Source organism: Carcharhinus amblyrhynchos, chromosome 2 (assembly GCF_965287045.1).
Source record: "Carcharhinus amblyrhynchos chromosome 2, sCarAmb.v2.hapA, whole genome shotgun sequence".
NCBI classification, from domain to species: Eukaryota; Metazoa; Chordata; class Chondrichthyes; order Carcharhiniformes; family Carcharhinidae; genus Carcharhinus; species Carcharhinus amblyrhynchos.
In genome coordinates, this window is record NC_137325.1 from 59,386,010 (window position 1) to 59,458,098 (window position 72,089).

General features: G+C 41.7%; 2 protein-coding genes across 4 annotated transcripts; one reads left to right on the forward strand and one right to left on the reverse strand.

The window, feature by feature from the left end:
- Positions 1–6,962: 6,962 nt before the first annotated feature.
- Positions 6,963–25,244, reverse strand: oxsm (3-oxoacyl-ACP synthase, mitochondrial). Of its 2 annotated transcripts, none has more exons than XM_080206346.1 (3): positions 25,210–25,244; positions 18,143–19,211; positions 6,963–8,677 (listed from the first exon to the last, which is right to left on the reverse strand). In XM_080206346.1, exons 2-3 carry the CDS (start codon positions 19,123–19,125, stop codon positions 8,275–8,277), a joined length of 1,386 nt encoding a protein of 461 aa, XP_080062472.1. In that variant the 5' UTR covers positions 19,126–19,211; positions 25,210–25,244; the 3' UTR covers positions 6,963–8,274. The 2 variants fall into 2 exon arrangements, with proteins under 2 accessions (XP_080062472.1, XP_080062481.1); XM_080206355.1 differs by lacking the exon at positions 25,210–25,244 and adding an exon at positions 19,303–20,256.
- A 45-nt stretch (positions 25,245–25,289) lies between these two features.
- Positions 25,290–58,309, forward strand: ngly1 (N-glycanase 1). 2 transcript variants are annotated; one of them, XR_013888908.1, is made up of 14 exons: positions 25,290–25,566; positions 27,562–27,676; positions 29,951–30,193; positions 34,860–35,019; positions 39,000–39,219; positions 41,369–41,490; positions 44,747–44,892; positions 47,150–47,260; positions 48,753–48,923; positions 50,062–50,247; positions 52,413–52,590; positions 52,700–52,880; positions 54,993–55,041; positions 55,557–58,309. XR_013888908.1 is itself a non-coding variant. In XM_080206329.1 (13 exons), the coding sequence occupies exons 1-12, from the start codon at positions 25,469–25,471 to the stop codon at positions 52,873–52,875; spliced, it is 1,926 nt and encodes a 641-aa protein (XP_080062455.1). In that variant the 5' UTR covers positions 25,290–25,468; the 3' UTR covers positions 52,876–52,880; positions 55,557–58,309. The 2 variants fall into 2 exon arrangements, 1 of the variants encoding a protein (XP_080062455.1); XM_080206329.1 differs by lacking the exon at positions 54,993–55,041.
- The last annotated feature ends 13,780 nt before the right edge of the window (positions 58,310–72,089 follow it).

Here is a 72,089-nt window from a genome sequence, read left to right on the forward strand (position 1 = left end):
CATGAGTCATTTTTCAACAGATTATGGAAAATCTACTCCAAGAATTAACTAAGATAGCAGTGTACTTGGATGATGTCATGGTCACAGGTACTTTGAAACATGAACACCTGGAAGAAGTCTTAGGGCAATTCTCAGAGGTCGAGGTATGTCTACAATGGGAAAACTGTGTCTTTGAAACAAATGCCGTGACTTATTTGGGCTATCGAGAGGCAAGGGCCTTCATCCGGGGGAGGAAAAGGTGAGGGCCATTAAGGAGGCACCAACTGCATTGAAATCCTTCCTAAGGTTAGTGAATTATTATGGGAAAGTTATTCTGTATTTGGTTTCCTTACCAACCCCTTTGCATACCCTACCACAGGAATATCAAAGGTGGACTTGGGGGAACTGATGGAGGCTTTCAACAGCATAGACAGCAGTTTTTGTCCTCTAATTTATTGTTCCAGTTTGATCCCAACAAGGACCTTATCTTGCCATGCAGTGCCTCCCCTTATGGGCTTGGGGCAATACATCTCTGGAGATGAAACAGAGAAGTTCACTGCATATGCATCTAGGACCCTCTTGGATACTGATTGGAAATATTCCCAGATTGAGAAAGAAGGATTGGCATTAAAAAATTCCATAAATACGAATATGGAAACTGCTTCATTATAACAACCAATCATAAACCATTGCTGGGACTCTTTGAAGAAGCCAATACCCCTTATTGCCTCCATCTGGATTATATTGGCATTGTTACTGGTGGCTTATGAATACTTCTTAGAGCACTGTCCCAGAAGCCAGATAGCTAACACTAATGAGTCGTCTGGCATTGTCCATAAGCCCGGCTATGATACCAGCTGTGGCAGTAGTCATGATGACCCTCAATTGTTTGGATATCTTGCCTGTGTGTGCAAGGCAAATCAAGGCCTGAACACAAAAGGACCCAGTCCTATCTAAATTAAAATATAAAATATTTCATGAGGAATTCTGAGGATAGCCCTCAGATGAAATGAAACACCACTTGATGAAGAAAGACAAGCTCAGAGTTGAGGATGGCATCATCCCGTGGGGTCGTCCGAAACTTATGGAATTACATCATGTCCACTCAGGATTTCAAAGATAAAAATGCTAGCCAGGAGCTTTGTTATTGTGGCCCAGACTGGATGCAGACATTACTGACTCAGTTAGACAGTATGAGTTATGCTAGGAGGATCAAAAACTTCCCCTCGGCCTCCCTACATTCATGGGAGTGGCATGGTAGGCCCTGGGTGCAGGTGGACTTCATCAGGTCTTTCTTGGGTTGATGCTTTTAATTGTAGTTGATGCACTCTTCAAATAGTTTGAGAAACATTGCATAAGCCATCACTTCCCATGCTACCATTGAGAAACTACAATGAAGTTCCTACATGCATGGGATACCTGAAGTCCTGGTTTCTGACAATGGCAATGTCTCTACAAGCACCGAATTTCAGACCTTCAGGGTTTCCAATGGAATCAAACACCTTATCACCCGTCAGTAAATATGTTGGCCAAAAGGTGGTGCAGACTTTTAAGCTCATAATGAAGAAGTAATTCGCTGCATCCATAGGGACCAAACTGGCGTGATATTTATTTGACTATAGGACTACCCCTCACACATGGGTGGCATGATGGCACAGTGCTTTATGCCACAATGGAACCCAAGGAGGGTTCAAATCCAGCCTCGGGCCACCATCTGTGTGGAGTTTGCATATTCTTCCAGTGTCTGCGTGTGTTTCCTCCGGGTGTTCCTGTTTCCTTCTGCAGTCCAAAAATGTATGGGATAGGTTGATTGGCCATGCTAAATTGCCCCTTAGTGCCAGGGGAGCTAGCAGGTTAAATTCATGGGGTTATGGTAACAGGTGGATGTGCCAATGGCCTCCTTCTGCACTGTTGGGATTCTATGATTCCATGACAAAGATAGGAATCACCCCAGCAGAACTGTTAATGGGATGGAGGATTTGGACATATTTGAGCCTATTGTTCCCAAATCTGGCAGGGAAGGTGGTGTCCCAACAAGAGAATCAGAACTATGATTCTGCAGGGACAGAAAGAGTATAAAAAACCAGTAAAACAGTCCTCAGGTGTCCTCACCTGGGTTTCTGGAATCATATTGAAAAAAAACGGAGCCCATGTCCTATAAGGTCCAAATGCAGGGCAAAATTGTCAGGAAGCACCTGGACCATCTCAGGAGTAGGGAGCTCATGCCAGCGCAGGTTTCATTTCCGAGCCTTGGGCATACCCACTGCCAGTTTCAAACCACAACTAAAATTCAACACTATGCCTGCCCCTTCAGGTGATGAGACATGTATTTCCAAATAGAAGCAGAAGAGCCCAGCGCCCAACCGAAGCAAGATTTCAGGAAGAACCAGTGTCAGTGGCTTTACGATGTCCCCTTTTGGAAGCAAAGGTCTCCAATCCGTTTCACACCACTGATCCAGTCCTGCCTCCAATGGATCTCAGGCTATCCACTAAGCGGGGGAAAAGGCCCTCCTGTGATGGGGGTGTTGGGGAAGAAACAGAATTGAGTGGAGGGAGATGTTATAATGAACATGAGGGATCATAAATAGACCTCTTCTATTAGGCAAGTGGAGACTCCCCCAGTAGGGAAGGAGCAGTGGGGACAGTGGATCATTTAAAACCAGTTGGCTCCACTCAGGCCATCAGTCGAAAGACTTTGGGGCTGACTTAGACTCTGTAGTCGCTGAGCAGCACTTAGAGCACATTGTAAATAAAGGGTGATGGTGATGGAAGACTGACTTCAGTAAGCTATTAAAACAAGAATGGAACTAGGTAGGTGCAGCCTCAACCTGATGGATGACTGAGATTTCTGCACCGCCTGAATTCTACATTCCTGTGCATATTCTATTTTAATTGCTTCACCGCCAGTGGCCGTACCTTCAGCTGATGAGATTTTTGGAATTCTCTCCCTTTACCTTGCCACATCGCTCCCCTTTAGGGTTCTCCTTAAGGCCTGCACCTTTGACCAAGCTTTTGGGCATTTGTCTTCATGTACCCTTATGTCGCTCAGTGTCAGACTTTGTTCATGTGCCTGTAAAGAGCCTTTCGACTTATGCTGCATTGAACGTGTTATATGAAAGCAAGTTGATGTAGTTAATATCTCAAACACTTGAACACACGAGGAAAATTTTGCAAGTAAGCTGAGATAATTAACAGAGAATTCCCTACCTCAGCTCATCAATCGCATGGTGTAGTAGTTTCAATAATTAATAATAAACAGTACTCAATGTTAACTACCAATGACTGAACTCTGTATTTAACACTAATCAAAACAGTTCACCTGGAAAGGGTGATTAATTGTCCTCGGAGCTGCCAATCTGCATATTCTTATCCATATATAGGCTGATCTGAGTAATCAGGAACGAGTTTAAAATGACCATCAGCTAAAGCCCACATTAGAAAGCGAGAACCTTACAGGCTGACCATTTAAATCAGTTGGGATCAATGTTATTGAATGGACGGCACAGTGCTTAGCACTGCTGCCTCACAGCACCAGGGACCCAGGTTCGGTTCCCAGCTTGGGTTCTGTCTGTGTAGAGTTTGCACATTCTCCCTGTGTCTGGATGGGTTCTCTCTGAGTGCTCTGGTTTCCTCCCGCAGCCCAAAGATGTGTGCGTTAGGTGGATTGGCATGCTAAATTGCCCTTTCGTGTCAGGGGGACTAGCTAGGGTTAATGCATGGGGTTATGGGGATAGGGCCTGGATGTGATTGTAGTTGGTTCAGATTCGATGGGCTGAATGGCCTCCTTCTGCACTGTAGGATTCTGTGAATCCTACTCAAACTACCTGGACAACTTGCTTGTTTGATAGATGCTACACTTTTAGACAAGATGGCTCCATATAATCACAGGGAAACTAAATATTGATCATGAACTCTTTTATCATTCAGCTGTTTCCAATTTCTTTACTCATAGAACTCTGTGCTCAATTAGTTACGTTATCTCAAAGAGTGACACAAAACTCAAGAAACGATTCAAGCATTTTTTTCCTGCTCAAATATGTAGAACAGATTCCTAGGAAAGACAGATAGTGCGACAATTAATTTATTCTAGCAAGAGCTGGATCAAAAAGAAAGGAGTTGATGCCACAAACCTATCCAGTCTACGGGAGACCTGCTGTAACATTGGAGGCCAGTCTAAAGAAGGAGAGGCGGCTTTCAGTCATCTGTTCTGGTCTAATCAGGTCTAACTTGGTGGGGTTGAGGCTTGGATTGGGGCTGAAAGCTTAATCTACTGTAATGTTGCAATGTTTGCTGCTTTAGGTTCAGAAATTACAATATGTGCTATCCATCATTGGAAGTTAGAAACCCTATAAGATGATTATCCTAATGTTGGGTTTTGCACATTTTGTGAATCCTGCTAGCATTTGGGAATGTCTTTGGTTACAACATGGAGGATGTAAAGACAGGATGCACTTAAAAGCAGCAAAGTCAAACCAATACATGTAACCGTTTTTGATTAGTTAACTTTTCCTATCTACTCACTGGTGTGAAGAATGTTCCTTTAATCCACCCAATATCAGCACCAAGTCTATAACTTGTCAACTGGCCATACTGTAGTTGGCATTTCCCAAATGATTTGGAACTGGACAGTGACAGTGCTTCCTGAAACTTTACTGAGAACCATAGAATAGATACAGCACAAAAGGAGACCATTTGGCCATCTTACCTATGCCAGCATGAGGTCACCCACGTGCCTTTTCTAATCTCATCTTCCTGTACCCAGTTCACAGTACTGTAGAATTACTTGGGGTCCCTGCCTCCCATCATCAACTCAGGCAATGAATTCCAGATACCCAACACCCTCAGCATAATAAAAAAGGTCTTCTTTGTGTCTTCTGTACAATGCAAAGCCCAACATTAGGATAATCATTTTATTATAGGGTTCTAACTTCCAGTGATGGATTGTGCATATTGTAATTTCTGAACCTAAAGTAGCATTTACCTTGAATCTATGTCCCCTGGTTCTGGAATTCTCCACCAAGAGAAACAATTGTATCCTGTCCACGCTACCTCTTCTCATGATTTTGTACACCCCTATCAAGTCACCCCTTAGTCTTCTTTGTTCCAAGGAAAATAACCACAACCTATCCGATCTCTCTTTGTAACTACACTTTTCTAGCCCTAGCAACATTCTGATAGGCCTCCTCTGCATTCTCTCCAGAGCAATTACTTCCTTTCTGTAACATGGTGACCAGAATTGCACACAATACTCCAATTGTGGCCTCACCTGTGTTTTATACAATTCCAACATTATACCCTCACTTTTATATTCTATATTTGTGCCAGTGAAGGACAGCATTACCTACTTGAACTGCTGCCTTTAGGAACCTGTGTACTTGTACACTCAGATCTCTCACTTCATCTCCCCCCCACCCCCGCCCCTTATTATCCTTATCAAACACTTCTTTTATAATTGTACGTACCATTCTGTAGTCTTTTATCAATCCCTGTCTCTTTATTAAGCAATGAATCACTTTAAAAGACTGAAAATACTCACCAAAACGTGCTCACCAATCAGCTTTGGTTGGACCCACATCGCTTTCTGAACTACACTCCCAGAAACGTACCCCTTGCAGGTCCCGTGCTTTCTGCTCCCCGAAGGTAAGTGAGAGCTTTGAGCTTCGCACTCCCTTTATCCTCCGCTCCCAGAAGAGTCTCTTTCACAGGTCTGGTACTCTCCACTCCCAGAATGCAAGACTTATAGAGCCTTTGTGATGATGACAAAAGTCCTTGTGAACAGATACAAACTATATCTCACACTGTTTGATCATGTTCAGTAGTTCAACTGGTGTCCCATGTGTTATGCATAATGGTGATAACAATGCTCTAAAATGGCTGGAATTATAAGCCAAGTGTGCAAATGTTAAATGAATAAATGAAGCAATTGATGTAATACAATTATACATGTTTCTTAAAACAGTTGCTGTGAAGAAACGTCATTGCCTTGACTTCCCCATTTACTTGTGTTGTTAAATCTCTACTTGAACCAAACATCCTTGAGCCTAGCCAAAGGAAATTATTAGTAGACGTTTGTGATTATGATTAGCTTTTCGAGGAAGCAGAGAGGATTGGACCTGGATGTAATGTTCCTATAATCAAACTGCACAAGTTCAGCATGAGATAGTATTTCTATAATAAGTTATAAATAAGTTTTAAAACTACAACCTGTATAACACTGAATATAATTTATCATTTAATACACACAATCTGCTCCATTTACTCAATAGCAACTAATATTATTATTGATGAGGCCCATTGTACTGGATTTCTCCGAGAAAATGAGAATATGGCATATCAACAAGCAACTTATGGTGAGGAAGAGCTTTCCCATGATTTGCAAATCTCAAGTTACTGGATATGCAGCGACCATTAGCTTTGCAAAAATGCTACCTCACACTTAACTACCTTGTGAATTTCATGTAGCTGGATTTGCACACTGATTGCTCATTAAATTCAGCAAAGAATTTAAGTCTGGTAATTAACAACACAATAACCATTTTAAATGACATTATAACTATTAATGACTGGCAATCATCCTATCTAACCCAGCGAGCAAACAATTAAAAGTGTGGAATCTTTTTCCTGCATACAATGAATTGTTGAAGATACGTGTTATATTTAAAAAATATATTCTTTACTTCTGTCTCTCTCTCTCAATCCAATCATTTTTCTCTTTATTTCTTCCTGCAGGAAATCTGTATTCGTAGCCTTCTCTCAGTTTCAACACTCCTCCCCCTGAGTCAGAAGATTGTGTTTTTTTAGGTATTACTTTAGGACTTAAGCAGAGAATCAAGTTTTACACTCCAGTGCAGAAGCAAGAGAGTGCTGCACTGTCAGAGGGTACTGCCTTTGAGTACATGTAGAAAATCCCAGATGGGCAGGAGAATTATTCCTGGTGTCCTGGGTAATATTGATGTCTCTCAAACAATAATCACAAAGACAGATTTGGTTATCACATTGTTGTTTGTGGGAGCAAACTATGTGCAAATTAGCTGCTATATTTTGTATAATAGAACATTTTTTTTAAAAAAGTACTTTATTGGCTGGAAAGCACTCAGACATTCAGTAGTTGTGAAAAGCACTATATAAATACATGTCTTTCTATTTTAATTCACCCTCTTTCTATGATTAATTTCACAATCTTTAACTCTCATTGGTTAAGGAGATATCACAGTGCCCATTTGTTTTCCAGCATCCCAGATGCTCTTGTTGTACCATGATTAGTGTAAACTTCTGGCAACTTACAGACCTAAGATAAATTTGAGCTTTAGGGTGTAGGAACAAGTCCCAATGTACCTTGAGGCACTTTCTTTTTAAAAGTTCAACAGCATCCTGGCCCACTTTAGGCCAATTCCAGAGAATAGGATCTAATGTGAAATGAGTTTAAACAATCTTAACTAACTTCTAAGGGGGCACATTTCTACAGCACAACACTGCAATTAACTTAATACGAAATTGGTCATCTTTGAAATGAAAACTCATGATGGTTGATGGGAGCATCGCAATATACTGATCGAGTGCAGCTAGGTGGCTCCCCAGTTTGAGACAGCAGCACATTGCTAGTCAAGGCAGATTGCACTTTACTTTCTTGGAGGCCAGCTTAGCTCAGTTGGGTGGATAGTAATGCAGAGTGACACCAAGAGCAAGAGTTCAATTCCCATATTAGCTAAGGTTATTCATGAAGGCCCTGCCTTCTCAACCTTTCCCCTCACCTCAGGACAAATCACCACCAGTCAACTTCTACCCCACCCCTCAACCCTCAAAAGGGAAGAGCAGCCTCTGGTCATCTGGGACTATGGTAACTTCAGATGCAACATACTTGCCAGATTTAAGAAAGTATTCCATTTCACACACCAAACATCTCTCACAACAACAAAATTCAACGATGAAATTTTTAAAACTCCGGATTTCATCCAGAGATAAATTTGAGCTTTAGGGCACAGGAACAAGTTCAATATACCTTGAGACACAGACCTGAGAAAATTCTGGACACCAACCTACAAGCATTGGTTTTAATAAAAATGTCCTTAAAATAAACATGAAACTCATTTTTAGCCTTCATAGATTAAGATTTTTGCTGTTACCAATAATAAATGAAGCTATCGCTAATCAGCGCTGTTAACATGTTTTTTCATCATAATGGTAAAGTTCCTTCGGTAGACACATCTGAACTGACCACATGCAGTTTTTTTGTTATATCCTTTCCCAAATGTAGGGTCAGACAACTCAAATTTTTAATTATTTATTCTGAAATGATTAAACACTCCCCAAGCAGAGCGTTGCATTAGTGCCTCCAAATCCAAATGAATTAGTCAACGCAATACGTCTTTTTGAAGTTTTCCACTCTTGAGCTGTCACAGGGACATAATTCAAATCAAATTCAGGATCTGTCTTATCAAGATTTATAGTAGGAGGAATCATGCCATGAAAGCAAGCCAATGCTGTGAATGCAGTTTCTATGGCTCCAGCTGCCCCCAGAAGGTGACCAGTAGCTCCTTTAGTGGAAGAAACTGCAAGCAAATGGGAATGCTCTTTAAACAATCTCTTGATGGCTTGGTTCTCAGCAGCATCCCCTAGTGGTGTGGATGTGGCATGGGCATTGATATATGTAACATCCTCTGGTGTTACTCCAGCGTCATTCATTGCAGCAGCCATACACCTGAGAAAAATCACACAATTAATGCAAAATTACATTCACATAAGGCTCAACCAAAATTAAACAAAAATATTACTACAAAGAAATGCACTTGTTACAGGTTAACTAATGGAATGCTAATGTCTGTTTTCTCTCCAAGTTACTTTTGGATATATAAGGGGAAAATTTGGTAAACACTCCTCCCTCTCCACCCCCACCCCCCAAGAAATAAAAGGGGTACCATGGAGGTCCCCTGGGCATTGCCAACTTGGCAGTGCCAGCCTGGTCCCTGACACTGCCCAAGGGCAAAATGGAAATGCCCATGGGCCACCTTGGCACTGCTCACCAAACAGTGGGTAATGCCAAGGGGAACAGGAGTGGGGGCCTATGGGGGGAAAGAGATGGCGGGGGGGGGGGGGGGGGGGGAGAGATGGCGGGGGGGGGGGAAGAGATGGCGGGGGGGGGGAAGAGATGGCGGGGGGGGGAAGAGATGGCGGGGGGGGATGCCAAGGGGAAACAGGAAGTGGGTGCCTATGGGTGGAAAGAGATGGCGGGGGGGTGGGGGGGGGGGAGAGATGGCGGGGGGGGGAAGAGATGGCGGGGGGGGGAAGAGATGGCGGGGGGGGAAAGATGGCGGGGGGGGAAGAGATGGCGGGGGGAAGGAGATGGCGGGGGGGGGAAAGAGGATGGCGGGGGGGAAAGAGATGGCGGGGGGAAAGAGATGGCGGGGGGGGAGAAGAGATGGCGGGGGGGGGAAGAGATGGCGGGGGGGGAAGAGATGGCGGGGGGGGGGGAGAGATGGCGGGGGGGGAAGAGATGGCGGGGGGGGAGAGATGGCGGGGGGGGGAGAGATGGCGGGGGGGGGGAAGAGATGGCGGGGGGGGGGAAGAGATGGCGGGGGGGGAGAAGAGATGGCGGGGGGAGAAGAGATGGCGGGGGGGGGAAGAGATGGCGGGGGGGGGAGAAGAGATGGCGGATGCGGGGGGGGGGGAAGAGATGGCGGGGGGGGAGAAGAGATGGCGGGGGGGGAGGAAGAGATGGCGGGGGGGAGAAGAGATGGCGGGGGGGGAGAAGAGATGGCGGGGGGGAGAAGAGATGGCGGGGGGGAGAAGAGATGGCGGGGGGGAGAGAGATGGCGGGGGGGGAGAAGAGATGGCGGGGGGGAGGAAGAGATGGCGGGGGGGGAGAAGAGATGGCGGGGGGGGGGGAGAAGAGATGGCGGGGGGGAGAAGAGATGGCGGGGGGGAGAAGAGATGGCGGGGGGGAGAAGAGATGGCGGGGGGGAGAAGAGATGGCGGGGGGGAGAAGAGATGGCGGGGGGGGGGGAGAAGAGATGGCGGGGGGGAGAAGAGATGGCGGGGGGGAGAAGAGATGGCGGGGGGGAGAAGAGATGGCGGGGGGGGAGAAGAGATGGCGGGGGGGAGAAGAGATGGCGGGGGGGGAGAAGAGATGGCGGGGGGGAGAAGAGATGGCGGGGGGGAGAAGAGATGGCGGGGGGAGAAGAGATGGCGGGGGGGGAGAAGAGATGGCGGGGGGAGGAGAAGAGATGGCGGGGGGGAGGAGAAGAGATGGCGGGGGGAGGAGAAGAGATGGCGGGGGGGAGAAGAGATGGCGGGGGGGGAGAAGAGATGGCGGGGGGGGGAGAAGAGATGGCGGGGGGGGGAGAAGAGATGGCGGGGGGGAGGAGAAGAGATGGCGGGGGGGAGGAGAAGAGATGGCGGGGGGGAGGAGAAGAGATGGCGGGGGGGAGGAGAAGAGATGGCGGGGGGGGAGAAGAGATGGCGGGGGGGAGGAGAAGAGATGGCGGGGGGAGGAGAAGAGATGGCGGGGGGAGGAGAAGAGATGGCGGGGGGGAGGAGAAGAGATGGCGGGGGGGAGGAGAAGAGATGGCGGGGGGAGGAGAAGAGATGGCGGGGGGGGAGGAGAAGAGATGGCGGGGGGGAGGAGAAGAGATGGCGGGGGGGAGGAGAAGAGATGGCGGGGGGAGGAGAAGAGATGGCGGGGGGGAGGAGAAGAGATGGCGGGGGGGAGGAGAAGAGATGGCGGGGGGGAGGAGAAGAGATGGCGGGGGGGAGGAGAAGAGATGGCGGGGGGGAGGAGAAGAGATGGCGGGGGGGAGGAGAAGAGATGGCGGGGGGGAGGAGAAGAGATGGCGGGGGGGAGGAGAAGAGATGGCGGGGGGGAGGAGAAGAGATGGCGGGGGGAGGAGAAGAGATGGCGGGGGGGAGGAGAAGAGATGGCGGGGGGGAGGAGAAGAGATGGCGGGGGGGAGGAGAAGAGATGGCGGGGGGGAGGAGAAGAGATGGCGGGGGGGAGGAGAAGAGATGGCGGGGGGGAGGAGAAGAGATGGCGGGGGGGAGGAGAAGAGATGGCGGGGGGGAGGAGAAGAGATGGCGGGGGGGAGGAGAAGAGATGGCGGGGGGGGGGGGGGAGGAGAAGAGATGGCGGGGGGGAGGAGAAGAGATGGCGGGGGGGAGGAGAAGAGATGGCGGGGGGGAGGAGAAGAGATGGCGGGGGGGAGGAGAAGAGATGGCGGGGGGGAGGAGAAGAGATGGCGGGGGGGAGGAGAAGAGATGGCGGGGGGGAGGAGAAGAGATGGCGGGGGGGAGGAGAAGAGATGGCGGGGGGGAGGAGAAGAGATGGCGGGGGGGAGGAGAAGAGATGGCGGGGGGGAGGAGAAGAGATGGCGGGGGGGAGGAGAAGAGATGGCGGGGGGGAGGAGAAGAGATGGCGGGGGGGAGGAGAAGAGATGGCGGGGGGGAGGAGAAGAGATGGCGGGGGGGAGGAGAAGAGATGGCGGGGGGGAGGAGAAGAGATGGCGGGGGGGAGGAGAAGAGATGGCGGGGGGAGGAGAAGAGATGGCGGGGGGGAGGAGAAGAGATGGCGGGGGGGAGGAGAAGAGATGGCGGGGGGGAGGAGAAGAGATGGCGGGGGGGAGGAGAAGAGATGGCGGGGGGGAGGAGAAGAGATGGCGGGGGGGAGGAGAAGAGATGGCGGGGGGGAGGAGAAGAGATGGCGGGGGGGAGGAGAAGAGATGGCGGGGGGGAGGAGAAGAGATGGCGGGGGGGAGGAGAAGAGATGGCGGGGGGGAGGAGAAGAGATGGCGGGGGGGAGGAGAAGAGATGGCGGGGGGGAGGAGAAGAGATGGCGGGGGGGAGGAGAAGAGATGGCGGGGGGGAGGAGAAGAGATGGCGGGGGGGAGGAGAAGAGATGGCGGGGGGGAGGAGAAGAGATGGCGGGGGGGAGGAGAAGAGATGGCGGGGGGGAGGAGAAGAGATGGCGGGGGGGAGGAGAAGAGATGGCGGGGGGGAGGAGAAGAGATGGCGGGGGGGAGGAGAAGAGATGGCGGGGGGGAGGAGAAGAGATGGCGGGGGGGAGGAGAAGAGATGGCGGGGGGGAGGAGAAGAGATGGCGGGGGGGAGGAGAAGAGATGGCGGGGGGGAGGAGAAGAGATGGCGGGGGGGAGGAGAAGAGATGGCGGGGGGGAGGAGAAGAGATGGCGGGGGGGAGGAGAAGAGATGGCGGGGGGGAGGAGAAGAGATGGCGGGGGGGAGGAGAAGAGATGGCGGGGGGGAGGAGAAGAGATGGCGGGGGGGAGGAGAAGAGATGGCGGGGGGGAGGAGAAGAGATGGCGGGGGGGAGGAGAAGAGATGGCGGGGGGGAGGAGAAGAGATGGCGGGGGGGAGGAGAAGAGATGGCGGGGGGAGGAGAAGAGATGGCGGGGGGGAGGAGAAGAGATGGCGGGGGGGAGGAGAAGAGATGGCGGGGGGGAGGAGAAGAGATGGCGGGGGGGAGGAGAAGAGATGGCGGGGGGAGGAGAAGAGATGGCGGGGGGGAGGAGAAGAGATGGCGGGGGGGAGGAGAAGAGATGGCGGGGGGGAGGAGAAGAGATGGCGGGGGGGAGGAGAAGAGATGGCGGGGGGGAGGAGAAGAGATGGCGGGGGGGAGGAGAAGAGATGGCGGGGGGGAGGAGAAGAGATGGCGGGGGGGAGGAGAAGAGATGGCGGGGGGGAGGAGAAGAGATGGCGGGGGGGAGGAGAAGAGATGGCGGGGGGGAGGAGAAGAGATGGCGGGGGGGAGGAGAAGAGATGGCGGGGGGGAGGAGAAGAGATGGCGGGGGGAGGAGAAGAGATGGCGGGGGGGAGGAGAAGAGATGGCGGGGGGGAGGAGAAGAGATGGCGGGGGGGAGGAGAAGAGATGGCGGGGGGGAGGAGAAGAGATGGCGGGGGGGAGGAGAAGAGATGGCGGGGGGGGAGGAGAAGAGATGGCGGGGGGGAGGAGAAGAGATGGCGGGGGGGAGGAGAAGAGATGGCGGGGGGGAGGAGAAGAGATGGCGGGGGGGGAGGAGAAGAGATGGCGGGTGTGGGGGGGGGGGGGGGCTCCCACTGCCCCTTTGTACTTTGGGACTAGTGACAGAGGGAGGAAGTCCAGCAATTTGGGGGGAAATGGCCTGAAAAAAAACCAGCAGGAATTACTCTAGTTTTTACATGTATTTGGCACTTAGAATTTGTTTGGGACAATCCCACCTGTTACATATTACCAGTCGATACGTTTATTATTTATCATTCAGCACTATAATGTACATTACAAATTGCAGCATTAATCAGGGGAGATGTTGGCATCACTAGACCAGTAATTCAGAGGTCTAGGCTAATGCTCTGGATTCAAGGGTTCAAATTCTACCATGGCAGCCGTGGAATTGAAATTCAATAAATTTATTTAATAAATCAGGAATTAAAAGCTTCTCTCAGCAATACTGACCATAAAACTATTATTGGACAGTAAAACAGTTACTGTGGTTTTCTGGGTTTACTAAATGTCCAGCCACTACTACTTTAATATTCGATTCCAACATTTTCCCAATGACTGGCCTATAGATTGCTGTTTTCTCTCTCCCTGAACAGAAATATCATATTTGCATTTTTCCAATCCACAAAGAATTTTCCAGATCAAGTGAATTTTGCAAGATTATAACCAAGACCAGTAAATAACACCTCAATTTTAAAATTTGCATCCTTGATTTCAAATCCCTCCATGATGACACCACTCCTGGGCTCTGACATCGCCTCGAGTCCGACAATTCTCCGGAGTCTCGGAGATATTGGAGCTCCAGGTCTGGCCTCTTCAGCGTTCCTGATTTTAATTACTTCATCATAAGCAGTTGTTCTTTCAGCTGCTGGGGCTCTGAACTCTGGAATTCTGTCCCTGCACCTCTTCGCCTCCCTTTCCTCCTTGAAGACATTCCTTAAAACTGACCTGTTTGATGAAGCTTTTGGCCATCTGCTCTAATATCTCTTGACATGACTTAGTTCTGACAGAAAACGCTGGAAAAATTCAGCAGGTCTGACAGCATCTGATCTCAATGGAACCAATGTTTCAAGTTAGGATCCTTACTCAAAACATTGGTTCTATTCTCTCTCCACAGATGTTGAGATTTTCCAGCATTTTCTGTTTTTGTTTCAGATTTCAGCATTCACTGTATTTAGCCTTTATCTTAGCGTCAAATTCTGTTTGTTAATATTCCTATGCAGCTTCTTGGAATGCTTTACTTTATTAAAGGCGCTATATAAGTGCAAGATGCTTTAAGTCTGGAAAGATGAGTGAAACTCTGGGGAGATTTTTAAACACTTTTTGTTCGTGCTATTTGATATTACTGAATAACTTTTAGCCTAAGATGCACACTCTGCCAGACTGTTATTCAAGAACATAATAGGAGCAAGATTAGACCACATGGCCCAAGGCATTTACTCTGCCATTCAATATGATCATGCCGGAACATCTACATCAAATCCATCCTTACTGCCCAAAAATACACACAGCCCTCTGGGATAGAGAGTTCCAGACTTTATGCCTCTTTAAGTAAAGAAATTTCTCCACATCTCAGTCTTAAATGGCTGACACAAGTTCTCGACTTTGCAACTAGCCTCTCATCTTACAACTCTTTCAAGAATTTGATATATTTCAGTGAGATACAAACTCACAACAGTTCTGAGTGGATTCAAACTTCTGCTTTCTGGAACCAGGTGTCCAGTAACATCCTGCTACACTACTAGTCCCGACAGATCTGTTTGTCAATCATACACAATGAGGCATCTAGTACTTTTTTTAATTTCTCAGTCAGAAAATAGGTGGATTGTTTACCCCAGATACACTACACCATGGAACACTGGCTTGTGGGAACTGCCAATGGGAGTGGACATTTGTGTTGGCAATGAGGAAAAATGTTTGGCAAGTGTCTAAATCATGGCAGTAACTAACAATTCATACAATCTCTTTGCAGTGCAAATTAAATATAATACTTTAATGCCCCTTTAAAATGATGATTTCAATAATCAATAACGAACAGTAATCAATGTTAACTACCTCTAACTGAACTTTAATAATAATTAATATTTAATAGTAATTAGTATTTAATAGTAATTAAACAGTTTGTCCAGAGGTTATTAATCTTCCTCTGAGCTGACAATCTGCATATTCATTTATGTCTGGATTATAGTAAATAGCAACGAATTTAGGTTACCTCAGTACAACTGCATCATTTTTTCTTCTCAAACTAATGAATATATAGAGCAGAAGCAGATGGTGCTGCATCAATTAATTTGTTCTTACAGGAGCTGGACTGAAGATTATAAAGACAAAAAGTGTGAATATCTGCAAAGGTTCTTCTACATGGAACAACAAAGGAACCCTTAAAAAAAAGGTGTGAATCATGTTTATATCTCGTGTTTATATCTTTACAGAATGGTTCTTCTGCCAGTTTTCACCAGTTGCTGAATGGATGCAAGAAAAGCTGAGTTCCAACAACAGTGTTGAAGACTTGTTTTTCCAGGAATAAACTGGCTTCTGGCCAAGTTGTTCCAGTTTAGCTTCAACACTGGCATCTACCTGGCAAAGTGCAAAATTGCCCAGTCATGTCCACAGAAAGCAGCACAGATCCAATCCTGCCAACTGCCATTCCATCAACCTACTCTCAATCAACAAGGAAAGGAATGACAGGGGTTGTTGACAGTGCTATCAATGACACTTACTCAGCTTTAACCTGCACACAGATGCTCAGTTTGGAATCCACCACTTGATTCTGGACCTCACCATAACCTTGGTTCAAACATGGACAAAAGAGCTGAATTCCAGTGAGTGACTCAATTAAGCATCAGGGCAGCATTTGATCAAGTGTGGCATCAAGGAGTCAGAGTAAAGCTGAAGCTAATGAGAATCAGGGAAAAAAATCTTCTCTGGCTGGAAGTTCCTTGGAGTAGTGTCCTAGGCCCAACCACCTTCAGCTACATAATTAGTGATTTTTTCTCTGTCATAAGGTGATAATGTGGATGGTTGCTTCTGATTCCAATGCTTAGTTCCATTGCTAACTCCCTGGATAATAAAACAGTCCATGTCCACATGCAGCATTTAAATTTGAGCTAATAAGTGCCAAGTAACATTCGTGCCACACAAATGTCAGGTAATGTCTACCTTCAACAGAAGAGAATTTTTAACCATCTCTCCTTTATGTTCAGCAGCCTTACCATTTTGAAAGTTCCACTATCAACATCCTGGGGCGGTTACCATTGACCAAGAACTTAACTGGACCAGCTGTATCAATACTGTGGCTACAAGAGCAGATCAGCAATTGGGTATTCTGTGGTGAATGATTCAACTCCTAAGTCTCTAAAAACCTATTTAACATCTATAAGGCACATGTCAAGAGTATGATGACATACTCTCCACTTGCCTGGGTGTGTGCAGCTCCAACGACACTGAAGAAGCCCAACACATCCAAAATTCAGCAACAAGCTTGATAATCGCCCCTTCCACCACCTTAAATATTTACTCCCTCCACTTAGAAGATAAACTGGAGCAGCTCACTAAAATTCCTTTGACAGCACCATCCAAATCTGCAAGCTCAATCACCTGGAAACACAAGGGCAGAAGAAATGTGGGAACATCGCCTCTTGTCAGTTTCCCTTTAAGTCACAAACAATCCCTTACTTTGAAAAATAATGCTGTCCCTTCATCATTGCTGAATCAAATTCTTGGAATCCTACCCAACAGGACTCTGGGTGCACCTTCACCACAAAAACTGCAGAAGTTCAAGTGGGGAACTCAGTACCATATTCACAAGAACACTTTGGGATGGGCAATAATTATTGGCCATGCGAGTGATGCTCACATCAAATGAATGATGTATCAAAAAGATCAAGAACTGTGGAAATTCATCCCAATATGTGTAAATTATATCCCACCAAGCTCAAAGGTTTCAAATTAATTCTGTGTAAAATTAAGTCTCTCACTGCTTAATTCCTTCACCTACATTGGCATCACATTACAGTGGGTTATTGCCTACTAACATTGCCAGACAAAGAAGTACAATATGAATGCAGTAAGAATTCAGACAAACCTTTTCTATTTTCTCAAATTCTAATTCTTTCAGTAACTGCAACTTTATTAACTACATGAAACAAAGTCATTGGGAACATATAGATTTTATTGCCTCGCTCATCCTGAAACCATAAAATCCCATCCAAGTCAACAGACGTTCCCATGCTCCACTCTCGCCCGCTTCAATTCCCATGGTGGCTGCGGGCCAGTAAAATTCCAGGTTATGTTCCCAACGACATTGTTTCTGGGTTTCCCACTTGAAGCCGTAAAATCCCACTAAACCCAATGACTTTGTTTTCATGTTGCTAATAAAGTTATCGTTACTGAAAGAATTAGGGTTTCAGAAAACAATATTGTGCATCGATTCTACGTTATTTCACGCCAATTGATATGTAGGTGCTCAATGAAGTGAACTTCATGTTGTACCATGATATGGAAAATCTGACAATGTTAAATTTCTCTTTACAACTTTGATCTTGGATCCACTTGCACTAATATTATGAATTAGTCTGAAGTAATGTTCTGCATTTACCCTTTCCAAATTATTCACAATCTTACATGCTACTGCAAATTCATCTTTCACATTCCACATTTCAAATAAGCCCAAGTTTCTCTAGTCTTTTCTCACAACTTGATAGTGTGACATTATCCTAGGGGATCGTTAACCATCCCCAAACATGTACTATAAGATACATAGAAGAACAGGGGTGGGGATGAAATTCTATAATGTCCTCCTGATTGTTCACAGTGATTTCAGCAGGAGAACTATGGAAATCCAATGCAATGTTGTTGATATAATTTTCTTGATGTTCCCATGATGCCATGTAAGCAGAAGAATCCCTACAGAACTTTACACCCAATATTTCAGTCCACTGATTCAAAGTAAGTGAGTCAGTTAAATTCTGCTTTTTTAACATATAGATTTTACTTGTTTTTGGGGAATCAACTTCATCCATTAAAAAAGTTCCTTTGATTCATGTCCACGTATCCTAAGTTCTATCAGGTGAAGAATTGAGAGAATTTCAAATTTTCAGGTTCCAAACCTTGCAGCTTGGTACTTTTAATTCCGACCCTGATATGTTTCTTTGTACCTTTTATCAGAACACCAAAATTTACCTCATTGCTCCAACTCCTCCAGCGCTGGGAGCAGTTATATGACTGGCATCCCCAGAGAGTCCATAACCTAGTATTTCTGCATAGATTCGTGCTCCTCTCGTTGCAGCATGTGTATATTCCTCTAGTAGCAACACGGATGCCCCCTCACCAATGACAAATCCTGCTCTGTCAGGATGAAATGGACGCGAAGCCAGTTTAGGGGTAGCATTGCAGTTGGTGCAGACAGCATGTGCTCTTGCAAAGCCTGTAATAGTTAAAGGGTTAACTGAAGCCTCAGTTCCACCTGCCAGCATTACCTCCGCATCTCCATGGAGGATAAATCTAGAAGCATCTCCAATAGCATGCGTTCCTGTGGTACACGCAGTCGATACTGAATGATTTGGACCTTTCAGGTTATACTTGATACTGATCTGTCCAGCCGCCATATTGGGAAGAATCCTGGGAACAAAAAAGGGACTCACTTTTTTAAAACCTTTGGCTGCAAAGGTTGCAGCAGTGTTGCTAATTTCATCAAGTGGGACCATACCCATACCGACAGCTACTCCAGTGCTGTCCTGGTCCTTTTCAGTCTGTGGGTACCAGCCAGCATCTTTGAATGCAAGATCTGCTGCTCCTATTGCCATTATTATAGCAGTTGACATAGGCTTTGCTTCAGATTTTGTAACAAACATTTCTTCATTGAACTCTCCCTCGCCATCACCACGAGGCACACAGGCAGCAATTGTACAAGGCAAGTCTCTGTACTGAGATGCATCTAAAGATATAACACCACTCTCTCCTTTCAGGATTCGGTCCCACGTGAGTTGAGTGCCAACTCCAAGTGGAGATATTAAGCCAATCCCAGTAATGACAACTCGCCTTGGATGTTTTGAAAGGGATGTGTTTGTGAAACATCGTGTGTTCATTTCTGTCCTTGTATACTTGATATTGAACAGCTGACACCAGAAAGTCTTTGTGAGCAGCTTCTTCCTTAGTGGCAACATATTACCAGATCTTCACTGCTTTACAAGGAAAGTGTACTTGGTTTCATCTTGAACAATGAAAATGCACAGGAAAATTCAAAAAAAATCTGCAAGAGGTAAACATAGTCTTTAAAATCTTTGTGCTGCAACTTTCTTCTTCAACAAAATATATATTTTTAGCAATAATATTTAACTAACCGCAATATGGTACTTCATTTTTCAGTTTAAACTGTGACTGAAAATGTAAAACAGGAACCACAAATTTAGCTACGTGATAAATAAAGACACATTTAAAAAAACTTGACACAATGTACTTCTGACTGTCTGAATTTATTTTGCTGGGCTTACTTTTCATTCAATTCAATTTCCCAAGGTCTGTACGGCAATATATCCAACGAAAATCAGTGGGTGGCCAAATGTTCTATACCTCTCCCTCCCTCAATATAGATTTGAACCAACTGTTTGAGGATGGACAAGCAGCTCACCCATAGTTTCATTTTGGTGATGTGAGGTCCACTCAGCACCTGGTCCTGACAAAATCATGCTATGTAGTAGATCACTGGTGAGATATTGTGGCTTATCATTCCATGACAGAATGTATAATATGCTTACACCAGATGTATATTGTGCCATTATTAATGCAAATCATTAGAAACAGTCCTGTTATTCAATACAATTTGAAATCATTTGTTGTAACCCAAAATAAGTCATTTCAGTCAGTCCATCTCATGTCTCAGTCTTCATTTTCAATTATCACTTTGGATTCAATTTTAATTGTGTAAGTGAATGGGTTTTGAGTTAAAATCTCATCCTGTAACTCAACTTAGAACAGTGTAAACATATTTTTCAGGATAAACTTGTCAGAGAATTTTAATATGTTATACTAATATGCCATTCATTTTAAACTTTAATAGATTTTTTAAAACAGAAATATTGTAAAAAATCTAATTTTAGGAGAATGGGATCAATATGCTTCAATATTCCATCTCCTTGGCCACATTGATTATAGCTAAGGTACTTGTTCTTCAAGAATGAGGACATCTCATTCCTGACAGATCATCAAATGGTCAACATTTATGGCTCTGCACTTCATTTTTCTCCTCTTTAAGCAAACTAATCAAAATAGGGAATTAAGCAGCGTCATGACTGAACCTGTGTCTCAATCTCCTCACCTCTAACTTTTGCATCATCTTGGAAGGCGTGACAGCTTGTCAGTCTCTTTAACCTATCACAGACCGTCTCTTAAAAAGCAATTCCTCTGCCCAGCTGCACTCACTGCCAAAAGTACGATGAACATATGACATTCAACAACTCCTAGATTTTGTCCACCTCCGGTGCTGCTGCTACTCTACACCTAACTGCCCCAATCTTCCACCAGCCTATTTCAAATCACTTATTACTGAAGTTTTTCTTTTATCCCCCCGCCCCAGCTGCCCTCTAGGCTTAGTTCTTCCGTGAAACTGACATCCTAATCATTTGAAGCCCTCCACTCTCAACTGCCCATCTTTATCCTTAAGTTTCCTGACATACAAGTGGGATTCAATGCTCAGACATCATCAAAATAATCTCATTTCTAAAGTCTGCAAAGTTACAAGCATGTTATTCCTTTCAACTTTCCAGAATTCCCTATTTCAATTCCTGCAGTCTGGCAAAAGACACCAAGAGCATAATGGCCAATACCACAAACGATCTTCTCTGTGACTTTGCATTATTATCTTTTGATTCTCCAACATTCAGTATTGTTGACCAAGTCTTCCTGATCTATCACTCATTCGCCAATGTTCAGATTTCTGAGACTGTCTGCATCAGGCAGTTCAATGGATAAATTAATCATGTTATTGCAAAATAATTTTGATATTTTGTATTTTGCTTAAAATCTTATTTTGGACATCAAGGAAACGTAATCTTCAAGTAGAGAGTTTGCGAGAGGGGACAGGGGCATAGACATAATTCAGACATCATTTTAAAGTCAAACCTCATATCTTCATTTTGTTGTTCACAATGGGCAAGGTACAGATCATACCCAGCCCAAGCTTGCAAAGTTCAAAACACGGTGTCCAACATTAGATGTGATTTTGCAATTGGAAAATACTGGCTAAGTATTGTGCTAATAATTAAGCTGACAGTCTATTTAAGGTTACCAGTCAAGCTCGCAGTGTGACCCATTTGAGTGTACTGGAAGCTACATGTATTAATACTTAAATCTCTATTCTTTGCAGATAGAAAGAAAATGTATACACATTGTGCTTGTTTCAGCTAAACAAAGTGACAGCCATTCACTGATTCACTCTCAAAGGCAATGCCTTTATCAATCAAGGTCAAGCTAACTGGTTTAAATTTCAAACAATGCTTGGCACTTATCTGTCAGAGACATGCCAGAGTCGAGCACCATCAACCGATGCATTCTCAATGGTAGCACCACCAACAATCAGAATCCATTTGCTTCTCAATCAGCATTCTTTTTTCATACACTATACATTGTTGTTTTTCTCTTATACAGGTCTCCTTACAAAGTGCCCTGATGAGTGCAAGATGGAAAGATTCAACATGTCTCTATTTTTCAACAATACTTAAGTTCTGTACTATCAAATGACTATTTGTCTTAATTTTGAATACTTTGATTTTGTTATTTATAACAGCAAGTTTTAGAGAAGTTGGAGTTAGTTGCAGCAGTAGTGTTACCCTAATATACAGGTTTGTCAGTTTGGAGATAGATGAGAGGCACCACCATGCCATTACTATTACTGCATGGAGGGTATACTCATTTACAACTCGTTTACAAAGACAATGTCATTATTAATATGGACGTAAGTCTTGAAAGAGAAAAGTTAACACCGGAGTGGCACAGTAGAAAACACTGCAGCCTCACGACGCCAGGGACCCAGGTTCAATTCTGGCCTTGGATGACTGTCTGTGTTAAGTTTGAATGTTCTCTCCATGTCTGTGTGTTTCCTCCAGATGCTCTGGTTTCCTTCCACAGTCCAAAGTGCCTGCTAGGTGGATTGGCCATTAGTGTTGGGGAGTTAGTCAGTAATTATGTGAGGTTACAGGAATAGGGCTTGGGTGAGACTGTTATTGGTGCAGGCTCAATGAACTGAATGGCCTCTTTCTGTACTGTAGAGATTCTATGCTTCAATATATTGTAGATATAGATATTATCTAGAATAGTTATTCAGGGTTTACGTTATAATATTAATTAAATAAAACTTAATGAACTGTGTGCAAATCTTTATATTGAAAAATTATCCTTACAACAAATTGCCCAATTGGTAACTACAGGCTGAAAGTAGGAACACAATCTACGTACATTGTGCTTATTGTACTGCAACTAAGGGATCGTTACATTTGTTGTCAATTCATAACCAAAGTGTAAAATATACAGAAACTTGCTCTAGTCAAGTTGACTATACAGTAGTCTGGCCACTGATCAAAGTCAACACTGGACACTGGATTCCAGCAGTGCTGTGGTATGGCAAAGGGGAGGTGCGGTAGGAGGAACATTATCATCATGGGCATTTCAATCAGCCATAAGTTTGCAACTAAAACATGCTCATTAATCCTTGTTGTGGACAGTTAACCACACTGCTGTGGGTCTAGAGCAACACGTAGATCAGATCAGGTAAGGATGGCAGATTTTCTTCCCTGAAGGGCATTAGTGAACTACATAGGCTATGACAAGTGATGGCAATTATCACTGTCACCATGACTGGGACTAGGTTTATAAAATTTTAATTCCACCATCTGCCATGTGAAATAAAAACCTAGCTTGGTGGGCAGCATAGTGGTTGGCACTGCTGCCTTACAGCACCAAGGATCAGGGTTCAAATGCCAGCTTAGGTCACTGTCTGTGTGGAGTTTGCACCTTCTCCCTCTGTCTGCATGGGTTTCCTCCCACAGTCCAAAGATGTGCAAGCAAGGTGAATTGGTGATGCTAAATTCTCCCTCAGTGCACCTGAAAGGCATTGGAGCATGGCAACTAGGGGATTTTCACAGTAACTTCATGGCTGTATTAATGTAAATCTACTTGTGACTAATAAATAAACTTTACTTTAAAAACCCATGCCCCCAGAGCCTTGGCCTCTGGCTTACTAGTCCAGTGACATTACCATAATACGATTACGCTCCTGTATTCATGGCTATTTGTCGTTGAGGATCATGTATTTTATCAAATTATTTTGGGCAAATGTTTTGTAAAATGATTCTTCTGTCCTAATCCTAGTACATGCCAAAGCCTGTGCACATTAAGGCATCTGGCACTGAACAGTGGCAGGACCGGCTAAAAACTGGAGCAATGGCTACTGTATGAAATAGGAAACGGGGGCTGGAAAGTTGATTAAGGAATTGGATTAGCACCATCGTCTTTGATTTGATTTGATTTATTGGCACATAGGAACACAGAACACTTCAGCACGAACAGGCCCTTCGGCCCACAAGTTGCACTGATCATATCCCTACCTACCAGGCCTATCTATAACCCTCAATCCCATTAAATCCCATGTACTCATCCAGAAGTCTCTTAAAAGACCCCAACAAGTTTGCCTCCACCACCACTGACGGCAGCCGATTCCACTCACCCATCACCCTCTGAGTGAAAAACCTACCCTAACATCTCCTCTGTACCTACTCCCCAGCACCTTAAACCTGTGTCCTCTCGTGGCGACCATTTCAGCCCTGGGAAATAGCCTCCGAGAATACACCCTATCTATACCTCTCAACATCTTATAAATCTCTATGAGGACACCTCTCAACCTTCATCTCTCCAGGAAGAAAAGACCGAGCTCCCTCAACCTATCCTCATAAGGCATGCCACCCAATCCAGGCAACACCCTTGTAAATCTCCTCTGCACCCTTTCAATAGCTTCCACATCCTTCTTGTAGTGAGGCGATCAGAACTGCGCACAGTACTCCAAGTGGGGTCTGACTAGGGTCTTATAAAGTTGCAGCATTAACTCCCGACTCCTAAACTCAATCCCTCGATTAACGAAGGTTAGTACACCATATGCCTTCTTGACCACATCCTCCACCTGCGAGGCTGATTTAAAAGTCCTACAGACCCGGACCCCAAGGTCCTTCTGATCCTCTACACTGCTAAGAGTCCTACCCTTGATATTATACTCCTTCATCCCATTGGACGTGCCAAAATGGACAACTACACATTTATCAGTGTTGAAGTCCATCTGCCGGAAGCAAATGGAGAATTGTGGATAAAGAGACATGCGAACCTTTGTTTGGCAGCAATAACTCAAAGAGACCAACGATTACAAGAAGACTTGTGCCCTGAAGGATGCTTCAGAGAAGAAGATGATAGATTCTACATCAAGGATATTTCTTGGCCAAGGTTTTCCTAAACTCAGTAACTATTTAATTGAAAATTGATACTAAAGCTGACATTTAATTAAAGTTGATGTGCACTTTAAGAGTTAAAGTTCAGTTGGAAGTTGACGTTCAATTAAAGTTCAGTAAAGAGTTAGTGATTTGCAATTGCTTATGTTTGAGTTGGTACCAGAAGTGTTAAATAAACAAATAATTGAATTACTGTCCTTGTTTGTCTCATTAAACTGGAATGCTTGGAAGGTGTTTAAATTAAAGCTGTATAACACCTCTAATTCTGCTTATTTTAAATGTCCTTACTTTTACTTGTAAGGCAACAAATACATTCTCAAAATGTAGACTTACAGACCTTTTCAGAATTTATGACTCTCCTACCAACTCTTTTAATCAGCCGAGGGCCATTCCACTGATGGATTTCTTTGGAAAAATCATGTGTTAGGACACAGTGAAAAGTATTCTTTCTTGCCTGCTACACTGACAAAACACACCAATCATAAAGTATATGAGGAGAAGGGAAGGAAAGGAGAGGATGCAGAATATAGTGTTACAGTCATAGCTAGAGTGCACAGAAAGATCAACTTAATGTAAGGCAGGTCCATTCAACAATCTGACGGCAGAAGGAAAGAAACTGTTGGTACGTGACCTGAGACTTTTGTATCTTTTTCCTGACGGAAATATAAACACAGGGGAAGACTAAAACAAAATGCAGGAAATATTCAGAAAATGCAACAGCTTCTGTGAAGGTTTAGGCCCACCACCCTTGGAGAAACTTACCACTAACCGGAAACCGCCCAAAGCGCAGGCGCAACTTCCCGTCGTGATGTCACCGGGTGGGCGGAGTCGGAGTTTTTTTGGCCTCCCAACGCCAAAGAGTAGCGGTGGCATTGCTTTGAGGAGTGTCCCCTTCACTTGGTGTTGATTCTATCAGCTTGCCTGAGAAATCCGGCTGGTTGTTACTGTTCCGGTTTCCTTTTTTAAGATTGTGTGCTGACTCAGCAAGTGTGAGTTCACTAAGGGAAGGAGAACTCAAGCCATGGTGTCGGTGGCTGTGACCGAGCTGAGCCAGAACCCGGAGCTGGTATTCCTGGACGCCTCGGAGCTGCTGCTGAGATATGCCGACAACATCTTGAGGTAAGCACCCGGCCTGGGGAGGGGATCCCGCCGCCGGCTCCGCTCAATCGGTACTGAAATCCCGGCCCAGGGTGGGGAGAGTTTGTTGAGGATTAAAGTCGTTTTGTCTTATCGGTGCATCAAATCAGTCCCCGAAATACTCACTTCGTCACGGCTCAGACCCGACTAACTACTTAGACTTCAGATATGTGCCGTTGTGACTTGCCATGAAATCTGATTCAGTCAAACTTCCCTGTGTGTAAAATTCTCCCTCAGTTTACCCTCTAGTTCTCTTACCAGTTATTTTAAATTTATGACCACCGGTTACTGACCTCCTTACTAAAGGATGTAATTTCTCCTTAGTAGTTCTATCTAAGTTCTCATCATTTATAACACCTCAACTGGGTCTCTCCATAACCTGTCTGCTCAAAGAACAACGCCCAGCTCCTCGACTCTCTCCACATAATTGAAATATCTCATTCCTGTTAAGCCCTTTCTGTACTTTTAAAGGACCTTGATATCTTTGCTGAGGTGTGGGGTACTCGGAGTAGTCTAGTATAACGAAGACCTAACCAGAGACTTGATAAGGTTTAACATGACTTTGTTGTTTTTATATTCAATGCCCCTGTTTACAAAATCACTTATATATAATTTTTGTCTTTAACGAATGTGATTTTTGTCTCAAGTACCTGTAGTTATGCCACCACTGTTGTTAGACTTACTGGCCTGCAGTTACCTGGTTTATCTCCCTCTTTTGTTTTGAAACAGTAGGTGAAGGAGTAATATTTTCAATCCTCCCAGCCTCTATCACCACTTCCATATACAAAGAATGGAAAGGTTGTGGCCAGACCTCCTGTTGTTTCGATCTTAATCCCCCTCTGCAGCCAAGGGTATCTCTCATGTGGATGGGATGGCTTATTAACTTTGCCATCTTATTTAGTACAGCATTTCTGCCTTTATCCTAGCCAACATATGTATTCTTCTTTCCTTTATCCCCCATCCCCACTTCATTTCCTCCTTTTGAGAGTGCCTCAGACATGCCCTCTGCACCCATAAGATGATTCCCCTTTTCACCATTGACTGGTGTGATCTGTTTTTTTAAAATGTTGATTAGAGTTTTGAGTTTAATTTTGTTACTTACTGATCTTTTAACTTTCTTGGATTCTTTATGAATTTCTCCTCCACTCTTTGTATTCCACCTGATTTTGATCACATTCAATACCTAACACTCGTTGTAAGCCTTTTTTAACAGTTTCTTTTGTCATCAGGGTAGCTCTAGCTTGGATACCCTATCATCCCTCAGGAAAAGATGCTTGTTATTATCTGAAATATCATTACCTTGAAAGCCCTGCTGTTGCTCATTTTTTGTTTACTGTTTCGACTCTACCTGTGTTTAAATCCCCTCTCAAATCACAAATTGTCTCTTCCAGTTGGGTGTTATCTTCACAGTCGTGTGAATCAGTATCCTTAATATATTGTTACGTAGCAATATATCCCTTCTTATAAAACAACATATTTTCCAACTTGAAGTGAACAATATCTCAGAAGAGCCAGTTTGTAACTTCCATTCCAGATGTTATACCTGTATAAAACATCAATGAATCACAATTGAACGTTCCTTATAGACAAAGTGCAGGACAAAACACACAAGGTGTTCCTGCTTCTTCTTCCAACATGGGGATAACTTTACTGAAATAAAGCAAACTGCGAACTATGTCCAATCTAGAGAAGCTATCAATAATAGCCTTCTCATTGAGCTTGGACCCTGGCAACTTTCCCAGAGGGAGTAGAGAACCTGAGCAATAACCTTAAAAAAACACGCTGGGTTAACAAATAAATAAATATTGCAGTCACGTTGCACACCTTGCAACCTATGTTATACCATGAAAAATCAGCTGCTTTATGAAGAATATGTGCTGTTAATCTTTGGAAAAAAACACATTTTCAATTGTCAAATGAGAAATATGTCTTCTTTCCTCCAGAACTTTGTCGTTTCATGCTCTCTGTCTTCAACAGGAATCCAAATGAAGACAAATACAAATCGATTAAGATTGGAAATCATGCCTTTTCAAACCGACTGCTGCCAGTTAAGGGAGCTGTTGAATGTCTCTTTGAAATGGGATTTCAAGAGGTACAGTAATACTTGTTAATTAAAGCTAAGCCAATTTCTAAAATAATAACTACTAGGGATGCAATAAAATAATTCAATGAGAGTAGATCAAGCTGTTAAGAGATGTGGAATACTTTGCCATGTTCTGTGCCTATTGTATATCTCAAAAATGCTAGGCATATTTAAATATTTTCCAAGTGGTAACATCCCTCTTTGATCATTTTAACCAGTTTCTTTTTATTCCATATTCCTTGATTACTTCTCCAGTAAAGCAATTAATTGTCTTTCAAATACATTAAGAGACTTTGTCCTTAACGTATACCACAAAATATGCCAGCATGCTTGCAGGGCAAAGTTGCCCTACACTGTGCCAGCAATGTGTTTCCACTTCAATAATCTTTCCTTGAAATTTGTTCACGTCCATTATCCATTAGAGGATTAATAAAAATTTGCCTAACATCCTATTTAATTTTTAACTTGTATTTGAAACATTTTATCAAAGTGAATAATTTGCCTAATCAATTCATTTCATTACTGTCCCCCCAGATAGTTCAAACTCCTTAACCTTTTGTGATAGTTTCTCTGCAACATATTTCCTTGAACCAAAAGTGGAGCATGCCTTTAAGATTCAATGATGAAATTAGTACTAAGGAGTAATGAGTAATAAGTCAGAGTTAGTTGACAGCTCAATGGTATATGAATATTTATTAGACAGCAATCCTAATATGATTGAGTTCAACAGTGTTTGAAAGGCAGAAGTGTAAACCAGCTACTAAGAATTATGGATTTACCTAAGGCTGACTTCAGTAGGGTGAGTTAGTGAGCTGGCCAAACATATTAATGAACAAAATGAAAGATCAGTGGGAGGTGTTCCATAGGAATGGGAAGGTGGTGGCATTGTATTGTCACTGGACTGATGGCCCACAGACCCAGCGTAATGCTCTGGGGATCTGGGTTCAATCCCCCCAAAGCAAATGGTGAAATTTGAATTTGATAAAAATCAGGATTTAAAACTCCAACGATGACCATGAAACCATTGTCAATTGCCGTAAAAACCCATCTGGTTCACTAATGTCCTTTTAAGGAAGGAAATCTGCTGTCCTTACCTAGTCTGGCCTATATGTGACCACATGTTGGATGGTCAGCAATGAAGTGGGAAAGGGGTCGGTCGGATGCACTCAGAAGGCATGAAGGAACATGGAAAACAAATTTTAGGGCAGAGGAGGACTTATTGCGATGCAGCCTCATGTAATGATCACTAAAACAATTGTGCGCTAAATATACTCATTATAATTGTGAACTTATAACTGTCTAACTAAACTGAACTTGTAGCATTTTTGGGCTCTTTTGAGTGTAGTGAATTTAAAAAATCTTGCTTTCCTTTCCTATCACCAATGTTCACACAGCAGTCAATTTAAAAGGATGTAAGTGATTTTTGTTCTGAACCCACCAGATCTGAGCACTATGTATAACCTTTAATTGAAAGTAGCATTAGCTGTTTCTCTGTTTCATGTTTAAAGTTTATTAGTGTCACCAATAAGCTTACATTAGCACTGCAGTGAAGTTGCTGTGAAAATGCAATTGTTGCCATGCTTCAGCACCTGTTCAGGTACAATGAGGGAGAATTTAGCATGGTCCGTGCACCTAACCAGCATGCCTTTTGGACTATGGGAGGAAACTGGAGCAAACCCACGCTGACACAGGGGAATGTGCAGACTCTGCACAGACAGTGACCCAAGTTCGGAGTTGAACCTGGGTTCATGGCGCTGAGAGGCAGCAGTGCTAACCACTGTGCTACCAAGTGTGGCATATTCCCAATCCAGGATGCTAAAATATGCTGAAAGGGAATTGTGACATACTAACCTACTAGCTTGAATTTGGAAGTGATGCAAATCAGGTAGTTATGACAGTTCGCTTGCTATTGTGGCCAGTACAATACAGACTGGCCACAATTCTGACAGTGTGTATATTTGTATTCCTTCTGTTGTCTTTTATTGTGCATTGTTTTCTAAAGTACCATGTGCTTTAATTTGGAATAATTGAATTAATTTGAGTGATAAGGCTTCTGTAGGCAATAAAAATTATTTCAAAATCAGTTAATGCTGTTTATAGATTGGAAAGATTAAAATCCCATGCAACAATCCAAATATTTTGTTTAAAAGGATCATCTTTAAAGGAGCTACATGCGGTGTGGATAAGCAGGCAAAACATGTATACCAGCATCTATAGCACAAAGTCTATATTTTATATTTGTATGAAAAGATATTATTAAATAATTTGTTTTTAAATTTGCAGGAGGAAACCCATCTTGTATTTCCTAAAAATGGTTCCGTAGAAAAGCTGCAAAGAATTAGAGATCTGATAGCTGCTGAAAGAAATCGAAGAACAACTGCTAATAAATCTGTCCCAGCATCACAACCATTTTCAGCTTCTGCACAGGCCCAGACAGGAGAGTCTGATGTCTCTTTCCGTGCAATACCATTTTTCAATGAACCTCCTAGGCAGGCACCCACTCAGATATCCAGGCCAGTGGCTACGGTATGATTTTTAAACCAACTATATAATGTGATGGGTAGGACGGAATAATGATGTAATTTAAAATCAGTCTGAGGATTGCAGGGTGTGTCGTGACTGGCAGAACTAAATACAAGTCATCTGAACAGTCCATAAAATTGCCCGTGTGTGCAATTCCAACTTTTGTTAAGACAGTATCTGTTGATTTAGAACTCAAAAGTTCATGTATTGCACGGCTGTGGTGCTTGATGACATCGCTTGAAAGAACATTTTTTTGATAACATTAGAGCCATTTCATTCTAATGGGAAGGTGGAAATGACAGGATTTTGACATGATAAAGCACAGTAAGATCCCTCTTAGTTTGCTTAAGTCAACAAAACAGTGGCAAGCTGCAATTTTGTGGATGAAATGCATTACAAGTCATATGATAAATGAATCCCAGCTAGTCTTCTATCTCTTTTCCCTCGCCAAAGAAAAGTTGAGACACTTTCAAGAAGACTGTCTTCAGCCGGTAAGCAAAAGATCCATTAATTAGCTATTCTTTAACACGTAGATGTGGAGAACAAAAACTTTTTAATCCAATTTCATGTGACTGAAATTTGTTATTTGGTTGATGAGGAGTCTAATGTCAGTTACCTTAAAAGCAGCAATGTCACACGGAAGCTTTAATATGATACAAATATACAGACTTCTTTCATGCCAAACCTGCAGAAGCAGCATGTGATGGACAGAGATGAGCAATTCCATAACCAACAGATCAAATCTGAGCTCTGCAGTCCTGCCATACACAGTGATGAATAATGGTAGCAATTAAACAACTAACCAGAGGTGGAAACTCCAGAAATATCCACATTCTCAGTGATAGAAGAGCTCAGCAAGTCAGTGCAAAAGACAAGGCTGAAGGATTTACAACCACCTTCACCAGAAATGCCAAATAGATGCTTAATCTGCATCCTCCTGAGGTTTCTGCTGTCTCAGATGCCAGTCTGCAGTTAATTCTACTCACTGTGCTGAAGCCGTTGAATGCTGCAGAGGTCTTGGGCCCTGACGATATCCTGAAGATGTTTTCCAGAACTAGCCAAATTGTTCCAATACAGCTACAATGCTGGCATCTACCTGACAAATGAAAAATGGTCACAATGTGTCCTGTTCACAAAAAGGATAAGTAGAACCTACCAGTGAGCATTCCATTGTTTTCTCTGGCAAGTAACTCACTGAGTGACTCCCCATAGTATTTCCATTGTCTACCAGGCACAAGTCAGGAGCAATGGAATACTCTCCACTTGCCTCAATGAGTGCAGCTTCAACATCATCCAGAAAGCCTCTTGTTTGGCACCCATCCACTTAAGCATCAGCTCCCTCCCATCCCCAGTGTGCAGTTGCAGCAGTGTACACATTCTGCAACATGCACTGCAGCAACTTCAACATCACCTCCATAAATCCATGATTTGTAGTGCAGTAGCACAAAGGTAGAAGGTGAACAAGTGATGGGATTAACTGCAAGTTGCACACCATTCTCACTTGGAACCAACACAGTTCCTTTATTATCACTGGATCAAGATCCTGGAATGTTCTACCTGACAACACTATGGGGGATATCATGAGCACACAGACTTCAGCAGTTTGATAAGGCAATCAGGCCATGGCAATGCCACCACATTGTGTACATTAATAACAATTGTATTAAATGTGATGTGAAGACCAGCAGGGTGAATCAGCCTGAATATTGCTTGAGATCATAGAATGCCTGTAGTACAGAAGGAAGTCCATCAAGCCTGTACAATCCCACCCAGGCCCTATCCCCATAACCCCACACGTTTTCCCTGCTAAACCCCCTCATAAGATCAATTTAGAATGGCCAATCAACCTAACCCACATGTCCTTGGACTGTGGGAGGAAACCAGAAGAAATGCAGACAAGGAGAGAACCTACAAACTCCACACAGACTGAGTCAAGGCCAGGATTGAACTTGGGATCCTGGTGCTGTGAGGCAGCGGTGCTAATCACCATGCTGCCCACTTGTACAGTGTGGACTTAGTGCTATTAAATGCTGTTTGCCAACTTGCCAAATCTGCACTCATGTCACAGTAAATCCTGATTATATAACATCACGGTGCTCCCTTGCCCACTGAAGACCTAGCTCTTTCTCTTTGTAGCAAAGGAACCATACCACAGTGGCTCACAGGAAGTCATCTGGGTGAGGTTTCGGTCAAAGGGTACTGTGGGCTCTGTTTAGCTCTGGGGGCATGTTCAATTGTTTGAATGCATTAGGTGCTTGCAATGTGGCCATGACAAAGAACTTTACAATGGCATATGACATAATGGATGGCACAGTGGTTAGCATTGTGGCCTCAACACCAGGGACCTGGGTTTGATTCCTGGCTTGGATTACTCTCTGTACAGAGTCTGCATATTCTCTCATGTCTGCGTGGATTTCCTCCAGCTGTTCTGGTTGCCCTTCACAGTCCAAAAGACGTGCTGGTTAGGTGTATTTGGCCAGGCTAAATTCTCCCTCGGTGTACGCAAACAGGCGCCAGAGTGTGGCGACTAAGTGATTTTTTTATAGTAACTTCATTGCACTCTTAATGTAGGCCTACTTGTGACACTAATAAATAAACTTAGTTCATATGTCAGGGTCGCACCCACTATCAAGGTTGTTTAGTCAGTGGATCTTATGTAAGACAGAATCTTCTGCTTGCGTTGTTTATGATGGCAAACCTAAGATTTGATTTACTGCCTTATTTAGTTAAAGGTTTATTACCACACCATTTTGTTGTTGTTCTAGTGTTTTGGGAGTATGGTGATTGTTTTGGGGATGGCAACTACTTCTAAACGCATTATTGGAAGGCATTTTGTCACTGCCTCAAACTCATTGAAGTTTTATTTCAAGATCGTATGATCTCATGCTGTCCTCTGGAGCCTCTCCTAACCACAGCAAAGAAATGACTGGGAAGCTGAACTTGGGCTTGATCTTGTGGATGATTGGTGTGAGGAGACTGTCCTTGGGGTCACCTCCACATCCTCTTGTGCTCAGTTAAGCTTAATTCAATTTAAAGTCACTTCGCCAAGGCCAGAATTAACAAGTTTTTCTCCATCACGAACAACAAATGTGACAGATGTTCACCTTCCACGCAGACTACACCTACGTGTTTTGTTCGAAATTGGCTAGTTTTAGGTCATCCTTCTTTGATTCTCTCTCTCAAGTTCTAGATTTTGACTTGCAGCCTTGTCCTTTGATAGCCATATTTAGAGACCTGTCTGAACCGACCAGCCTCATGAAGATTAAGGTAGAGGTCACTGCATTTGTTTCATAGGCCACAGGTGGATTCTATTAACTTGGAGGCTCCCCCAAACCACCCACTGCTTCATCCTGGTTAGAAAACGTGATTTCCTTTATTTGGAGAAGATTAAATATATCATAAAATTTTTCAGTGGATGCTATTATCACAGATGGTTTGTCTCGATCTTTAAACAGTTAATTGCTGTTGATTATTTAAATTGCTTTTTTATGCAATTTTTTGTTTGTTTACTGGGGAGCTGCATTATTGTATTGTGCTTTGTCTGCTCCTTATCTTTTTGAAAACCAAGAAAAATTAAACTTACAGAATTGGCAAATAATTGGCAAATTAAGTCAGCACATACATTTTTTGTACGAAGAATAGGAGATCACACTTAGAAGATGCAAGACCAGATGAGAATAGAAGAATAAATAGCGCAAATACATCAAACACTAGAAGTTATACCTCCAGTAAGCATAGCCATTAAATAAATCAAGCATTAGATTTTATTTCTGACAAGTTAAATTGAAAAGCAGTGAAGTTATGATAAGCCCCTAGATCACACTGAGTACTGCGTGCACTTCTGGTTGCCATATTATGAAAAGTTTTTAGAGGCATTGGAGAGGATGCAGAGAAAATTTACAAGGATGATTCCAGGAATATGTAATTAAACATTTCAAGAAAGGATTGACAACCTGGCTCTCCTCTCTTGAAAAAAGGAAGGTTGGGGAGGAATGAGCTAATTGAGCTCTTTAAAATGTTGAAATGTTTTTATTGAAATGGATACTGAGACCATTTCCTCCTGTTTATGATTAGGTGCTATCAGTGCAAGGTGGTCATCAAGAAATCCAAAAGGAATGTTTTCATTCAAAGTGATGAAAAATGTAAACTTGCTACCACAGTGAGTGGTTGAAGCGAATAATGTAAATGCATTTAATGGGACATTTGACAAGCATTTGAGGGAGAATAGAGTAGCTGATTATTATGGTAGGTTTAAGGCAAAAGAAGGTGGGGTAGAGGCTGGACTAGTGCAAACCACTGGCATGGATTGATGGACAGATGTTTCTGTGCCATTTATCCAATGTAATATATGTAGTTCCCTATTTGTCAGAAAATATGCTGGGAATTTTGAATGTGATGACAAATGTGAGACTTAATGAACACCTGTTTGCAGTTTCATTAAGCGTTATTTTAAACAAGTTAGTTTCGTAACTTATTGGGCAGGATTGATTTTAGTACATGCAATCCACTTTCAGTAGTCCTGTGACTTGTAAAAATTGACTCTTTATACAATAAAATCATGTTTTTAAAATTATTTTGATATCTTCCATGTTTTGTGGCATTTTGAGTTTACAGTATTAGTCTGTTGCATCATTGAATGTTGTCAAGTTTATTTCTTTTACCCCTAAAGAATACTCGGAGTTTCTTGGCAACTTTAGAGACACATTTTCAGGATGTCTTGATGTATGAGGATACTACACTACAGCGAAAAGCCCTGGCCTATATTCCTACCCAAGAACTGAATAAAAGAGCAAATGAAAAGCTGTTGCATGCCATAAAACTGGATTCTGGTATGTTCTTTAGAAACAAATTTGAGAGAATGTTTCTTCATTTTTGTTGTAGAGGTAAATGGGAAGGATTTCTGCTTTATGTGCAACTTCCTTTGGGCTGCAAGGATATGTTTAAAAACCAGTTTCTGCAAATGCAGTTCTATATCTACTATTGGAAAGAATGTGTGAAAGTGGCTATTAGGATGCCTATAGACACCTATAGCTTTCAGTAGAGATTTGAACTTCCAGTTGATAACTTCTGTCATGTCATTCTCTCAGTTATCATTTCAAAAATTTTATTGTTACAAATGACTAAAAGCGCTCTTGATTAAACATTTTCTTAATTGTAAAGTGCCTGCTGATGCATCATGCTAATACAAAATTGAGACTATGCACTTAGGAGTTTTGAACATAAGCTTGTATGTTACCACTCCAGTCTGCAGTGCATTGACAGTTCAACGTACTATACCAGTATGACTACATCTAATGCTTATAATATGCGTTAGCCATTAAGTTTTAGCTATCTTTCTTGTGATCCAAATATAAATGGTTTCTTCCTACACAAGGTCACTTATTACAAAGTGTATATATTTTTTAGATTAGATGTATTGTCTGATTGGAATTAAGGTATTTGGCTGTTCAATCCATTTTGTGTCCAGTTACTAATCGTTTCTCTGTTAAACTTCTTATAAAACTGGTTATATTCAAGGGAAGTTGTTTCTCTGTTCATAAAAATAAATTTGCTTATATTCATCAGTGTATCACTTCGCAATCCAGAATACCGAAACTTAATTACTGGAAATCAAATGTGTTTTTTCAAATCTAGAAGAGACAGATTAACACTTTCCTTATTAGATTAATATTTCGGTTGCAGGCCCTTTATCTGAGCTGTGAATTAAAAAGAGGTGAAAACTGATAGATGATGTGGAAAATCATAGAACCATGATACAACACAGGAGGAGTTGGCTACGTGCACACATTGATTATTTGAAAAAACTATCCAGTTGGTATCTTGATCCATAGTCCTGCATATTTATCCACTTCCATTTCAAAAATTACAACTAAATCTGCTTCCACCATATTTTTTTGGGAGTGCATTTCAGATTAAAGTAAGGGAAGGAATGTTTTCTTAATTTTGCCTCTGGTTCTTTTACCAGTGATTTTAAATCTGTGCCATCAGGTATTTCGAACGTCTGTCACGGAAAATGATTTCTCTTTACTTGATTAAAATATTTCAATAATTTAAAAATTTTTAAATCACTCCCATAGTAATTTATGCTCTACATAGAGAAATGTCAATTTCTCTAATCTCTCCACGTAACTGTCCCTCATCCCTGGTATCATTCGGGAGCCTTTTCTTCACCCTCCCTAAGGCCTTGAGCCCAGAATTAGGTAAGTTATTCCAGCTGGATCCTAACCAATGTTTTAAGATTTGGCACTACTTCTACGTTTTCATAATCCTGCTTTGTTAAAGCCAAGGGACCCATATGCTTTTTTAACAGCCTTCTCACCGTGTCCTCCATCTTCAGAAATTAGTGTAAGTACTTTCTGGTCTTTCTGTTCCTGCATCAATTTTAGAATTTAATTATAATTAGTTTTGCCCCTCTCCGCTCTTCCTACCAAAATGCATCCTTTTACACTTGTCTGCATTCTTCACTTAACGTGTGTTACATTGCCTTTTTTAATTCATTCACAGCATCAAGTAATTGTTGTCAAGATCAACATTTATCGTCCATCCCTAATTATCCTTGAGAAGCTTGAATATGATTGCATGGCCTGCTGGCCATTTCTTCAATCTATTTCTGTCCTTTTCACCATTCTGACTGTGTCTTGCTGAAGTTTGTATTATCGTCCTCATTATTTACTATATTTCAAAGCGTCATGCCACCTACAACCTTTTAAGTAATACCCTATTTACACAAATTCTGATAATAGCGGTTGAATATCGAACCCTGGCGGACACCACTATACTTTCACTATTCACCACTACTCTTGGCTTTTTGGTCTCAGCAATTTCACATGACTCTTTGTCACCTAAGCTTCAATTTTGATGACCAATCTATTCTGTTCTATTTTGTTAAAAATCTTGAGAGTCGGTAGGTACAGCATTAACTGCACTACCTTCAAACTCTGTTTTTATTAAGGAATTCAATTAAATATTTTGCACTTAACAAATCTGAGATGGGTATAATTTATTAACCCATACTTTTCCAAGTGATGCTTAATTTTGTTATCTGATAATTGTCTCAAAGTTTGTGCACCACTGATGTTCAGCTCACTAGCCAGTCATTCCCAAATTTGTCCCCCTCCCCATTTTTGAATGGGTGTAACGTTTGTAATCCTAAAGTTCTCTTGCACATCACATCTTTGTAAAGTAACATCTCAATAAGGTAACAAAAAATAGGTATTTTTACAACCTTTTATTATTTTTCTAAGGTGTTTTGATTCTGTGTGTGCATGAATGGTGTAATGAAGCTTCCAAGAGTCTAGAACTTCTGGGCAGCAGTCGCAAAGGTGGTAAAGCTCGTTTTGCCACCATAACTAGTGTCAGTCAACGCATATCTATGCTGACTAGTTACGAAGAAATATGGATTTTTGCCAATTCTACCTCTGGCTAGTAGACAAGGCACAAGATAACACATTTCTGATGAAGTGTCATCAACCGTCAAGGATGCTGCCTGGCATGTTCAGTAGCATTTTCTGCTTTTATTTCCACCACTGTGTCTCTGGCAAGATATTTGACAGAGTATTATCTTGCCTTGTCTCCAGTTAATAGTGATATTTCATAGTTGTTCATATTTGCAAGTCATTAACAGATTTGGCTGTCTTGGAGCTGTTTCAGTAGCAAGAGACATTTTTTACTGCACAGGTCATTAGCCTGATTCTGAACAGTCTACCGGGGGACTAGTAAATTGCCTTTTTTCTGATTTCTACATTTGGACCCATATGGCTTGGATGGCCATACCAGGAATTTATGCTCTAGCCTAGTTTTTGGATTCATAGGCAGGTACAAGCCTTCCCACATTGAAATGTCAACCTGAGGGAAGGAATTCTATGTTGGGTATTGTTGCTGGTTTCAGCTTGTTAAAACCTTTGCTCCTGCATCAAAAATCAGATTAATATGAATAAGATGCTTGTTGAGAACATTTGCTGAAAACTGGTACTGGACATGTACATAGTTGTTTTGGAGAAGCTCACTGAGAGCCTCGTGGATTTCTTATATCGCACCCACTTGAAATCAATGTCTGATTTTTGTCCAGGCAGTTTCCTTCAGCCATAACACCTGGCTTTGATACTTGTCCTTTATAAAAATAACCTACAATTTCTTAACTTATAATTACTCACAAATGTGTGTGTGTGTGTCTAAGTTCTAGGAAATATTGACATAAATAACATTCCATTATTTACATTCTCATAATTTCCTGAAACTTCTCATCTCTAAATGAAGTTTAAATTCTGTATTGGAACTCTGTACCACGAAGGCTGTGGAAGCAAAATCACTGAATGTATTCTCAAAAGAGATAAATAATCTTTTAGATTTTAATGGCATCAAGATAGAGGATCAGCCATGATCATAGTGTATGGTGGTGCAGGTTTGATAGTCCAAACAGCCTACTCCTGTTTCTAGTTTCCATGTTTCTATTCTAGTTCTGCCTGCAATTGTAGTCAATGGTAACTACTACTTATACTGCAGCCACTTAGGCTGAGAAATAATGGCACGCACGACCCGATATTGACATGATTTATAACACTGTGTGACCCTTAGCCTGAGAAGAGAAGAAAAGAAAGGCACCATTAAAGCTACGTAGAGTCTCAAGCTTTCAAGTGTTGTTAGATTTTCTTTGATTCTCTTTTTGCTTTCTAGAGTCCTGTGAGTGACAGAAGGCAGAGGTCACGTCATTCTATGTATTAACCAAGTGGCTATCAACTTGATATTTTTGTGTTCTTGATTATCATGGATAGTCTAGAGGTGCTATATAAATGCATGTTCTTTCTTATAGGAGCCACAGTAAACCTGGAAGACTTTTTGTTGTTGGAACTCCTTCAGTGGTTTAAACAAGATTTTTTTCAATGGGTAGATTCTCTTCCTTGTAACAACTGTGGAGAAGCAACACAGCCATCAGGTTCACTTCCACCATCCAGTGACGATCAAAGATGGGGTGCTCAAAGAGTTGAAAATCATTTTTGCAATAAATGTAATACCAGCAATCGATTTCCCAGGTATACACCACTATAGGATGTGCCGAATAGTATGATTGCATGGAAATATATCCTATACAATTCACTTTCTGCCTTACCTATTGTAATTTTTAGTTGTTTAGTAAATCAATGTATACTTTTAAGTATACTTTTCGATAGTGCTTTCTGAAACTCATTTCCAACCATTCAAGTACTCAGCTAAAATGTGTAACACTTAATAGTTCTTAAACATAAATACTTGCCAGACAAATTTATCTCTATTTCCATTTTTTAAAAAGTATTTCCATTGAGGAAGTGAATGGATTATGAATCCTTAAATGGATTCTTTTCACAGTAAAAGTGGCTTGCTACCCTTCCCCAGCCAATGCTGTAATTTTTTAAATTATTGGACTGGGTATAAATTAGTCCCAGAAACAAAACAAAGAGAATGTTTTCTGAGGCATTGTGCACTGCTTTAGTAAATTTGTGATTACTTCCAAGACAATCTGTGTTCCAATCACCAGCAGTTTCATAATTCAAAAGTGAAATAGTGCAGATGCTAGAAATCTGAAATATGAACAGAAATACTCTGGCAGCTAATAGCTTTCTTCTAATGCACCATGCGACCCAATCTTGTTGGGTTAAAGGCTGTCACTCAGAATACTATCCTATCTTGGATAGTGTAGTTACATTTGCTGCTTCCCACCCAAGGGGGACCATTCTAGGACCAAAGGCAATCCTGGATGATCAAGTCTAATGCATCTGCTAACTCAGAAGCCACTCTTAACTCTAGGAAAGAGACTATTAGCCTACAGGGATTTGTCGGCTTTTAGCTCTGAATTTCTTCAAAATATACTCTTTACTAATATGTATTTTAAGTTTCTCACTCTCCATTAGATGTTTAATTCTCACTATTTCTGGTTATGTTCTTTGTCTTCTATAGATATAAAATATATGTTTAATGTCTCTGCCATTTCCTGATTTCTTTTTCCCCCATTATCATTTTCTCCTGCCTTTGCCTCTAGGAACTCATTTTCGCTAATCTTTTCCTTTTTATGTAATTGTAAAAGCTCTTACTTTTTTTTATATTTGTTGATGGTTTAGTCTCATTTTGCTTCCATCATTTTCTTGATCATCCATACTGATTTTTTTTTAAGCTGTCCCACTTGTCGGGTTTATTTTTCTTTTTGGCTATATTATAAGCTTCTTATAATCCATATGACTCTTAACTTCCTTAGTTATTCCATGGCTTCTATTTTTCCAGTGGAATTTTCATTCACTAAGAATGCATGTTTGTTAAGCATTATTAGAATCATAGAAATGCTACAGTGCCATTCAACCCATCAGGTCTGCACCGACAACAATCCACCCAGCCCCTATCCCCGTAACCCCACATGTTTACCCTGCTAATCCCCCTGACACCAAGGGACAATTTAGCATGGCTAATCCATCTAATCTATACATCTTTGGACTCTGGGAGGAAACCAGAACACCTGGAGAGAGCCCACACAAACACAGGGAGAACATGCAAAGTCCACACACAGTCACACAAGATCAGAATTGAACTCTGGTCCCTGGTGTTGAGGCAGCAGTGCTAACTGCTGTGCCGCCCATAATTAAGTTAATTAAATGCTTAAATACCATTAAGTCTTTTAATCTAGTTCCTTATCTAGGTTAGCCAAATTGCCCATCTTACCAGTATAATTGGCTTTTTAAAAATCAAGATTCCCGTTTTGGGCTTAACCTCACGGAACCGTTTGTATTTCTAGGTAAAAGCAGAAAGTTAAAATAGTTCTAACCATGGAGTGTCACAGGGATCAGTGTTGATGCTGAACTAGTCAACATCAATGACATGGATGAAGAGGCTGAATGTATGACAGCTAGATCCTATGTTCCTGTGGCGTAACAGAAATTGTAACTGAATTGAATGCGTGGGCCCTCTTTGGCACCCTGGTCAAGATATACCACTCATGTTTTAAGCAATTTCATCAATATATTCAGCTTTAAGACCACTCTATTCCAATTTTTCTTATTTTTGTCACAGTAACTGTATGGAAAGTTAATTAATATCAACTAGCATTCATTTTACTATAATCTACCTTTGTGTATTAAAATACATTTTCCAAAGAGGCTTCTGTATCATGTTTCACAGTTTATTAAATTTGACATCTTTGTGCTCTGAAATATGTAGGTATAATCATGCTGAGAAGTTACTGGAAACCAGGAGGGGACGTTGTGGAGAGTGGGCCAACTGTTTCACACTTTGCTGCAGAGCTATGGGGTTTGAAGCAAGATATGTCTGGTGTACAACAGGTAAAATACTGTGCCTCTACAAAGTGACATTTGATAAAGTAACAATGCTGTTTATTTTTCATAATCACAGATACTTACTCTGATTTCAGGACCTATTGTTAGAGTAACTGAGCAGCATTTTTCCAATTTTCAGACAATTCACTGATGCAAGACAGCACAAGTATTATATTAGTGTTTCACTTTTCTTAATAACATCATACCAGTTCAAACTATTCAATATTTTGATCTATACACATATTGCCAAAAAAAATACACATTTATTAATTAAAATAAAGTACAACATTTGTGTTTTAATTTTAAAGGTAGAATATAAAATGATACAGAAAGTCAATAGTTGTTATAATTACACCAATCTCAGAATTAATTTTAACCCAAAAATAAACTTCTAACATTTTGCTAGATTTGCTTGCAGACTGCACCAAATAAATGCATGTTCTTAGTCAATTGGCCTTCTTTTCATAATGTGTAATTGTTAGGTTTTCATGTATATTATAAACTTGCTATTGTATTTAGAGTCATTGGCTCATTGTCATAGAGGCACACAGCATGGAAACAGGCCCCTGAGCCCAACTCCTCCATGCCAACCAGATTTCCTAAATTGAACTAGTCCATTTGCCTGTGTTTGATCCATTTCCCTCTGAACCTTTTGTATCCATGTATCTGTCTAAATGTCTTTTAAATGTTGTAATTATACCCCCCTCTACCACCTCCCCTGGCAGCTCATTCTGAATACCTGCCATCCTCTATGGAAAAAGTTGTTCCTCAGGTCCCTTTTTAAATCCACCCCACCCCCCCCCCCCCCACCCTCACCTTAAACTTCGGGAAAAAAATTATTATCCCCCACTCAATCATTAGCATCAAGCCAAAGGATCAACCCTGGTTCAATGGAGAGTGCAGGAGGGCATGCCTAAAAATGACATGTCAACCTGGTGAAGCTACCAAACAGGACTACTTGCATGCCAAACAGCATAAATAGCAAGTGATAGACAGAACTAAGTGCTCCTGCAATCAACAGATCAGACCTAAGCTCTGCAGTCCTGCCACATCCAATTGAGAATGGTGGTGGACAATTAAACAACTCTCAAATATCCCCACCCTGAGTGATGGAGGAGCCCAGCATATTAGTGCAAATAATAAAGCTAAAGTATTTGCAGCAATCTTCAGCCAGAAGTGCTGAGTGGATGATCCATCTCAGCATCTTCCAGTGGTCCCCAGCATCTGAGATGCCATTCCCCAGCCAATTCAATTCACTCCCCATGATACCAAGAAATGGTTGGAGACACTGGATTTTGCAAAGACAATGGGCCATGATAACATCCCTGCAATAATACTGAAGACTTGTGCTCCAGAACTTGCCATTCCCCTAGCCAAGCTCTTCCAGCACAGTTGCAATACTGGTACCTACCCAACAATGTGGAAGATTGCCCAGGGGCGTCTGGTACATAAAAAGCAGGACAAATCCAACCCGGCCAATTACCGCCCCTCAGTCTACTCTCGATCATCTAAAATGATGGACGGGGTCATCAACAGTGCTACCAAGCAGCACCTGCTCAGCAATAACCTGCTCAGTGACACTCAGATTGGGTTTCGCTAGGGTCACTCAGCTCCTCATTACAGCCTTCATTCAAACATGGACAAAAGAGCTGAATTCCAGGCATGGGGTGAGAGTGACAGCCTTTGATATCAAGGCCACATTCGAGCAAGTATGGCACAAAACTGGAATCAGTAGGTACTGGGGACAAACAGTCATACTTAGTACATAGAAAGATGGTTGTGGTTGCGGAGGGTTAGTCATCTCAGCTTCAGGGCATCTTTGCAGGAGTTCCTCAAGGCAGTGTCCTAGGCCCAGCCATCTTCAGCTGTTTCATCAATGATCTTCCCTCTATCATAAGGTCAGAAGTGGAGACGTTTGCTGATGATTACATATTGTTCAGCACCATTCGTGACTCCTCAAATACTAAAACAGTCCATGTCCAAATGCAGCAAGGTCTGAACAATATCCAGACAAGTGGAAAGTAACATTCATGCCCCACAAATGTCAGGCAATGACCATCACCAATAAGAGACACTCTAACCGCAATTAACTGCTTTAAATGCAGTATGAAACAGAAACATAGGAGCAGGAATAGGCCATTTGACTCTTTTCAGCCTACTACAAAATTCAGTAAAATCATGGCAGATCTGGTTGTAGCCTCAGTTCCACTCCTATCTGCTCCAACCCTCCCATAACCCTTGACTCTCTTGCCTAACAAAAATTTGTCTGTCCTAAATAAATTCAATGACCCATCCTCCACTACTTTCCAGGGAAGAGAATTCCAGACACCAATGACCCTCTAACTCTGTCTGAAAAGAGAAACCTCTTGATGTCTCCTAGTTTTAGTCTCCCCCACAAGAAGAAGCATCCCCTATCAAGTCCACTCAGGATTTTGCATGTTTCAACAAGAACAACTTTTTTCTAAACTCCAATGGGTATAGGCCTAACCTGTTCAACCTACCTAAGACAATGCCTTCATCCCAGGAATGAGTCCAGTGTACCTACTCTGAACTGCTTCTAAAAACAGGTTTTTTTTTTAAAGTAAGGAGACCAAAACTGCTCACCTTGCCCTGTACAGCTGCAATAAAACTTCCCTAGTTTTATATTCCTTTTGCATTAAACACCTTCATTCCATTTGTCTTCACAATCAATTGCTGTACCTGCATACAAACTGAGATTTGTGTGCCCAGACACATAGATCTCTCTCTAGCACTGAGTTCTGTAATCTTTCACTGTTTTAAATCCTGCTTTTCTATTCTTCCTGCCAAAGTGAACAAGTTCATATTTACCCAGTTATAGTCCATCTGCCAATTTTTTGCCTACCCATTTAACCTGTCTATACCACTTTGCAGACACTCTACCTCCTCTTGACAACTTGCTTCCCTACCTATCTCTTCCTGTATTGCAGTCCTATGGTGTAACTACTGTTAAGAGACCTATAACTGTTCCCAGAATTGATCTCTTGTACTATTTCTTTACCGAAATTAAGAAAGTCTTGCTCTTTCAAGGTAAGGCCTTCTCCCAGTACTGCAATATGTTTGATGTGGATGATTAGGTTCGTGATAACGTTGTCCTGTGTCAACTGTAGTTGTGAGATCATCCATTATATAGATTAAATATGTCGTGCCATGTTTGTGATGGAAGGGAACATTGGGAGTGTATGTTATACTAGGGTATTTTTAGTCAGTTTAGGAAGCTGTAACTTGAGTATTGTCTTTTCAGATCATGTGTGGACAGAGGTGTATTCAATCTCTCAGAAAAGATGGCTGCATTGTGATCCCTGTGAAAATGTCTGTGATAAACCACTCCTGTATGAAATTGGATGGGGAAAGAAGCTGTCCTATGTTTTCGCATTCTCGAAGGATGAGGTAAAATGTGCACTGTGTAAATTCTAACTGAGTGACAATCCCCTGAATAGGTTGCTTGATATCAATGGCTTTAATGGATTTATGAATTGCCTCCCTTGAGACTCTAGCCAGTGAGAGGAAATGTTGTGCTTCACGTAGAATGCATAGAATTCTGGGGATGATGGTAGATGCACAGTAACAAAGCACCTATAAATAATATTTCAATCAGTTTGTTAACTTTCTATTGACACATTAAAATCATAATTTTAATAAGTACGGTGACAGTGGTTAGCATTGCTGCCTCATTGCACCGGAGACCTGGGTTCAATTCCTGGCTTGGGTCACTGTCTGTGCAGAGTTTGCACATTCTTCCCGTGTCTGCATGTGTTTCCTTCCGGTGCTCCAGTTTCCTCCAACAGTCCAAATGACGCGCTGGTTAGATACATTCCTTGGTGTACCCAAACAGGCGCTGGAGTGTGGTGACTTGGGGACTTTCACAATAACTTCATTGCAATGTTAATGTAAGCCTACTTGTGCCTAATAAATGAACATAAATCTTGAGTCCCAACCTGTGTTACTTTTTTGTTTATGTCCTTATTTTAAGCTTATTCTGTTCTGACACAATCTCTCAACTTTTTATTTGCTGTGTTAAGAGGTGTAGCCTGTATTAACTTTTCCAACCCAGAGCGTAAAAATGTAGAAAAATATCTATTGATCTGGCAATGCTGCACTTGTTGCCTATCTTTTAGTTGCCTGTGCTGCCGCAACCCTTGTGTAAATGATGCTCTTTCGATGCTTTTTTGAGTCTGCACCAATTTCCCCCCCACCCCCAATGGGCCAAATGGCCTCATTCTGCATTGTAAGAGTTCTATGTAGTGTACAAACTTGTCGCTAAAATTAAGATCTGTTCTGCTGCATCACTGTTCCTAGCCTGAGACCTGCATATTTCCTACTTGCTCTCCAATCTGCCCTTTCCAAGTTCACCTTGTCCATCTACTACTGTTCTCTCTACCCAGTTCAACAGCTGATCCACTTATCTTCTACTCCTGGCACTTACATGAATTGACATCAAAAATAGTTCCACCTCTTTCAGTATTGTCATCTTCCCTTTTAAATCTCCAACCTGCCTTTTCTTTCAAAATTCCTTGAATATGATTCCACTTTTCAAATCCATAACCATCTTTTCACAAATCCTATGTTTCAAGCTGTAATCAAGATTTTGTATCTGTTACAGCACAAATTCAGCCCTTATGAAAGTCAAAAATGTTTTGCGCTGTGATCATACATTATTCCTCCTTGTCCTTCTCCACCTCTCTGCAGCCTTTGAAGCAGTCAACCAAGTACATTCTCCTTTTAAAGCCCCTTCTTCATTGTTCAACAGTGAGCACTTACCAGGTTTTGTTCCTACCTCTTCAGCCATCACCGTAAATGCAGTGGTTTCTATTCTTAATCATGCATTTATTCCTTCTGGCAATCCCCAAGGATCTAATCTTGGCCTCCTTTCTCATCCACATGTTGCTCCTTACCATTATCCAAGACATGATACCAGGTTCCACGTGTATGCTCATGACATTAAGCTCACCCTCACTACTCCCTTTCTCAACTTCTCCATTACCTTTGCTTGCCTGACAAACCAGATCTGGGTGAATTGTGGTTTTCTTCACTTAAATGTTAGGAAGTTCTTTGGTGCCAATGACAAATTTGACTCTTTCTCAACCAATTTTATGCCCTACCCTAACCGCTGTTTCACTGTTTGAAGCAGGTTGTTTGTGAGCTGGAGTCATAAATGACTTACAAATCCTTATCTTTTCCACTTCAGTAATGTCCACTTCCACTTCTGTAATATTGCTGATCGTGATACCTCAGCTTTTCTGCTACTAAAACTGTAATTTGTGGTGTTATCTCTAGGTTCAAGTTTTCTAAGGCTTTGTGGGTGACCACTCCCATCTTGTACCCTCTATAAACTTGAGCTTATCCAAACCATTGTTGCCCTTGCCTATCTCATCATGCCAACCAGTTCAACAATTTCTCATATTCTCATCTTCATGTTTAAATCTCTCTATAGCTTTTCCCTTCACTATCTTTAAATGTCACCAGCCCTACAATCCTCCAAGAACTCTTTATTCCTCAAAATCCAGAGCTCCTGCACAATCTAGCTCCCCTTGTCCTAATCTTTTACCCAATTCCCTCCCTGAACCTCTCCAATTCTCTCTTACCACTTTCAATAAAACATTTCTTCTTTAACAATGAGTGACTGTCTAACATATTATCATTTCAGGTGGTTGATGTTACCTGGCGATATTCATGCAAGCATTCAGAAATTCTGACGCGCAGAACCCAACTCAGAGAGGGATTGTTACGAGAAACTATTAATAAATTAAACTCTGAGGTCAGTGTATAACTTTGTGATCTAATTGAAGTACAATATGTGAATGCATATGTGCAAATTACTTCTCTTGAGAAAATGAGAGCTATAAAAATGTATACAAGTGTGTCTGTGCCCATCTGCTGATTCATTGCCTTATACGCAGAGTCGATCCAAAGTGGTGGGCAGCATGGCGGCACAGTGGTTAGCTCTGCTGCCTCACAGCTCCAGAGACCTGAGTTCGTTTCCTAGCTTGGGTCACTGTCTGTGTGGAGTTTGCACGTTCTCCTCAGATCTGCATGAGTCTGCTCCAGTTTCCTCCCACACTCCAAAGCTGTACAGGTTAGGTGGATTGGCCATGTTTATTGCCATTTGGTGTTCCGGGATGTGTAGATCAGAGGGATTAGCAGCGTAAATATGTGGAGTTATGGGGATAGGGCCCAGGTAGGATTATGGTTGGTGCAGACTTGATGACCGCCTTCTGCCCTGGAGGGTTTCTATGGTAAGTCGCTTAATTAAAATTTACATGACTTAGAATTTTTGAGTATTTAATTCCAACTTTGCTGCTTATATTGCTTAATACAAATTACTGAACAGTTTGAAATTGGCACATAAAGTTTGAATTATCGTAAGTCAACTCTGTTTAAGAATGTGTGAATGTAATGTTACTAATTTTTTCATTGTTTTTGGTACTCTTCTGAAAGAGTACAGATCAAACCAGGTCCCATACAGGTACATTCTCAGATGCCACCACTTTGATCTTCTATACAAGATAAAAATAAGAGGAGTCAGCGATTGAATGAGATGGTGGCTGAGCACCTACCTCGTGTCCACATTTCTGCCCTATTCCAATATCCTGTGATTTCCCTTTGGTGCCTGAAAACCTACCAGCCTCAGTCTTGAATATATTCATCAATCCAGCATCCACAGCCCTGTAGCATAGAAACTTCGAAAAATCCACAATCCTTTGAGTGAAGAAATCTCTCCTCGTTTCAGTCCTAAGTAGCCAAGCCCTTATTTCATCCAGTGGAACAATCACACAGCATCTATCCTGTCAAATCCTCTTTTCCAAACATAAACTGACATTTCAATGAGATCTCTTCCCATTCTTCTGAAGTCCAAAGAATAGAGGCCCATTTTACTCTGTCCTCAGAGGTCAGCCCTCTCTTCCCAGGAATAAGAATCACTTTTGTTATATTCCCTGTAAAGTCAATATATGCTTCTTTTGGTAAGGGTACCAAAACTGTATACAGTCTCATCTCACAGGCCCTGTGCAATTGTAACAAGACTTATTTACTCTTGCCCCCAACTCCCTTGCAATAAAGGCTGACATACTATTTGCATTCTTATTTGCTTGTTGTTCCTGCATTAAACTTGATCAAAAATACATTTTTTCAGTGGGATTTAAATGGATTTAGTTAAATTATAAGATGAATGGAACAGAATAGTTTTGACATAGCTAACCTGTCTAATTAAGCTGAAACTTGGTTTCATATGATTTGTTTTATAATTTCAGAGAAAACACTTCCTCCCACATGACAGGAAGCAAGAGCTTTTAGAACGGTATATTGTTGAACTTGTAGAATTCATTTCACCAAAAACCCCAAAGCCAGGAGAACTTGGTGGGAGAACATCAGGCTCTGTACTTTGGAGAGTAGCTCGAGGAGAAACTGGAGCCCTTGCTGAGGTTGGTATAATCAAGTAAACTTGACTTTTGAGCCCAACTCTTTTATCAAGGCATTGTATTCTGATTATTAGAAGCTTTCCATCGATTTTAAAGCTTTTTTGTACATTGTGGAGTTCAGAATTCTGTGAATTCTTTTTTTCCCTGTAAATATTTTGAGTACATTTCACCACATTTGCAGAAAAAGGCTGCCAGCCTCCTTTGTTCCAAATAAAATGATCCCAGCCAATCCAATGTTTCTGCATTACTAAAATTTTTCATTCCTGGCATAATACTGCAAGCTCTGTGCCCTCTCCGGAATGATCACATCCTTTCAGTAATTCCATGACCAAAATTGTATGCCGTTCTCTAGCTGTGGCTTAACTAGTGTTATATACAGTTGGAACACAAGCTCCTTGTTCTTGTACTCTAGGCCCTGGCTAATCAAGGAAATTATTGCATTTAACTCAGTCTCCTCATCTGCCTGTCCTCCTGGGATCTATGGACATGGATTCCAAGGTATCTCAGTTTCTGTACCCTTCTCAATATCCTGCCATTTATTGTGTATGCCTTTTGTCTTGTTTATCTTGCCTAAATACATTCCTTCACATATCTCCAGATTAAATTCCATCACCTGACTAGTCCATTGATATCTTCCTGTATTCTACAGTTTTCTTCAAAACCAACTCATGGACAATTTTCACATGTTTTACAAACTTCTTAATGGTCCCTACATTTTCAGTTTAAATAATTCATAAATACCACAAACAGCAGTGGAACTGCACTGGAAACAGTCTTCCACTGAGTCAATTTTGGATTCAACTTCCATGTTCTCTCAGATTCCAATGAGCTTTTAATTTTTTGACCAATCATTAAAAGTTTTGCTAAAGTTCAGTAGATTGAACACACTATCCTTATCAACTCCTCTTGTTAGCTTCTCAAAAAAGTCAATCAAGTTAGACTGACATGATCTTCCTGCGACAAATCCGTAAATATTTATTAGTATACATTTATTACATACAGAATGTTTTCAGAAGTTTGAGAAACTTATAAAACTTGAAGTTACTGCTGAGCAGAAAAAAAACTAAGTTTCTCTAATAATGTAAAAACACTTTGTTGTACTGAGCATGGTTTTTCAGCGTATTGTTTTCTTTCTGCACAGAACGCAGGATTCACTTTTGTAGCTACTGAGAAAGAAAAAGCAACAAAGTCATTTCATGTCAAATACAATGTAGTAGAAAATCACTACATTCGAGTTTCTAATGACAATGAAATCATTAATGGCTGGGAAAAAGGTGTATGGAAAATGGATTCTGTGGTTCGGAAAGTTGAACACGATTGGAAAATGGTATGGGTTTGCGGCAAAGTTTTTCCACATTTACATGTACCTTCATAGTTCCAGTAGGAATTCTGATTAATACCAAATATTGTACCAGGGACATGCCAAAGCAAGGAGTAGATTCAGGATGGCGAACTTAGTTCTGGCCATATTTGCATCAGAGTATTTTTCTACATTGGGTTTTATGTTAAAACTCCACTGAAGTCAAGATTGTAACAGCATTGTGGAGTGGAGGATTGTTGGAATGAACAATAAGGAAGTTCTTTGAGCCTGGCCAGGATGTGAAACTCATCATTGAGGATTACAATGTATCATGATTTTTGTAGCAGAATTACTGTTCTTGTGGAAAAAAGGCACATTTAATAAACTTATAGGGTCATAAAGCTTTACAGCATGAAAACAGGCCATTCAACTCAACTTGCCCATACCGCCCAGTTTTAGCCACTAAGCTAGTCCCAATTGCCTGCATTGGGCCCATATAATTCTATACCTAACCCATGTAACTATCTAAATGCTTATTAAAAAACAAAATTGCACCCATCTCTACTACTACCTCTGGCAGCTTGTTCCAGACACACTCCACCATCTGTGAAAAAATTGCCCCTCTAGACCCTTTTGTATCTCTTCCTCTCACCATAAACATATGCCCTCTACTTTTAGACTCTCCAATCTTTGGGAAAAGACGTTGACTATATACCTTACCAATGACCCTCATTATTTTATTGACCTCTACAAAATCACCCCTAAGCCTCCTATGTTCCAGGGGAAAAAGTCCCAGCTTTCCAGCCTCCTTATAACTCAAACAACCAAGACATGGTAACATCCGAGTAAATCTTTTCTACCCTGTCTATAATAGTGACCAGAATTGTCATGTATTCCAAGTGAGGCCTTACTAATGTCTTGTAGAACTTCAACAGGAAGTCCCGACTCCTGTATTCACTGTTCCGACTAATGAAACCAAGCATGCCAAATGCTGCCTTCACCACCATGTCCGCATGTGATTTCACTTTCAAGGAGCTATGAACCTGTAACCCTAGATCTTTGTTCTATAATTCTGTCCAATGCCCTACCATTAACTGAGTAGATCCTGTCCTGATTTGATTTATCAAAATGCATCACTTCATTTATCTAAATTTAAAGTCCATCTGCCATTCATCAGTCCACTACCCAATTGATCAAGATCCCGTTGCAATGTTAGATAAGCTTCTTCATTGTCCATTATGCCACCAATCCTGATGTCGTCTGCAAACTTACTAACCATGCCTTCTAAATTCTCATCCAAATCTTTAAATAACATCCTAAAGAACAGCGGACCCAGCACCAATCACAGAGGCACACCGCTGGTCAAAAGCCTCCAGTAGAACAGCAACTCTACAACCACCGTCTGTCATCAAGCCAATTTTCTATCCAATTGGTTACCTCTCCCTGGATCCCGTGAGATTTAACCTTCTGCAACAACTTAGCATGCGGGACCTTGTCAAAGGCCTTGCTAAAGTCCACGTGGACCACATTGACTGCACTGCCCTCAGTTAACTTCTTGGTTATCCCTTCAAAGAACTCAGTCAAATTCGTGAAACATGATTTTCCACTGAAAGCTATGCTGACTGTCCCTGATCAGTCTTTGCCCCTCTAAATACCTGTAGCAATCTCTTGTTCACTTTTTGCCCTCCTGATTTCTTTTACCTCTACTCTGACACCCTCTACTTTTCTCCTCTTCCAAGCCTGTAATACTATGGCTGTCCCAGTTGATGTTGAGAAAGTTGAAGTCTCCTACTGTTACTACACTATTTTTCTTCTAGCTATCTGTAATCTTACATTTTTGCTCCTCAATTTCCCACTGACTATTTGGGGGCCTGTAGTAACTTGATGGGCATTTCTAACGATAAAGAAAAAGAATATAAATTACAATCTATATTTTCTTTTAAACTATTTTAAATGATGCAACTTCACCAAAGTGGTCAAAGCTGTTAAATGGCACTACATAAAAGTAAACCTCTTCATTTACAAAGACAGTACAACATTGGTCAAAAGAGTTTTGAATTATTTGATCATGCATTTGACGCTTATCACTCTAGTAGGGCTGAACATGACTCCTTTGGCTTGTTATATAATATAAAATAATATAAAGTTTTACCAGATACTACTTGATGCTGCATATTTTTTTTCTTGCACAGGTATACATAGCTCGCACAGAAGGATCATCATGCGCCAAAGTCAGCTGGAAGTTTGAATGTGGTTCAGGGGGTCTAAGGATTGACAGTGTTTCTGTTCGATCCAGCAGCCAGACATTTCAAACTGGAGATATTCAATGGCATCTGAATTCAAACTTAGCCAGTGTCGATCTAAGTGGAGGTGTGTACTGCTGTATTATTGAATTTGACGATCTATTGACAAAAGCACCGTTTGGGAAAAAAAAAATCAGTATAGTAACAATGATATTTTTTATGCCTCTTTAAATTAGATAAAAGCACTCATTTATTCCCTCATTTTAATGGATCTACTGAATTAATTTTGGAGGCTGAACTAAGTGGCGGGAAAGGAGATGTTGCATGGCAGCACACCCAGCTCTTCAGACAAAGTTTGAACGATCGTCAGGAGTATCCCATGGAGATCATTATAACTCTTCAGGATGTTTAGATTAAGTATGAATTATCACTAGCCTGAATAGAAGTTTTCAAATTACTCGAACCATTTATTTTTTATATTATCTATTCAATAGAGGCATTTACACAAAATATTTTCAGTACAATACTTTAGGATGCAGTTAATATTTTGATTCTTTTTGGAACTATGACAGGAGTACTTGTGTACAATACAGAGTATCAGTGAAATATAAGTTATATTTGCCTTCTACCACATGGTGAATAAAGGTATAATCACTTATATTTTCTACTGGGTTGTAAAATATCCAATATGACTTCCAAAACTAAAAATGTGCGCTGCACAAATTAGTTTCCACATATACTTGAGTCACTACACTTCAAAAGAAATTAATTGGATGCTGCATGTGGTTAAATATCTTCAGAATAATGTAGAATCCCGACAGTGCATCGAGTCTGTACCGAGTCTCTGGCAGAGCATCTTGCCCACACCCTCACCCTGCCTAATTCCCTTAACCCAATGCATTTACCCTGCTAATCCACCTAAATTACACATCTTTGGACTGGGGAGAAACCAGAAAACCTGGAGGAACCCCACAGTGAAACCCACACACAGCCAACTAAAGTTGGAATTGGACCTGGGTTCCTAGTGCCGAGGCAGCAGTGCTAATCATTGTGCCACCATTTCACCAGGGCTATAATTAGTTGTTTTCTAAATGCAGTTTTTTATTTTAAAATACTGTTAAACACCTTGCTATCAACTTTTATCTAATGTATATGGTGAATCTATTGCTCTGTATGTCTTGCATTGTATCTTTATCTGCCCATTATCTAACTAATTTGTAGTAAGACCAGGAGTCAAACAGCAAATCCCCATTATTATTGCAGACTGATAATATAATGTGCTTTCCTTGACTTAAAACTGCATAAGTGCTGCCTCCCCCATTTAACTGATATTTATCAGTCATCATTGTTGTATTTATTCCTAATGTATAAGGTCAGTATCTTTACTGTTTTGCAAACCCCAGATTTTGAATTACTATGTTATAACAATGCATGATGATTTCCAAAAGTCATCTATTTTAGTTAGAAACTAAATGCAACAAATTACAAGAGGCATAATAAACTTGCAGAATGCCATGCAATTGGCAAACAGACTTCAGTATAGATCTGTGGTTCCCAACCAAGGTGCTATGAAGACTGCCCCTCCACCAAGTCTGATATGAAAGAAGATTAAAAATTATTCAAAAGTTATGTTATTAAACTAAAACTATTCTTCTTTCGCTCTGTGGTTGACGAATTATGTGCTGGCTGCAAACAAAGGTCCCGAGCACCCACAGAAAAAGCAAAAATTCAAAGGGTGTAAAAACCCTAGGAGGAGAAAGCGAGAGAGAAACAGAAACGGACAAGAGGTTTTAAAAAAAATCCAATTAGGGAAGAAGACATAGAAAATCTTCTTATAGAGAAGTGCTGTGACAGAAACGGTCAGGAAACAAATGTGAATAACTGAGGTGGTGCATTCTGTAGGAAGAACTTGGAGGCCACTCATTGCTTAGGTACTAATGAGGTAGAAGAGTACATAAATAGGAATTGAAGTAAATCCTTTAGCTTGTTCAGCCATTCAATAAGATCACGGCCAATCTACCTTAACTCCAACATCCCACACTAACCCTTCTTCCCTTTCAGAGCTAACTTTTTTTTACTTTGAATGACTGAGCACCCATTGTTCACTGGTATAGTGTTTTAAAGATTCACAACCCTTTGAAGGGAGAGATTTCTCCACATCTCAGCGCTGAATGGGTGGCCCTTTATTCTGAGACAGTGGTCCTGTTCTTAAGGTTCCCCAGCAAAGGGAAATATTTTCCCAGCCTCCACCCCATGAAGCTCCTTAAGAATTTATGGTTTCAATTAGACCATCTTTTTCTTCTTAACTCCATTGCATTAACACTACATTCTCTCCTTTCCTATGATAGGGAAGGCATGTTTTGTCTGTATAGCACATAAGAAACAATACTTTTCACTATACTAATACATTTGACAATAAATCAAATCCAGATAGTGTAGGTCTACTTTACTGCAGCTCTCCTCCATAACAGTGCCCTTATTCCAAGAACCAGTTCTAATGAATATTTGTCACATTCCCTTTCCCTTTAGGTTTCTTGTTATGTCCTTCCAGAGATGATGAGGCTACACAGTTCTCTGGGTATGGCTCACCAATGACTTGTATGATTGTAGTAAGACTTGGCAAATATGCCACTTGCTGCTTTAATTGCTTGTCAGACCAGCATGTTAAATTTATGATTCAGGGACACGGTCACCCTGTCTCCAATAAGAAAATATTTTTGCTACCAAAGTGGATAATTTCACACTGTTACAGTGTTCCATCTGATGTGATCTTGCCTGCTTATGTAACCTGTCTGCATTCCTCTACAGCCTTTCTTTGCATTGTCCTCCTGCTTACTTTCCCATCTAACATTGTATTCAGAAAACTTTGAAATAGTACAAAACTTTGAGGTCATTAAGACAGATTGTAAATGACTGAGGCCTTGGTACTAATCCTTGCAATACCTGGTAGTTGTATCCTGCCACTCTGAATACATTGTGTTATTGCTACACCGTTTTCTGTCCTTAACTCCAAACCTCGATCCATGCTAATATATTAGTTCTAATCCCATGTATCCTAATTTTGTGAAATTATCTCTTCCGTGTGCACTGCAGGAACTCACCAAGGCTTCTTAGACAACCTTACAAATCCATGATCACTACTATCTAGAAGGATAAAGACAACAAACACATGGGAACACCACCACCTGGAAGTTCCCCTGCAAGCCATTCACCATCCTGACTTGGAAATCTATCGCCGTTCTTTCACTGTCGCTGGATCAAAATTCTGGAACTCCCTTCCAGCTAGCACTGTGGGTGTACCTACACCACATGGACTGCAGCGGTTCACCTCCACCTCTCTAGGGCAATTAGGGTTGGGTAATAAATGCTGGCCAGCCAGCGAAGCCCACATCCCTTGAATTAATGTTTTAAAATGCTTTATGAAAATTCAAACACACTACATCCATTGGTTCCTCTTTATCCTTCCTACTCATTACACTTGTAGTACTATGCAAAGTTCTGATTTCTATTTTAATCTAAGCATGTGGAGGTAGTGGAGAAAGTGCAAAAAAAAAATTCAGCACAGTGATACCAGAACTGAGGACATATTTAGCAGGAAAAGCTCAATAGGCTGAGGAGTGATCTGATTTTAAGATTATGAATAAGTATTTGGGGGAGCTTCAAGAAAATGATTCCAAATGTGGAGAATCCCCAAAATTAGAGATTGTCATTAATAAATCCGATAGGAAATTTATGAGAAACTTTTTCATCCGAAGACTGGTAATAATGTGGAAAATAGTACCACAAGTAGTGATTAAGGAGAATATCATAGATGCATTTAAAGAGAAGCTAGATAAGCAGATGAGGGAGAGAAGAATGGATGTGCTTATGGAATGAAATAGAGGGAGTTAGGAGGAGCTTGTGTGCAGAATACACACAGACGTAGACTAGTTGAACCAAATGATCTGTACTGTTGATGCTGCAGTTTTTATATAATCTCGCAGGTTATACAACAGCTACTTAGATTTACTTTGCACCTTTAACACAGCAAAACATCTGAAAGTGTTTCACAGGAGCGTTATCAAACAAAATTTACGTTGAGCCACATTAAGCAGGTAGTGGGGCAGATGACCCAAAACATGGGCAGAAGTAAGTTTTAAGGAGCACAGAAAAAGAGGAGAGACAGGTTGTTTCTGGTCAGGAGAAATATAGTCCTGTGTAGGTATGGTTTCTCTACATTGTAACCATTATCTTAAATAGACAATTGGGCATTCTTCCTCCCACATCATTGTTGAAGCTGGCTCAGCATAGCTCTGAGTCTGTATGGACCATGGTAGCTTGAGGTGATTTAGCACATGGTCTTAATTTCTGTGCATGTTAAATTGCTGTGATTCTGGTAAAGCACAGTGCAGACACGTTGCAATGAAAGTCCTGAGAACCAAAGTAATTTTTTGCCAGACTTTGTCAGAATAAATTGAGTCTTTCTGCTTCATCAGTCAAAAGCTCCTCAAAATTAGAAGTCAGAACTTTAGCAAGGGTGCAGAAGAGATTTACAAAGATGGTCCCGGCTGTATGGGATTTCAGTTTTATGAAGAGGCTGAAGAAGCTATAGTTACTCTCCTTAGAGCAGAGAAGGTTAAAAGAAGATTTGAGTGTTTTTTCAAAATCATGAATAGCTTTCCTAGAGTAAATAAGGAGAAACTGTTTCCAGTGGCAGAAGATTAGGTAACCAGAGGACACATTCGAGGTAATTATCAAAAGAATGATCAGTGACATAACAATGTTTTTAAAATGAGATAAAAGCAAAATACTGCTGATGCTAGAAATATAAAAAAAAAACAGGAACAGGTTAACTCTAGAGAACAGGCTTACGAACTCAAAAAGTCAACTCTGTTTCTCCACAGATGTTGCCAGACCTCAGTTTTTCCAGCATTTTCTGTTTTTAATACAGTTGTGTTCTCATGACTCAGAATGCATTACCTGAAAGGGTGGTGGAAGTACATTTGATATCTTTCAAAAGAGAATTGGTTAAATATTCCAGGGGAGACTTTTACAGTGCTACAAAGAAAGAGCAGTGGATTAATTCGATAGGTATGATGAGTTGAATCCTATATCATTCAATGATTCTATAAATCATACCCAGAACACTAACTGCTGTGTTGCAGCATTCATTCAGTGTACGTGAAGGAGAATCTTTTATTTTCCAACAAGAGACAAAAAAAATTCAAATACTGCTCATGAATTTTGTGATATACAGTTTCTAATTTATAGCTCAAATTCTTCAGTATAGTGTCCATAATTTTCACCAGAATCTTTCATCACACTCTCCCATCTTTTCTTGGACCAGAATTCAATCAGTTTTCTAAGTAGAAAAAGTGGTTCAGAAACTTTTCCTGCTCATTGAAAGTTGATTTCAGTGGAGAAAATTGTGCTATCTTCTTCAAGCCAATTCAAAATATACTGTCAAATGCAGAATAAATCGTTGGAGTTATCTATTTTGTTTTCAGCAAACTACTGTGTGCAAAAGTGAAAGTGGATCATTTGTCCATTCTTGACTCTTTGAGTAGGTATCGACTGCTGCACCGGACCTGCTGCCAAATGTTTTCAAAGGATTGTAATTTCCTTTTTTTTGTGTGCCAAAGCCATTAACCATAAATTCCTGGTTCCCCGGTGAAGGATTTGGAGGGTTATCCAAAGATGTGCTGGGAAATATCTTTTGGAAGTTCTCAGGTAAGGGTTTACCCAGTAATTGTCCAGAAGGGTTAACTTCATCTGGACAATTGCACTGTGCTCGGAACCATCTGATAAAATGATTTAAATCACTAACTTCAGATGGTTCTCCCTGTTTTACTCTAATAGTTACCCAGTTAGGAAAAAAAAAGCACATCTAACTCCAGCCTAAGTTAAGGACCCAGATTGAGCCATGCATAGGACATTCCCAAGCCGCCTAGAGGACTTCCACATCCCCCGACCCAGACAGCCCACCCTCATCTGCATGTCCAGAGTCATCCCAACAGCTAATGCTCCTGACGCCTGTCTGTGATGCGACACCTGCCTCCACCCAGCCCCAACTGCCTGGACCAATCCTGACCCACTGCCACTGACACGGGTCCCTCCCACCCATGTCCAGACTTGATGCAATGCTGGCACTGCCCATCCCATGTCTGTACTGGCTCACACCCCTGACCTACTCAACAGCTCCCTGTCATCAAAATCCTCATCCCATACACCTAACCTTTGAAATTGAACCTTCTCCCTTTCAATGGTCCCTTTAAACTCATCTGCTTTACAGCAGTGTTGTAAAAATACTCAAACTGTTATTTGCTCATCTTATCATTTTCTTAACAAAAATACAAAAACATTAAAGGTGCATATATATATGCTGTGAGTTGAGATCACATGCCCAACAATGGTTCTAGTAATCTTTGTGCAGAAGCAGACATCCAGTCCGATACACGTGTGGATTGCTCATTTACAGCGGCCTAGATCATTCGATCAGCAGCAATTGTCACTACCCGCCTGATGATGCTACCCATTTCCAGCCATAGCTCCCATGCAGCCTGAAGCAGAAATGGATCAGCACAGAATCCCCATGGTCAGGCCAACGAGCATAGAGTCAAGGGAAGGAGGGGACATGACCCCTTTTTTTGTTACTACTGTATTGGGATTGTATTGAGGTAAGTTTTTACAGTTCTCTGGCTTTTTAATGAATGAATGGGGTGGGTGGACTAGATGGGCAGGTGGGTGAGTGGATAGTTGGATTGAAGGTGATTGGGGAAGTAGGGTTGGATCAGAAGAATGTTTGGGGAGCTGGGCTGTGTTGCTTAGTTGAGTTATGCTGGCTAATTGCTGATCTAGAACCAGTATTGTTTAACTTTACTGGGTAAGTGTGCAAATAAGTCCTGCATATCTAGCCCAAGTCCCTGCTGTGAGCATAGGCTCAGAAACATTCACAGAGAGTTTAGTGCAATGGAAATTAGCTTGACAATTTAAACTTCCTGAGTAATCTTTGCATATGAAAGTCAGGACTTCAGAAAAGTCCGGATGTGCATCTCCAACATTGCCCATCTCTGATGTAGAGATCAGAAGAGCGTACTCAGAGTTCTGTTAGAAAGTTTCAAGCGGTTAACTAGAATATAGGCTAAAGTAACATCTTATTTTTGCCCTAATGAAATATTGTGCCACCCATTCTGAAATTTGTCATTCCTATGGTTCACATGCAGTAAAGTAAGATTATTAGAAAGTAGCAACCAACTGTAAAATATAAGCAGCAATGTAATGTTTGAAAAAGGCATGTGCTAATAAAGCAGAATGCAGGAGCTATTTTAGATTTGATATTATGTTATGAGGTAGGGCTAATCATTGACCTCATAGTTACAGATCCTCTAGGGAAGAGTGATCATAGCATGTAATAATTTCAAATTTGGTTTGAGGGGCAAGAAACTGGAGTCCCATATTAGCATTCTGGTACAAAGGTAATTGCAAAGTCACGAGGACAGATTTGGCCACACTGGACTGGCAGGAAGACTAAAAATTAAGACAGTTGACGAACAGTGGCAGACATTTAAAGAGATATTCAAATCAACTGAAATATATTCCAGAAAAGAGGAAAGAACATAGAACACTAGAGCACAAACAGGCCCTTCGGCCCACAAGTTGCGCCGATCATGTCCATACCTATCAGGCCTATCTATAACTCTCAATCCCATTAAATCCCATGTACTCATCCAGAAGTCTCTTAAAAGACCCCAGCGAGTTTGCCTCAACCAGCACCGACAGCAGCCGATTCCACTCACTCACCACCCTCTGAGTGAAAAACTTACCCCTGACATCTCCTTCGTACCTGCTCCCCAGCACCTTTAAACCTGTGTCCTCTTGTAGCGACCATTTCAGCCCTGGGAAATAGCCTCCGAGAATCCACCCTATACCTCTCAACATAAACCTCTATCAAGTCGCCTCTCAACCTTCATCTCTCCAGGGAGGAGAGACCTAGCTCCCTCAACCTAGGGGAGAGATTTTCATGCTAAGCAAGGAAGTTGTGGATAACATTAAAGACAAAAACTAAGACATGTAAAGGCCTGTGGCACACTGGAAGATTGGGAAGCTTGTAAAGATCAATAAAAGGTCATTGAAAAAAAGGGTAAATTATGAAAGAAAATTAGAGTAAAATATGAAAATGGACAAAAAGGTGTCTATAAGTATGCAAAGAGGAATAAAGTAGCTAAAATGAATGATGGTCCCTTGGAAGATCAGCTGGGGAGTTAATAGTTAGGAACACAAAAGCAACTGACACACTAAATCAATATTTTATCCCTGTTTTTGTGGTGGAGGATGTGAGTATCATCCCAAAGTAACAGAAAATGCAGAGGTTATCATCGTCACTAGGGAAAAAGTACTGAACAAACCATTGAGATTGAAGGCAAACAAGTCCCCAGGGCTTAATGATCTATATCCTAAGGTCTTAAAGGAAGTAGTGTTGGAGATAATGGATCCATTGGATACAATATTTCAAAATTCCCTGAATGGGGGAAAAATTTTGCTGGATTAGAAAAACACTAACATAATACCTTTGTTCAAAAAGGAAGACAAAATGTAGGAAACTAAGCCAATTAGGTTCACATCTGTCAATGGGAAATTGTTAGAGTTCATTATTAAGGAACTTACAGGACATTTAAAAGTCAAAATGCAATTCATCAGAATCAGCATGGCTTTATGAAGGGTAAATCATATCTGACTAATTTGCTGGAGTTTTTTGAAGATGTAACAAGCAAGGTAGATAATGGAGATCCTGTAGTTGTGAAGGCAATTTCCAGCCCCTGATACAGGTCGGCATTGTGTCAACCTGCCAGTCCCAACCTCTGCCTATGCAGACCCTAGTGGGAGCCTCATGGCGAGTGGTGAGGGGGCATATGTGTGTAGTTTGTGGAGGGGGGAGAGAGAGGGAAGGTGATGCCAGTAATGACTGCTGGTGGGAGGGAGACAAAGGGAAGGTGATGTTGCTGGTTGGTTGGAGTGGGGGAAATGAGAGGGAGGGTTGTCGCTGATGGCTATTAATTGGAGTGGTTGGGGGTGGGGAAGAGAGGCCGATTCCAACATTCATTCACAACGATGTGGGGGTGGGGGGGGTGGATGTTGGCCAAGATTGTTGAAAGGAGATTCCAGTGTAGATCACAGTTGGGGGTGAGGGTACCAGCATTTATCGAGGAAGGGGTGAACCCCTGACACCTCCATGGTAGGGTGGTAGAGTTTGTTTTCCTCTGACCAGGGCATCCTTTAAAGCAATCTCAGTGCAGCTGGGCTTTACTGGTGTGTTTAGGCCTTGCCCCATCAAATGACAATATGAAACTGTGGGGCAGCATAGTGGCACTGTGGTTAGTACTGCTGCCTCACAGCTCCAGGGACCTGGGTTCGATTCCTGGGTTGCTGTCTGTGTGGAGTTTGCACATTCTCTCCATGTCTGCATGGGTTTCCTACAGGTGCCCTGGTTTCCTCCCACAGTCCAAAGATATGTGAGTTAGGTGCATTGTCCATGCTAAATTGCCCTTTAGTATCCCTGGATGCATAGGTTAGAGGGATTAGCAGGATAGATTGTGGGATAGCCCCTGGGTGGGATTCTTGTCAGTGCAGACTCAATGGGCTGAATGGCCTCCACTGGAGAGATTCTATGAAACGTGTCTTTTTTTGACAAAGTGTCAAGATTTGGTGGTGAATTAATGTTTCTCAGATTCAAGTTATGATTTAAAACATCCCCTTTAAGGGGAAGTAAACATAAGAGTACTACAACAGTACATGCAAACAACAAGTTGTCAGTATCAAGAGGAAGAACGAGCAGGATTTTGTTTGAAGGGGTTGGAGCATCTGATGCTTTGTTTATCCATATAGGGCATCTGATGGAGCATTTGACTTTTTGAGGTTGGAGTCCCACTCTTCAGAAGAGGGCTGGGACTTTGTTCATCTATATTGTGATTCTTGGGATGTGGGCTAGGCCAACATTAGCTGGTAAAATTCACAATGGAATATCTTACTGTCCACTTGTAGTGAGAACATTGAAGCTAAACTGTCACCCACTGTCCCATTAAAAACTACTACATCTGACATCTCCCTCAGAATGAAATTAAGTGAAATCCTGTTAAAGACACTAAATGAATTAAAGCATTGCACTTCCTACTGTTCTGAAAGTGTTGATCCGATTTAGTACAACTTGCATATGCAAAGCTGAATTTTCAGCAATGACATACAGGGCTAGGATGAACGTTGACCATGACACATGTATACTTGTGGAAGATACAGCCACATCTTGACAAAATTGTTGCACAGCAGAAATAAAAAGTTTCACACTGAGCAAGTAAAATAAAATATTGACTTGCTGACTTTGCAGTGTTGGATTTGGAAATACCCAAAGTTGCGCTGTGGAATCCTCAGAAGTTTTAGATAAGGATTCACGCAACAATTGTCTGCAAGTGCTAACTGTGCTGGGCTCAGAACCTTCCGACAAGACAATTTAAAACACTAACTTGGATGGCTCTGGTCAGTGTTAATAGTTACTCTGAAAGAGTTTGAAGAAACAAAAACACTTTAACCTCAATGTAACAATTTTAAACCCCGCACCCCCCCCCCCCCCCCCAAAAAATCTGAGCTCTGCATGGGACACCTTCCTCCCTCTCTCTTCCTGCCTCCTCCCCCCCCCCCCCCCCAAGTATTCCTAAATCCCAAAAGATTCCCCCCTTCCCTGTTGCCCAGCCACTTCCCTCCTTTAAGCTTATTTACCTGAAGGCCACCAGCCACTACTTGCCAAGTAGACCAAAGTCTCTGAGTATCAACCTCATCTCACTGAAGCATCATCATCATAGAATTCCTACAAGACAGAAGGTGCCCATTCAATCCATCAAGCCTGCACCAACAAATGTTCATCCAGGCCTTATCGCCTTAACCCACATATATATCCTGCAATTCCCCCCAGACAATGGACAACTTAGCATGGCTAATCAACCTAACTTGCACATCTTTGGACTATGGGAGGAAGTCAAAGCACCCAAAGGAAACCCACACAGACAGGGAGAATATATAAAATCCATACAGACAGTGACCTGAGGTCAGAATTGAACCCGGGTCCTGGCTTGAATCTAGTGCATCTTAAAGGAATTTGCACTTCTGCCTTCAGTCAGGAATTCACCTGATTTGGAAGTTCACCATGAGGGAAACCCATCTGGATTTGGACTCTCTCGACTCTGGAAATCTATTTCTGTGTTACTTTTTATTGTGAGGTTATTTATTGTCGTAAAGCCCCCTCCCTCCTCCCCTTTTATTTCACTGTATACCTGTTTGTGTGTGAAGTTACAATCATCTCTTAGGTTTGTATTTATGAATAAATTAAACTCCCAATTTATTTCTGAGAGTTTCTTTAAAAATTGACTATGCAAAGCAAGGGTTGTTGGAATAAATGCCACAGCCTATTTTAAACAAAAAAAAACTCTGTTCATAGATGGCAAGGAAACAATTAAGTTCAGTTTTGCTTCGCTCTTCCCTCCATAATACCTAGTGTAGATTGGACTAGCAATATAAAGGGAAGAGGAGGGCAAAAGTTTCTGGAGTGTGTTCAGGAGAGTTTTTTTCTTTGGTATGCTTCCAGTCCAACAGGAGAGGAAGCATTGCTGAATCTGGGGAATGAGGTGGGTTAAGTGGATTAAGTATCATAAGGTTTAGGTTGGTTATGGAAAAGGACAAGGAACATTCTGGCCTGATTTTTTTCCACCATGCCTGCCCTGGAATTAGGGCAGGTGAAGCTTGCAGAATGAAAATTTCTGTTGGCTTTGGTTGGGATTTTACAATCTTGCCCGAGCAAGATTGTAAAATCCCACCCTCAGAGTGAGAACTAATTGGGGCAAGTCCAACTTTAATGTGGTGAGAACAGATCTGGCCCAGATAAATTGGATTCAGGGCAAAAATTTAAACGCTGCCTTTAAAGAGGAGATTGCTGAGGGATACACTAAAGCTTAGAGCAGTGGATGCAATGGGGGAATGTCATTATCAAAGACTTCAGCTATTGTGTGCCAAGGGAAAGGGAATTGTCCAAAAGCGAAGGGGGGGTAATGGAAGAGACTAGCAGCTAACAAAAAGAGAACTCTAAGATTTTCTACAGGCAAATAAATTGTAAAAAGAACAATGGGGCCAAAAAATAGAGACCTAAAAGCATTCTTTTTGCATGAAAACAGAGCACACAGTCAACGAACCAGATGAGTACTTTGCATTTGTCTTTAACAACGAAGAAAATTGTGTCCAAATCATAATGAGGAAGAACCTAGTACATGGTATTTGATGGGCTAAAATTGATAAAGAGGAGGTGGTAGATGAAATAGCTGTATTTAATGTTGTTACCAGGACCAGATGAGATGCATCCAAGAATACTGAGAAGGGTGGAAATTGCAGCAGTATTGGCCCTAATTTTCCAAACTGCTTAGATATGGAGGTGGTGCCTGCAAATGTCACACTGTATTCAAAAAGGTATAAAGTTAAATCCAGCAACTACAGGCCAGTCAGTTTAGAAATGGTAATTCAGGATAAAATTAATAGTCCCTTGGACAAGTCTCTATTAATTAAGGAAGTCGGCAGTGATTCTTAAGGACAAATCATGTTTAACTAACTTGATTGAGATTTGACCAGGTAACAGAGAATGGTGAGGGTAATGTGGTTGAGATGGTTGAACTTTTAAAAGTTATTTGATTTCAAAGACCACCACCGCCGCGCCGCCCCCCCCCCCCCCCCCCCCCCCCCCCCCCCCCATGAACAGGCTTTTCGTCATGTCCCTTTAATCCCTCTACCAATCACCTAAAATCTGGGTCACCTACTAATTGATTTTTCTACTACAGGAAACAGGGCATCCCTGCCTATTCTATTTGGACCCTCATAATCTTCTACATCTTACACAGGACGCCCATCAGCTCCTCAGTTCCAAGGAAAATGACCTCAGACTATCCAATCTTTTCTCAAAGCTGCAATTTTCAAACCCCTGTCAGTGTTCTTGTAAATCTCCTCTATACTCTCTCCAGAGCAACTACGTCATTCATGTAATGTGGCAAACCGAATGTACACAAAATTCCAGCTGTGGCTTAACCAGAATTTTCATCAGTTCCACCATTACATTCCTCTTTTTGTATTCCGCTTCATCCAATAAAGGAAAGCATTTTATATGCTATCTTTACTTCCCCGTCCACATCTCCTGCCACCTTCAGAGACCTGTGGACATGCATTCCAAAGCCTCTCATGTCCTCTACCCACCGCCAAATTTCCCAATCATGCCACTCACATTCGATTCCAAATTATTAATAATATACAACAAAGAGCAAGGGATCCAACACTCAGTCCTGTAAAACATCACTGGGAACCATCTACCATTCACAAAAACATCCAACAACCATTAACCTTTCCCAATGTCAAACCAATTTTGGATTAAAATCACCACGCATGCCGTATTCCACAGACTTTTACTTTTCTGGCCAGCTTGCCATGTGGGATCTTGTCAAATGCGTTATTAAAATCCACGTAGACAACATTTACTGCACTACCCTCATCAATCCTTTTTACTTCCTCAAAAAGTTGATTAAAATAGTAAGACATGACCTTTCCCTAACAAAACCATACTGATCAGCCCTGATCAAGCCATTATTTTATAATTGACAGTTTATCCTATCTCTCAGAATTTATCCTAATAATTTTACCACCATCAATTTCAGACTGACTGACCTACAATTATTTGGCCTATCTTTTGCAACCTTTTTAAGTAATGGTACAATATTCACAGACTTCCAATCCTTTTGGCACTTCACCTGTATCTAGTGAAGATTGGAAAATGATCCACAGAACACCTGATATTTCCTCCCTGGCTTCCTTTAACAACCCGGGATACAGTCTATAAGGCCCTGGTGATTTATCCACCTTCAAGGATATCAGTTCTTCCAGTACTTCCTTTCTTACTATGCTTATTGTGTCAAATATTTCACACTCCTCTTTTTTAACTGGAATAGCTGCATCACCCTTCTCAGTGAAGGCAGAAACAAAGCATTCATTGAGAACCCTCCCAACACCTTCAGCATAAGTGCCCAAATTACTGTGCACATCTCTGATATGCCTTCCCCTTTCTTTAGTTATCCTTTTCATTTTAATGTGCTGGTAAGACATCTTTTGGTTTTCTTGGATTTTATCTGCCAATATTTTTTCATGTCCCCTCTTTGCTTTCCTGATTTTATTTTTAAATTCAACCCTATAGGTTCTATACTGCTCTCAGCATTCTACAATATTAATTTTTTTGACTGTCATAAGCTTTATTTTTCTGCTTTAGCTTACCTTGTGTGTTGTTAGATAATTAGGAAGCTCTAGAGTTGACCCTTTTTCTTTGTGTGCCTGTAGAATCTTGTTTTTGACTACATTTTAATCTACATATCAAACCAGATTGATCAAGGCAGCCTTGAGGAGTTCATGGAATGTAGCCATGATGGCTTCCTTGAACAGTATGTAATGAAACCGACAAGGGAGCAAGCTATCCTAGATCTGGCTCTGTGTAATGAGACAGGAATAATTAATGATCTTGTGGTTAGGGATCCTCTCGGAAAAAACAATCACAGTATGGTTGAATTTAAAATACAGATGGAGCGTGAGAAGGTAAAATCCAACACCAGTTGCTTAAACAAAGGAGACTACAAAGGGATGAGGGAAGAGTTGGCTAAGGTAGACTGGGAGTATAAGTTTTATGGTGGGACAATCGAGGAACAGTGGAGAACTTTCAAAGCGACCTTCCACAGCGCTAAGCAAACACATATACCAGTGATAAGGAAAGACTGTAGAAAAAGAGATAATCAGCCATGAATATCTAAGGAAATAAAGGAGGATGTCAAATTGACAGAAAATGCATACAAAGTGGCAAAGATTAGTGCGAACCTAGAGGATTGGGAAATCATTAAAGGTCAGCAGAAAGCCATGAAAAAAGCCATAAAGAAAAGTAAGATGAATTATGAGAGTGAGCTAGTTCAGAATATAAAAACAGATAGCAAAAGTTTCTATATATAAAATGAAAAAGAGTGGCTGAAGTAAACATTGGTCCTTTAGAGGATGAGAAGGGGGATGTAATAACTGGAAATGAGAAAATGGCTGAGGCATTGAACAGGTATTTTGTGTTGTTCTTCACAGTGGAAGACACAAATCACATGCCAAAAATTGATGACAGGAAGGCTATGACAGGTGAGGACCTAAAAACGATTATCATGAAAGAGGTAGTGCTGGGCAAGCCAATGGGGCTAGAGATAGACAAGTCTCTTAGCCCTGATGGAATGCATCCCAGGGTACTAAAAGAGATGGCGGGAGAAATAGGAAATGCACTAGTGGTAATTTACCAAAATTCGCTGGACTCTGGGGTGGTTGCTGCAGCTTTGAAAATAGCAAATGTGATGCCACTGTATAAAAAAAGAGGTGAACAAAAGGCGGGTAACTATGGGCTGGTTAGCTTAATTTCTGTAGTAGGGAAAATGCTTGAATCTATCATCAAGGAAGAAATAGTGAGATATCTGGATAGAAATTGCCCCATTGGTAAGATGCAGCATGGGTTCATGAAGGGCAGGTCATGTATGACTAATTTGGTGAAATTGTTTGAGAACACTACATGTGCAGTGGACAATGGGGAACCTGTGGATGTGATGTATCTGGAATTCCAGAAGGCATTTGACAAGGTGCCACACCAAAGATTGTTATGTAAAATAAAGGTGCACGGTTTTACGGCTAATGTATTAGCATGGATAGAGGATTGGTTAACTGACGAAAAGCAAAGAGTGGGGGTAAATGGGTGTTTTTCTGGTTGGTGATCAGTGACTAGTGGTGTGCCTCGGGGATCAGTGTTGGGACCGCAATTGTTTACAATTTACATCGATGATTTGGAGTTGAGGGCTAAGTGTAATGGGTCAAAATTCGCAAATGACACTAAGATAGGTGGCAGAGCAAAGTGTGCAGAGGACGCTGAAAATCTGCAAAGAGACATAGATAATCTAAGTGAGCGGGTGAGGGTCTGGCAGATGGAGTACAATGTTGGCAAATGTGACGTCATCCGTTTTGGTAGGAATAACAGCAAAATGGATTATTATTTAAATAGTAAAAAATTGCAGCATGCTGCTGTGCAAAAGGACCTGGCTGTCCTTGTGCAGGAATCTCAAGAAGTTGGTTTGGAGATGCAGCAAGTAATTAAGGTGGCAAATGGAATTTTGTCCTTCATTGTTGGAGGGATGGAGTTTAAAAACAGCGAGGTTATGTTGCAGCTATATAAGGTGCTGGGAGGCACACCTGGAGTACAGTGAACAATTTAAGTCTCCTTACTTGAGAAAGGATATACTGGCACTGGAGGGGCTGCAGAGGAGATTCACTAGGTTGATTCCAGAGTTGAGGGAGTTGGCTTATGAGGGGACACTGAGTAGACTGGGGCTACACTCATTGGAATTCAGAAGAATGAGGGGAGATCTTATAGAAACATACAAGATTATGAAGGGAATAGGTAAGATAGAAGCAGGGAAGTTGTTTCTGCTGACGGGTGAAACTAGAGCTAGGAGGCATAGCCTCAAAATAAGGGGAAGCAGATTTAGGACAGGGTTGTGAAACTATGGAATTCCCTGCTCTGTGAAGCAGTTGGGGCTACCTCATTGAATGTTTTTAAGGCAAGGATAGATAAATTTTTAAACCATGAAGGAATTAAGGGTTATGGTGAGCAGACTGGTAAGTGGAGCTGAGTCCACAAGAAGATCAGACATGATCTTATTGAATGGCAGAGCAGGCTTGAGGGGCCAGATGGCCTATCCCTACTCCTAGTTCTTATGTTCTTATGAACGTCTCCCACAGATCTGTCACTGAATTCCCTTCAAATAGCTGCAACCAGTCCACTTTTGCCAGATCAATTCTCAGTTTTATAAAATTTGTCTTTCCACAATTTAGAACTTTTACACTTGTTCTGTCTTTGTCCTTTTCCAAAATGATGCTTAATCTAACTTTAATAAAGTTACTATGTCCAATATAATCACCCACTGCTATATTTCATCCACTTGCTCAGCTTAATTTCCTAAGACTATGGGGCTGATTCTCCAGCCCCTCACACTCATGAACAGATTGCACTGGGGTTGGAGAATCATCAGGGAGGGGCCATAGCACATTTAGCCCCAGCGAGAATCCTCTTTCAGATTCTCCCCACAATGTCCTGACATAATCTGATTCACTCTCTTTACTTAAATATGCTCTGTTAGTTTTAAGCCAAATTCTCCCTGCTCCTGGGATTCTCCAACCCTCATTGACAGCAGGAACCTGATGCAAATCACTACTGGCTTATAAAAGTGGAAACCAGTCACGAAGGCTGCTGGGGTTGGGGGCAGGGGGCAGGTGGCTAGGAAGCCATTGAAGCACTCAACTTTTAGGGAAATGGCTGGTTGGCACTGCCAGGTTAGCATTACCTGATAGACACTGCCAGATTGATAGTGCTTGGATTTCAGGTTGGCAGTGCCAAAAGAGGGGGGAGCATCCATGGTTATGTTTTTGAATGGGGGGAGTGGTCTTTTGGTGACCCCATAACACTGACCTAGTTGGGGGGGTGCTTTACCTGGTGAGTAGGGATCTATAACACACCTAGTAGATGGCTGTCCCCCTATTTATATAGCCTAACGTGATGATTCATTTAATCTATAATCCCTGCTCATGGCTGCACCCCCACCTTTTAAGCCCCTTCTTTATCTTGCCCAAAAACCTTATATCCAGGGACGTTGAGCTGCCATTTTTGCCCTTTAAGTCAAGTTACCATTATAGCAATATAACGCTGCCATGGGTCTATTTGTGTCCTCAGCTCATTAGCTTTGCATTTAAATAAATACCTTTCTAATATTTCCAAACTCCTGTGCTGTAAACCTTTAATCTTTGCTTCTTCTGCCTCTCAAAGTCACTTGCTAATTTTCTGTCTCCCGCTCTGAATTTGCCCTCAGGTCCCCACCCCCTGCCAATCTAGGAGTAATGAAGTGGCCGAGAGGTTAAGGTGATGGAGAGTGAATCGATGTGCTTTGCATATGTGGGTTTAAATCCCATCATCCTGGATTCTTTATGGGATGGCGATTAGTTCAGTTGGCTGGGTGGCTGTTTCATGATGCGGAGCGACTACAACAGTGTGGATTCAATTCCCGTACCGGCTGAGGTTTTTCATGAAGGCTTTGCCTTCTCAACGTTGCTCCTTGTCTGAGGTGTAGTGACCCTTAGATCAAATCACCACCAGTCGGCTCTCTCCCTCAAAAGGTGAATACAGTCTATGGTTAGCTAGGACTATGGCGACTTTAACCTTAGTAGGGATAAACAGTTGGTTTTCAGACTAGAATCATAGAATCCTATAGTGCAGGAGGCCATTTGGCCCATCAAGTCTACACCAACCACAATCCCATCCAGGTCCTATACCAACAACACCATGCATTTACCCTAGTTAATCCCCCAACATCAAGGGGCAATTTAGTGTAGCCAATCCACCTAACCCACACATCTTTGGAGTGAAGTAGGAAACCAGACCACCCGGAGGAAACACACACAGACGTGGGGCGAACGTACAAATTCCGCACAGACGGTGACCCAAGCCAGGAATTGAACCTGGGTCCCTGGCGCAGAGAGGCAGCAGTGCTAACCACTGTGCCACTATGCTGCCCCAAGAGCAATATTTATAGTGGGGTTGCTCAAGGATGTTAGGATTCCTTCTTTTGTTGATTTGTTAATGATACAGACAAACAACAGCGAAAATTAATTTGAAAGTGAGTTGTTAGGATCTGGAATACACTGCTTGAAAATGTGGTGGAGGCAGGATTTAAAGAGAATTGGTTCATTATCTGAAGAGAAAGAAGATTGCATGGTTATGAAGAAAGGGCAAGAGAATGGGACTAGGCAAGTTGCTCTTGCAGAGAGCTGGGACAGACACGCTGAGCCAAATGACTTCCTTCTGTACTATAACCACTGTAGGATTTTATATGTTTGACTGTATAATCATTTTTAGATGGAAAAAATATTCCTTTCCAAGGATCTGTGGAATAATACAGGAAGGAGGAATCTCAGGCAATAAGGCTAAAAGCTGTTGATGGATTGAACAACACTGGGATAGAAAAGTGAAGAAGAAGGGATGAATGGACATTGGATCAGGGTAATTGCAATTAAACTAAACACCAACAGATTCATTGGGCCATAAGGTCGTCTTCTATGTCATAAATTTTATACACAATACTTAAAAATGATTGTGCACTGTATTTCTGTTAATGTGACACAAGAACACAAGAAATAGGAGCAGAAGTAGACCATGCAGGCCATTGAGCCCAGTCCACCAAGCTCCATTATGGCTGATCTTGGACTTAAGTTCCACTTTCTTGCTCACTTGCCTTGATTCCCTGAGAGGTCAAAAATCAGTCTATCCCAGCCTTATATATTCTCTGATGGAGCATCCACAACCTTTTGGGGTAGAGAATTCCAAAGATTCACAGTCCTTAAATGAAGTAGTTCCTCCTCATCTCAGTCCTAAAGGATTGGCTCCTTATCCTGGGGTTGGGCACTTATGTTTTGGATTCCCTGACCAACAGAAACAATCTCTCAGCATCCACCCTATCAAGCCCCTTT

Coding starts and splice junctions, on each gene's coding strand:
- ngly1 (XM_080206329.1), top strand. CDS start 25,469: ATGGTGTCGGTGGCTGTGACCGAGCTGAGCCAGAACCCGGAGCTGGTA. Junction 30,194..34,859: donor TATCCAGGCCAGTGGCTACG/GTATGATTTTTA, acceptor TTACCCCTAAAG/AATACTCGGAGTTTCTTGGC. Junction 52,591..52,699: donor CAGTGTCGATCTAAGTGGAG/GTGTGTACTGCT, acceptor TCTTTAAATTAG/ATAAAAGCACTCATTTATTC.
- oxsm (XM_080206346.1), bottom strand. CDS start 19,125: ATGTTGCCACTAAGGAAGAAGCTGCTCACAAAGACTTTCTGGTGTCAG. Junction 8,678..18,142: donor GGAGGAGTTGGAGCAATGAG/GTAAATTTTGGT, acceptor GATTTTTCTCAG/GTGTATGGCTGCTGCAATGA.